The sequence below is a fragment of the Cryptomeria japonica genome, chromosome 11 (genome assembly GCF_030272615.1).
Source record: "Cryptomeria japonica chromosome 11, Sugi_1.0, whole genome shotgun sequence".
NCBI classification, from domain to species: Eukaryota; Viridiplantae; Streptophyta; class Pinopsida; order Cupressales; family Cupressaceae; genus Cryptomeria; species Cryptomeria japonica.
Genome location: NC_081415.1, coordinates 586,868,362 through 586,940,450, shown reverse-complemented (window position 1 = coordinate 586,940,450; position 72,089 = coordinate 586,868,362).

The window sequence follows — 72,089 nt, the reverse complement described above, 5'->3', positions numbered from 1 at the left end:
CGACTTTGGTACTACATACCTTATGAATCCCGCCATGGCAGGTAAGGATGTGATATACTAAGTCTTGCACGAGCATAACAAATAGATGATCCCTATGATGGGGGAGTCACCACTTTTATCAAGCCACAAGTGACTTTTCAAAAAGCTATGTTTCTACTCAAGGAAATATGTATGGTGAGTATCTTGGGAGCAAAACCATCTATGCTCTTGCACTAAATTATATCGCAAATATCCTCAATCAATAGAACGGGTGGGCTACTACTAAAAGGTGTTTAGTCATGTTCGATGTTTTTGGACATAAGTTCATTCTGTAGTGACTCACTTAAGAGCCTTGTAGCTGGTGGTGGGGCCCATTTGTCCTTTCGGCTAGTTACATTGTAGGAACAACTATACCCAAGGCTACAGCTTTCGCTCTCACCTGATTTCTATAGTGGCTCGAAGGATTTACCGCTCGAGGTCGTTCCCATGAGTATCGATCCTTTGGCAGGCCTCTCTTAAAAAGATAAAAATTTTGAGTGTTACTAACACTTTTCTCTTGCACCTAGGACCACGAAAGCCAAGGGAGAGGATAGTGTGTGTTAGAGGTAGGACAACTCGACCGACCTTTTTGCACAAGTGTGCCAAGCACGAAAAACACTTGTTCTTTTTAATCCATCATCGCAATGTGATCTAACTATTTGGAGATGTTGCTCCAACAGCCATGGTGTTCTTTTTTTTTTAACTTCAAAAGCAATGTGTTTTGTAATCTAGAAATTGGAAATCCTGGTCAACTTAATAAAAAACATGTCTTTGCTTGAAGTAAAATTGTTTTTGAGCTTAAATGAAAATGGCTTATTCTTTTTAGATTGCCCAAAACAAAATGTTGATTGTAAATTTCTTTAAGTTGATGTAAGAAAATAAATTTTGTTTTGTTGATTTTAAGCACCAAAACGAAGTTTGTTTCCTAACTCGCAAGAAATAAAGTTTGTTTTGTTCAATTTTTAAAGCACCAAAGACAAGTGACCCTAACTAAAAAGCACGAAAATTTTCTTTGTTTCAAGTTTTAATGCACCAAAGGAAAATTTGTGATTTTTAATGGTGAGTTTTAACCTGCACAAACAACAAATTGTTAATAAAATCTATGTCCAAGTGGGGCTTCCACAAGCCTAAAATTTTTCATTTTTTTGGTTACAAGGTGATTTTTATGACATTCTGTTACAATAGCGCTAGTCTGTGTTTGAATAGAAGCACTATTTAACTCAAAAGCGTTGAAAGAAGGGAAAAGACAGAGAGGCAAAAGCACTGAAAAAGGGTTAATAGCGCCAAAACAACGCCAAAAGTGCCAAAATGGTACCAAAAGTGCTGAACTTGAGGCAATAGCGCTATTGTAAAAACAATAGCGCTAAAAGCATAAGTGTCGATAGCGCTAGAACGAGTTCAATAGCACCAAGCGCAACCTGTGTGACATTTTCAACATTCAAACATGTTAGTTGGGTTAAAAAAAAAAATGATATTTTTGGTGCTTGGATTCATGTCGGGTTCACCAAATGATGCCCTACAAAATGGACAAGGTTAGTCTAAGAGAAACAACACAAAACACACAAGAAACTGTTAGTGTTATTTAATCAAAGACTAATCTAAACAGGCATATCAAGAGAGACACTAAAATCATGCTAATATCTCTAACTAATGAAACAAAGATAATGAGGCATCTCCAAATGCCTCTTAGCATGCTCTTAGCTCCTTCTCCCTTGTTCCTCTCCTTTCCAAGTTCCAAAATAGTGTAGCTCTCAACAACTTTTTACACTATGGATGCTTATGGAGGATTGAGATTGAAATGTTGCTTTAAATGTAAATAAAGAAGCAAATATTAAGCTATTGATACTAAAATAATTGATTTCATCCAAAATGACAAGATATTAGTTAATTATGCTAAAATGCTCTCTTAAAATGCCTATAGGTTAAATGCATACAAGTTTTTAAGATCTGGATTATGAAGAAATGGGCTCTATTTATAGGGAAAATTGAGCAATGGATGGTTGAGATTGAGTAATCTCAACAAGGGTCAGGATTGAATGATTTCAAGTCCATGTGAGGGCTTTCAACCCAATCCCAGGATGACAAGTGTCAATGTGAGATAGGTTGAGAGGGGAGGGAATAAGCATTAAATGCTTGATATGACCTTGGGAATTAAAGTCAAGGTTGGTTGAATGAATAAACTCTTTATTCAAAGAATAAAGCTTTTATCCAATGGATAAACTCTTGTGCAAATGTGAAATGGATGAATATGGTCAAAACAATAAATGTTTGGGGAAACAAGTTTGAAATAACCATAAATGGTTATGTAAGAGCCATAAATGGTCATGTAAGAGCCATTAGTGGTCTTGGAAGACTTTGGGGGTTAATTTGTTGAACACACAAAGCATTAAATGCTTTTCAAAGACTTTGGAGTCTTTGAGAAGTGACTCCATTTTGCTTAGGAATGTGACAATAATTAGGGGATGGATTAGGCTAATTAGGAAGGGGTTAGAAGAATCTAGAAGGGGATTTAGGAATGCAATTGGATTTGGTGGGTGAGGGAAAATAGGATTTTATTTAAAATAAAAACTCATTTATTTCAATAAATGTGTGCAAGTTGCATTTGTAGGAAAATGCAAGTGGGGGGGGATAATGAATTAAATAAATGTTTTTATGTAATTTATTTAAAAGAGGAATAGGGGGATTTAATTAAATAAATAAATTTTATTTATTTAATTGATTGAAATTTGATTTAATGAATTAATTAAAATAAATTGAATAATTTATTTAATTAATAGAAGAATGTTTGGGGATGAATTAATTAAATATTAATTTAATTAACTAGTGGCTAGTGGATTTTTAATCAAATAAATAGCGAATATTTATTTAATTAAGTTGGACAAATTTGTGTGACTACAATTAGTTATAAAGTGATTTGAAATATATTTATTAGTTGCAGATGACATTCTATATTTTTGCATGAAATGAGCTAAAGAGTTATTAATAATAAATATTTAAAAAAAGCTAAAGAGATACCTAAATTTAATTAAATAATATGAATAAATAATACAAATATTATATTTAATATTTTAATTAATATTATATATTAGAATTATAATATATTTTTATTTAATAATGTATAAGTACGATATATAATAATAAATATAAAGCTTATTTAAATATTAAACACAAATAAATAATAAAGATATCATATATCTAGCATAAATATAATATAATATCAAATATAAATAAATTTAATATTTAAAAATATATCAAAATAATATATATTACCAAATAGAATTTATTTAGATTATTATATAATATGTAATAATAAAATATATGTACAACTTGAGTTGGCTTAGTGGTGGAGAACTTGTTCACTTGAAAGAGAGGTCACAAGTTCAAATCCCACAAGGGGGTAAGGTATGCATGCCTTATCAACTTTGACCCATTACTAATAAAAAAAAGTTTAAATTATATATAATAAAAAAAGTTAAACAATATCCTATCTCCTTTCCTTTTAATCATAATTTACAATTAAATATTTCAATCTTAAATTACTTAAATAATTAAATGAAATTCAATTAGATTTTTTTTTGATTGGTAATAGGTTATTATTTTATTAAGAGTAACCAAGGAATATCTTGGCCCTGACCAAGGGTGGTAACAACCAAGGATACCACCATCTCAAAGACAAAATATAATAGAGGGATCCATTAACAGATAACATATAACAAAAATGACCCAAAACTTACATGCAGTACAAATATTATGATATTAGCACCTCCCTTTAAATGGGAATGAAGGACCATGTCAAAGGGGTTATTCTTCACTTTTGTCTCTTTTTTCCTTTTCACAGTGTGCCAGCCATCTTCAAGCTTGATAGCCTCAACCTGCCAATCCAAAAAATTATCCTTCAAAAAAATCGCCCGATCCATTGTAGAGGAAACATCATATTGGAGCTTACCATCTGCTATCAATGAAGCTTCCATAACTTGGGACCTCGAAGGATTGCATTTCTCCCTTCCCTCTAGGGTAACAACTCCCTTTCCAAACAACATCTCCCCATCACACCCACTTGAACTAGTTTCAACACTACCTTTTATTGCTTTCTCATCTTGAGACAAAGGATTTGTAGATTCTTGAATCGTTTTGACGGAAACAACCTGATTAATTTTTTTTTGCAACCCATCCTTCTTCTCCACAATATAAAGCTGTTGAGTAACATCTTTCCACCAAGAGGTAGACTTAAGCATCCTATATTTGGCACACTATGCTGCCATATGCCTTGTTTAGAAGCATCTTCTACACCTGAAGGGGATCCCTTCATAGTCCAAAGGTTGCATCCAACAACCTTTTGAATTTTAAATTGATATTTCTACAGGAAGCCCTTTAGAGACACCCATTTCCACCAAGATACACACAAATGAAGAGTGAAAGAGATTAGAAGCCCCCAACACACCATTATGTTGGCGAGGGGAGCCATGAGTTTGTTTGACTGTATGTGGGGGGCGTTTTAAGCCACACCCCTAAAAAAGCTGAAGTAGCCTTATACCTTCATGCATGACCATCCCTAGGAGCAACATCCCTGGCTCGATTGCTCCCACTTTATTGTGGATCTTCATCACAATGGGAAGACTCACCATCTTCAAAACTAGGAAAGTCCCTCCACTACATCTGTGACACCAAACGATCATCGCTCGAAGAGGCAAGGCCAATGTCATTTTTTTAGGCACATTTGGAACCTGGTTCCATGTCGAGCTAGAGTAGTTTTGGTGAGAGGGGAGGGCAAAATATTTGTCCTTGCATCTATGCAGGGAGAACGAAACCCTAGCCCTAGTCCATGGAGGTTTCAAACCTCTCTAGAGCACCATTAAAATATTATGAGTTAGATAGAGAAGCTAGGTTTGACAAGGTGTAAGCACCCTAGTAAGTACAAAGTTTCATTGCTACAAGATGGACTATTTAATTAGATTTATTACTCAAATAATTTTTTTTATATTGTATCTTTAATTTCATATTTAAATATTTATAATTGTTGGTGTAAATAAATATTCATTATGTATATTATTACACTTTACTTAAGTTAACTTAGGATAATGCATCTCTTCGTAGTTTGGATTTTAGACACCTAGGGAAGTGTGCACATAGGGATAGAGCTTGTAGGAGAAATTCCACCTTTTGTGGTCTTATTTTGCTGTTACACTCCACATTCGATGGGTCATCCACCTCTTGTGGAATATTATATTATTTCTCCTACCTACCCCTAGTATTTCTTACGTACCCTTGTTTCTCATTGAGCCACATGTCATGATTGTGTGCTCGTACATCCATATGGCCTTGCCTATATAAGTAGGCTATATTCATTATATTGAAGAATCCAGTTGATCATTTTTATATTGATGAGAATACAGTTTGTTCTTGTCATTCTTTTGTCTCTATTTTTATACTTTTCATTGTGCCCTTGATCTTGGCAAAATCTCACATGGTATCAGAGCCATTGGGGCTTCATTGATTGGTTCTTGGAGACATCGTGGAAAGCTTCTATTTTTGGATTTGAGGAACTGCGCTTTTTGGAGGCATCTTGGAGTGTTTTCAACCTCACCATTGCATCCGGAAGGCCGTTTCCATAAAAATTGAGTATAAATTCGACCTATTTTGATGAAAATCAATTTTTGGGTGTGGATGAAATTTTCTGCCCAATTCGGGCGGTACGATAAGAAATTTTCAGATTTTTTTCAAAAAAAAAAAAAAAAAAAAATTTTTTTTCTGAAAATTATTTTCCAGTTTGAAATTAAAAAAAAAAAAAAAAAATTGAAAATTATTTTTGGGATCTGTACCTTCTGCCCAGTCAGCAGTGCACAGTCAGCGCCCAGTCAGTTGCACCCAGTTAACGCCCAGTCAACATTTTCTTTGGAAATTTTTAGACCCCTCTCCGTTGAGTAGTTTGGATTTTTGGGTCAACTTTGGAGGCCCATAACTTGCTCAATTTTGCTCCTTTTTGGGTGCAATTTTTTTTTATTTGGGCTAATTTTTCATGCTCTTCGTAGTGGTGTGGTTATTTTCTGGTTTTGGTGCATAGGGTTTTCAAAAATTTCAGATTCTCTCAACTATACCTGTCTAATCCTCAATTCTACAACTTCAAAGGCCTCGTTTGAGCTCATACGACCTCTTTTTCAAGTGCCATTTTTTTTGAAAGAGCATGTTTTTTAATCTACTTTCATAATATATGATCAAATTTTAGAGATTTTGAGTAGAAGTTGTACTTTTAGATATTGGTCTTATTTGGCCTATTTGGTACTTGTAAATTGCTTGGATCTTAGTTTAGATCTCTTGCATTATTAGTTTGATTCTCTTTTGGCCTTATTGAGGTGGTTGTAAAATTGAAATTAGAAGTCCACTTTGCCATTTTTTGCAAGTGACCCATTGTACATGCACTAAGTATAAAGTGCCAAATCATCACTTTTGGGGGGGTTCTTTGATTGAGTGAATTTGGGGGGGTGTCTTGTGTGATTGTGCCTCTCTTTCCTTGTGCTCTTTCATTTTGTTGCTATGAGTCCTCATAAATTTCCACCTTTAACTCCACATAATTATGCATCATGGAAAATTAAAGTATGGAGCAAATTAATGGAAAAAGGTCTCACACATTACATAGATGGAACAATAGCAGCACCACCTGATCCTAAGGCTGATCTTAATGCTCAATTAGAATGGCTCACTAAGAATTGTATGGTTGTTGGAACTTTGCGCAAGTATGTATCAGATGACCTCATCTTTCATATTGAAAAGTGTACTACAATCAAAGATGCTTGGGATATGTTTCATAAATTGTATGGTCAAGTTGATGAAATCAGAGGTTATAAGATTGACAATGAGCTCACCAACTTGGATCCCAAAATTTTTGATACAATCCAAGATTATGTCACCAAAGCAAATGAGCTAAGAGCAAAGCTTAAGGATTATGGAATTGACAAAAAGGATGCTCAATTGATATTCAACTTGTTGGACAAGCTTGCACCAGAATATGCAGCATTTGTGTCTAGCTTCCAAACTCATCGTTTGACAGTGGGGAGTTCCTATGTTATGCCTTCATTTGATGCTTTCACAGAAATGTTGATATTGGAACAATCTAAGTTGTTGAACATGGGGTTTCTCAAGTCTTCAAAGTCCAAGGCTTTGGTGGCTAATCAAGGGAATCAAGGAAGTCAAGGCAAAGATTCCAACAAGAAGAAGAAGCAATCTAAGTCACAGCCACAACAGGAAAAAGGACAATCATCCTCTCCATCACAAGGCAATTTTTCATCCTCTTCCAAGATGGGGACACCACCTAAGAAGGATAAGCCAACTTGTGCATATTGCAAGAAGTATGGTCATGATGAGCATCGATGCCACACAAAGCAAGTTGATGAGTTAACTAATCTTCTCAAGAAAAACAACATCAACTTGCCATCTGCCTACACAAAGAAGGATTCATCTCCTTCCTCTTCCTCACAGTCTAAGAAAAAAGGGCAAGCATTTGTGGCTACTACAGGTTCTTCACAGCAGTGGATACTTGACTTAGGTGCCTCATATCACATGGGTTCTACAAAGGAGCAGTTTTTTTCATTGGAACCATCTAAGGTACCTCACATTTACATAGGTGATGATACACAAGTAGAGGTTGAAGGGAAAGGTTCAGTTGATATGGATGATGGAACATTTGAGAATGTTCTCTATGTTCCTAACTTGTCTACCAACCTTCTCTCTATCTACCAAATCACTCACTATGGGAATGGGAAAAAGGTTGAGTTTACACCAAATTCAGTTGTGGTAAAGGAACTTGATGATGATGCCTTGGTAGCAGTGGGACAAGTCAATGACAACTCAAGGCTTTATTCATTCTCCCACTTTGTGCCAAGTTCACCTTCTAGGGCCGTGCTTACTCATTCAAATTCTAAAAGTAAGCTATGGCATGACCGGTTTGGTCACCTCAACTACCGCTATCTTCAGCAGCTCAGCACTAAAGACATGGTCACAGGTCTACCTCGAATCAGTTTTTCAGAGGATGTATGTTCAGGGTGTTCCATGGGCAAGCATCCTGAGGAGAAGTTTGATAAGGGGAAAGCTTGGAGAGCTTTGGAAGTTCTTGAACTTGTTCACAGCGATGTAGCAGGTCCATTTCCGGCACCTTCATTTAGCAAGGCCTGCTATGTCCTCACCTTTATTGATGACTACTCCCGCTTCACTTGGGTCTACATTCTTATTCATAAGAGTGAAGTATTTGACATATTTCAGGAGTTCAAGACTCGTGTGGAGAAGCAATCTGGGAAAGTGGTGAAGATTCTTCGCATAGATAATGGAAGGGAATATGTGAACAAAAGACTTGAGGATTTTTGTACATTTGAGGGGATTGATCTTCAGCATTTTGTCGCATACACTCCACAGTAGAACGGAGTTGCCAAACGCAAGAATAGAACTCTCAAAGAAATGGCTAGCTGTATGATTCATGCACATTCTCTTGATCCTGCCTTTTGGGCAGAGGCTATCAGTTGTGCCACACACATCCAAAATCGGGTTCCTCACAAAGCTTTGCAAGGTATTACTCCTTTTGAAGCTTGGGTTGGTAGGAAACTGATTGTGAGACATTTTAGAGTCTTTGGGTGTCCAGCATGGGCTCGCAATACCTCCACAGAAACGCAAGGCATTGGAACCACAGAGTCGACCTTGCATATTTGTTGGATATCTTGAGGGTGTTAAGGCATATAGATTGATGGATCTTGAGACACATGAGGTGTTCATTGAGAGGAGTGTTCACTTTGAGGAAAGCTCTCCTAGCTTAGCCTCTCTACCTCCTCCATCTTACTCCATTGTGGATAGTGATGCTAGTGATTCAGATGATGAGACTCCTTCAACTCCGACTCATAGGGTTACACCTCTGCAGGGGTCCACTTGTAGTTGAGGAGCCTCGTTCTCCACCTCCACCTAGACCTCATTGGGCTGGACAGACACTTGAGTCCGTGGGTTCTCTTGTTGGGGATCCTTCAGATACACGGAGAACTTGATCACAACATCAGGATCTTCCACATGCATTCATTGCTACTGCTTTCGATCCACAAACATTTTGGGAAGCATCAGGGGTTCCTGAGTGGGACCAAGCTATGGAGGAAGAGTATAGTTCCTTGATGAGGAACAACACATGGGATTTAGTCCATCTCCCTAAGGGGAGAAAGATGGTTTGATGTAAGTGGATCTATCGGACCAAGTTTGCAGCGGATGGTAGTGTGGATAAGTATAAGGCTTGGCTTGTTGCGAAAGGTTTCTCTCAGGTTGCAGGTGTTGACTATACTGAGACCTTTGTGCTCGTAGCCAAGATGAACTCCATTCACTTGACACTTGCTATTGCTGTAGCTCATGGTTGGGCTATACATCAGATGGATGTGAAGAGTGCTTTTCTTCATGGTGATCTTGATGAGGAGATTTATATGGAGCAGCCACAGGGTTTCATCCAGGATACCTCTTTGGTTTGCAGACTAAGGAAATCTCTCTATGGCCTTAAGCAGGCCCCCAGGGCTTGGTATGCCAAGATTGATTCCTTTCTTCTCTCCGCAGGGTTCACTAGGTGTCATTCCCATCCAAATGTCTACATTTTGCGACAGGATGACTCTCACTTGATACTTGTGCTCTATGTTGATGATTTGATCATTACAGGGAGTACCGCATCCATCATTAGCAGGGTCAAATCTGCTTTGCATGACAGATTTTCTATGACTGACTTGGGTCTTTTGTACTACTTTCTCAGGATAGAGATTTCACAGTCACCTTCCGGGATTACAATATTGCAACCCAAGTATGTTCTTGATCTACTTGCACGCTTTCATATGGTTGATTGTAAGCCTGCCCTGACTCCCTTTCTTTCAGGAGTCAAGCTTGAGGCTCGGTGTTCTTCTCCACCAGTTGATGCCACTTTGTATCGTCAGCTTGTGGGTAGTCTCATCTACTTGACCCATACATGCCTTGATATTTCATTTGCAGTTGGCATGGTTTCCCGCTTCATGCAGGAACCACATGAGCTTCATTGGAAAGCCGCCAAACACATCCTTCATTACATCTAGGGTACACATCACTATGGGATTCACTATGTAGCAGGCACAGGACTTCGCCTGGTTGGTTATACAGACTTCGATTGGGCTGGAGATCTTGATGATCGTAAGTCTACTTCCGGTTACAGTTTTCACCTTGGTTCAGGCCCCATTTGTTGGCAGAGCAAGAAGAAACATGCTATTGCTCTCTCTTCAAATGAGGCTGAGTATCGAGACACTGTTAACGCAGCGACTGAGACCATTTGTCTCTAGCAGATTCTCATAGAGTTTGGGTTCACCACTCCATGACTGACAATTCTACATTGCGACAATCAGAGTGCTATTGCAATCTTGAAGAACCTGGTCCAACACTAGCGGACCAAACACATCGAGATTCATATGCACTATATCCGAGAGCTCATTCAGGAGCAGGTCATTGATTTGCAGTATTGTCCTACAATGGAGCAGGTTGCTGACATATTCACCAAACCTTTCACCGAGAGTAAGTTCTAGCAGTTGCGAGCTCTCTTGGGGGTGCGGGATGTGTCATTAGGGGGGGTCAGCTGACTTCTCCTTCCTCTCTTATGGGGGGGACTTTTTTCTCTTTGAGGTTTTGTCCTTCTTTGAGAGTCTTTTGTACTTTCATCTCTCTTTTGGGGGGGAGTTTTTTCCCACTGGGTTTTCTCCCTTTCTCCGTTTGTGAGAGATTTATTTGCATAGTTTTTGCTTGCATTTGCATATTGTACATGGGGACCTATCATGACCTAGTAGCTGAGACCTATCTTGCATTATTGACTTGAGTCTTCATTCCCGTAAGTTGCACTTAAGGGGGGGTGTTGGTGTAAACAAATATTCATTATGGATATTATTACACTTTACTTAAGTTAACTTAGGATAATGCATCTCTTTGTAGTTTGGATTTGAGATGCTTAGGGAAGTGTGCACATAGGGATAGAGCTTGTAGGAGAAATTCCACCTTTTGTGGTCTTATTTTGCTGTTACACTCCACATTCGGTGGGTCATCCACCTCTTGTGGAATATTATATTATTTCTCCTACCTACCCCTAATATTTCTTACCTACCCTTGTTTCTCATTGAGCCACATGTCATGATTGTGTGCTCGTACATCCATATGGCCTTGCCTATATAAGTAGGCCTATATTCATTGTATTGAAGAATCCAGTTGATCATTTTCATATTGATGAGAATACAGTTTGTTCTTGTCATTCTTTTGTCTCTATTTTTATACTTTTCATTGTGCCCTTGATCTTGGCAAAATCTCACAATAATATCTATATTTATCTTGTAAAAGATGTTTTTATTTTAAATTTTCTTTATCTCTATTCTTTATTATTTTTTAAATCAAATTAAAGCATAAAACAAGATCTTCAAATAATATTATTGGATGTTACATAAGCTTTTACTAAAAAAGAAAAAGAAAAAAACGGAAATGTGTTTTCTATCAAATAATTAATAGAAGAGATAAATATATTATTTTACACAAAGAAAATTGAAGTCAATAGTGTTGATAAAAGAGGAGAGAGAGAAAGAGAGAAAGAGAAAGATGTTCAGAAGGGGAGAGTAAAAGGGATGTGGAGAAATAGAGATAGAAAGAGGGAGATAATGAGAAAGGGGGAGATGGAGAGATAAAAAGGTAAAGATATAGGAGGTGATTTATAGAGAGTAGAGATAAGTAGATATATATACATAGAGATAGGGAGAGAGAAAGAGAGATAGGGGAGGAATGGAGCAAATGAGAAAGAGATATGTAGATAATGATACAAATAGAGAGGGAGATGAAAGATTTGAAGAAAAAGATATAGGGGGAATAGTTAGAAATAAAGATAGGCATAGAGAGATAGAGATAGAGAAAGAGATAGGGAGGGAGAAATAAGGAGTTTGTGTTTGAGTGAGTATTATTAGTTATAAAATGATTTGAAATATATTTATTAGGTGTAGATGACATTCTAGATATTTGCATGAAATGAACTAGAGTGTTATAAATATATATACCAAAAGAGATAAAGGTATACTCATATTTAATTAAAGAATATGAATAAATAATACAAATCATATATTTAATATTATATGTTAAAATTATAATATATTTTTATTTAATAATCTATATAATTAAGCATGATCTATAATAATAAATGTAAATCTTATTTATATAAAACACATATAATAAAAATATCATATATCTAGCACACATAAAATAATATTAAATAAAAATAAATTTAATAGTTAAAATTATATCAAAATAATATATAATATTAAATTGAATTTATTTATATAATTATATAAAAAGTAATAGTAAAATATATATTTTTAAAATTATATATATAATTAAATTTTTTTGAACAATATCCCATCTCCTTTCTTTTTAATCATCATTTACAACTAAATATTTCAATCTTAAATAATTTATTATTAATAATAATTTTAATTTTATTTAATAAGATTTATTATTCAAATAAAAATATTTACATTGTATCTTTTATTTACTACAAATAAAAAACAAATATTCTTATTTTAAATTTTATTTATCTTTATTCTTTATTATTCTTTATAATATTATTTTTTAAATCAAATGAAAATATAAAACAAGATCTTCAAATAATATTATTGGATGTTACATAAGCCTTTACTAAAAAAAAATAAATAAAAGATTTGAAATGTCATTTTCCAACAAATAATGAAAAAAAGATAAATATATTATTTTACATAAAGAAAAATGATTTTTTTTTTTGGTAAAATTTAATTTTTTGCTTACTTTAACCAACAAGTGCCACTGAGAAGGGGGGGTGTTGCTTGTGCTCCTCAGATTTTTGGTGGTTCAACGTTGGGTTCATCGGATTGGTTTGATGAGGCTGTTAAAGTGAAAGAGGGTTGGATAACTGTTAAGGGAAAGAAATCTAAGACACCTACACCCTCTTCTGACATGACTCTTCATTCCCAAAAGGACAATACTAAAGGTAAATCTTGAGGGTCCTTGGTTGTGGGTGATTGGGCTGAAGTTTTCTCTGGCCCTTTCTTTGGTTTTTGACTGCTTGTTGGTTTTTTGTGCAACTTTTGTTCAGGTTGTGGGTGCCAGTTGGTTAAACCCTCTTTGTGTCCCTTTTTGAGGTCAGATTTCTCTACCCCATTGATGTTTTACTGAATATGTTTCTATGGGGTTGTTTATTTGTAGTGATATGTTTTGGCTTAATATCTTGTTAAGTCCAAACTGATCTTTTTTGTAAAGGGTTTTGGGTCCCTTCAAAACCTTCTTTTGCTCTAATCCAAAACCAACAAGTGCCACATAGTGGTGAGTCATAGTAGTATAATAAAAATATTTGTTCTAAATATCCGCGATTAAAAATCCCCTATGATTAAAATTGACACCCGTCATAATTACAATTAGTTTTACTATTACTTAAAAAAAATAATTTAAATAACTTTAAATAACCTAAATTAAAATAAATAGTACATGTAGAATTGTAACAAGTTAGATTTAATTTTTAATAGTAATAATAAAAAATAAAATGATAAATAAAATTAAAAAAATTAAATTAATTTAAATAAAAAATAATTTAAATATTTTAAAATTCGTTCAACCAGTTATAATAAGAGTTCTCAAATTAAATATTTAAATTTTTTATTATAGAGTATAAATAGAAATCAATAAAAGATGCACTAGATTTTATTTCAAACTAATGTAAATAAAATAAAATTAAAATAAACAAAATCAAATTGAATAACTTAAATGAAAATAAATTAAATAGATTTAATGAAATTAAATAGTTTAAATCAAACTAAAAAAATTAAATAATTTGCATTAAAATAAATAAATAAAATAAAATAATTGATAAAAAAAAAAACCTAAATAAAAATAAATTTCATATTTAGTATTGCAACAAGTTAGAATCAGTTTAACATTTAATAATTTAAATAAAACTAAATTAAATAACTTAAATTAAAATAAATCAAATAACTTATATTAAAATTACATGTGTAGTATTGTAATAAAAATACTTTAAATAAGTTTAATCTGTTAACAGGTATAATAAGAGTTCTCAAATTAAATATTTAAAATTTTCAATATATATATAGAGAGAGAGAGAGAGAGAGAGAGAGAGAGAGAGAGAGATTTCAATATATATATATATATATATATATATATATAGAGAGAGAGAGAGAGAGAGAGAGAGAGAGAGAGAGAGAGAGAGAGAGAGAGATCAATAAAATATAAACTAGATTTTATTTAATTAATGTAAATAAAATAATAAATTAAATTAGATAATTTGAAATAATTAAAATTAAATTAAAACAATTTAAATTAAATATGAAAATAAGTTATAATAAGAGCTCTCAAATTAAATATTTAAAATTTTTATTATATTATTCTATATATAAAAATAGAAATTAATAAAATATATACTAGATTTTATTTAAATTAATGTAAATAAAATAATAAATTAAATTAAGAAATTTAAATAATTAAAATTAAATTAAATAACTTAAATGAAAAATAAATTATATAATTTTAATGAAATTAAATAGTTTAAATCAAACTAAATAAATTAAATATCTTACATTAAAATAAATAAATATAAGGAAATTAAATAACTTAAAATAAATTGCATATTTAGTATTGTAACAAATCAGAATCAATTTAATATTCAATTTTATTTGACTATATCTAGTTATTAATGCATACAATTAAATAAAACTAAATTAAATAACTTAAATTAAAATAAAACGCTTAAGTACAAAGTAGAGTATGTCAAATTTTACTATGATGTTAGAATTAATGAAAATGCTCTTAACAATCTATCAAGACATTGTGACGAAAATATTTTCAACAAATTGAAGATAGTGCACATGGAATTTGATTCTGATGCAAATGAAATCATATTTGTGGGTCCATTGATTGAGATAGATGAAGGTAATATAATTGAGCACACAACATCAATGGGTTCAAAACCTCTTACTATTCACAAAGAAATGGAATTGATCCATGCATGGGATAATAACCCTGATAAAAATCCAACAATATTGATTAATTGTTCAGGAATATGTGCATCTCCTATCAATGAGTATATCACATTAGGATTACTTGATATGACATTCCCAACATTGTTTTGTTAGAGTATTCAGGTATTTACTTGATTAATTAAACAATATTTGTTTAATTATTTAAGTTCCCTTTATCTCTTTTACACTTAAACTAACTTTAGGTGCATAATAATTAATTCTTTTATTAATTATTATGTGCAAACCTAGGTTTTCCCTTTTAGGGTTTCTTGACCTTTTAAAGGTTAAGTTCATTCTTTTCATTGTATGAAGAAGAAGGTTTTTTACATTACACATTTTGTGAATATTGAGCTCTCTCTTTTTGAGCATATTTTCTGTGTATTTCTTTCTTCTGTGATTTGCTTCCTTGCTTCTCCTTGTAACATGTTTTTCAGCTTGCAGAGATCATTTGGGCTCCTGTGGTGTTGTATTTTCTCAACTCCAACATGGTATCAGAGCTTCAGATCTGCAACTATTTGTTCTTGTTTTGAGAATTTTTGCATTGGAAGCAGATCTGGGGTTTCAGAAAGTTTTTTTTAATGCACCTAGGGATATGCCTTTTTTCTGAGCACTTTGGGCCTAAATGGACCTCACCATCGTGCTCAGAAGGCACAAAAACCCCTATGGTCATATAAAATTTGACCTATTTTGGTTCTTAAGCCTCTGGGAGTATTTTTTCTCAGATCCAGGCCGTATGACCTTGACACACAAATTGAGAAAAAAAGTTTCAAAAAAAAAATAATTTTTACCTTTTTACGGCATGCAGGCCGAATTTTGATTTTTCAAAAAATCTTCAAAAAAAATAAAAAAAGGCAAAAGGTTTTTTTTTGCAAAAAAAATAATTTTTTTTTTGGGGCTCCCACGGTACGCAGGGTACCGTGGGGCCCCTGCAGGTGTCAGAATGACCCCTGTTGCTACCCAGGCCTCAGGCCTCACGCTGCCGTCCTCTGACACCCTGTCAGTCCTCGGCCCTCGCTGGCCCTATTCTTCGGCCTCCTACCGCTGCGGCCCCCAGGAGTCCCGCCTTTTCGGTGGCTCAGCCTTCCCGAACTCACCACCGCAGTGCCCGTTGGCCCTGTTGCCTGCAGCCCGCTTGTGATCCCAACCCCTGTTGCTAGATTCCCTCGCAATCGCCAGCCTCCTTGCGGCCCTCGCCGCCCGGCCCAACCCCGCCGCCGCCGGCCTCCTTGCGGCCCCCGCCGCCTGGCCCTGCTCCGCCACCGCCGGCCTCCCTCTGGCCTCGCTGGAATCCACCGCCCGGCCACTGCTGCAAACCCTCGACCACCGGAGCTCCACCATCCTGCCACCAGTGCGCTGCCCACTGGCCACCTCCGCCCGTTCAACCACGAGACTACCCCTTCCTCTTGTTTTGAAGGGGGGTTTGGTTTTTTGGCCATATCTTAGGCATATGGAGTTGTTTTTTTGAAAACGAATAGGTGTCAGAAAGTTGGTTCCGAGCCAAACCTCGTCATATTGGTAATTTTTTCCAATTTTTCTATTTGACTGTGTTTTTTTCAGTCAAAGTGAGGTCTCTTTTTTGCACTCCAAGGGACGTAGAATGAGCATCCGAACTCCATTTTTCAAAAAGTTTATATTTTTGGAAAGCGTGTGCTGTGTACTTTCCAACCATCTAAGTTTTATTTCCAGATTATACTCCATTTATATTTTATTCAGTTTTTTGCTTTTCAGCACTCTGGTGGATATCTTGGTTGTTTTAGGTCTTGGGATTTCTTCTTTGAGTAGGGTATCTATATTTTGGTTCTTGTTTCTATTTCCAGTCTTCTTATTATTGTAGCATTGTAATTATGCAAACACACTGAGATAAAGTGCCATCATGCATTGTTTACTTGGGATCTTGCACATCTTGTGCCTTATTGTACATGCACTACTTATAAAGTGCCATGAGGGGGTTGATGTTTTCTTGTTGTTTGCCATCTTCCTTTGTCCAGTGAGTGTTCCTTCCACGACATTCACCCCATGATGTGTGTCAAGTGAGTGTTCCTTCCACGAAACCATGTACTTTTCTCAGCACCTTTGATGTTCCTGGTTCTTCGTCATGCAGTTCTTCTTGGCCGTTCTTTTTAGTGTTCCAGTCCCTCTCCCTCTTCAGCATTATGGGGAGGTTTGTCCTATTGGTTCTAATGCTTCAATGGTTCAATTGATTAGCTCTTTAGGCTTTGGTGTTTTCATGCCATCTGTATCTTTGATTTCAGTTGTTTGCCTTGTTTGCCTTTTGATTCGAGTAGTGTCATTTGAGGGAACTCATACAGATTACAGTCTTCTCTACTTGGTCATGTTCTATTTCAGTGGAGATTCTTCAGAGCAACAATTATTCTTTGACAAAGTTTGCAGGTTCTTCATGCTTCAGTGGTGTTCTTTTCCATCTCTTTTTGGAGTAGAGTTTTTTCCCACGTGGTTTTCTCTATTTCTCCATTTCATAGAGATTTCATTGTATTTGGGTACCTGATCAGGCCTTGTTGTCGGGACCCATCTTTATTGCTTTTAGTAGCTATTCTAGGTTTTAGCTTCTCCCTAAGTCTAGCTTAAGGGGGGGTGTTAGAGTATTCGGGTATTTACTTGATTAATTAAACAATATTTGTTTAATTATTTAAGTTCCCTTTATCTCTTTTACACTTAAGCTAACTTTAGGTGCATAATAATTAATTCTTTTATTAATTATTATGTGCAAACCTAGGTTTTCCCTTTTAGGGTTTCTTGACCTATTAAAGGTTGAGTTCATTCTTTTCATTGTATGAAGAAGTAGGTTTTTTACATTACACATTTTGTGAATATTGAGCTCTCTCTTTTTGAGCATATTTTCTGTGTATTTCTTTCTTCTATGATTTGTGTCCTTGCTTCTCCTTGTGACAGGTTTTTCAGCTTGTAGAGATCATTTGGGCTCATGTGGTGTTGTATTTTCTCAACTCCAACATGTTCCTTGATAAAAGATGTGATTGTTTAGAACCCCAAATGAGGCGAGAGCATTTGCATGAATTTGTGAAACATCTATTGAGGTATAAAGATCATCGTTTTGGTCAACACCCAAGATTCAGATATTTTATGATGAATATGATAATGAGACATAGTGCACATAATCAATTTGCAGTATTTGTGAAAATAAGTTTTCAAGAAATGCCACTCACCATTAATGAGTTGCGTCAACATATGGAAAACATGTCATGCTCTCATCTAGCTCATAGACTAATGCCTTTTGGAACCAAATTAAGGGGTACAAGGGCTTATTGGGCTCAATGTCATGCAAAATTGATAGATATTCTTCATCAAATTGACACTCCTACAATATTATTTACATTGAGTATTGGCCTGTATTGTCTCAATTTGCATGCATTAATGTCAGGATCACCACCACCTACTCTACATGAGGCTCAAAATTGGTGAAAACAAAATGTTATAGATTATCCTCATATTGTCGTGCACTACACGCACTTAAGACATTCAATGTTCAAAACATAAATTCTACAAAAAGGAAAGAATGTTAAAAAATATTGGACCAGATATGAGTGACAACATAGAGGGTCACTACATGTGCATGGGTTCATCTGGATGCATGGAGCACCAAGTATAGACAACATCGATTGATCAAATGAGAAGAAAAAGAAAAATGTTGAGATTATTTTCATTCCATTGTCCATGCACAAAATCCTAGACAAGATCCACATCAACAAAATATACAGGCATGTACATAAATATTTTTTCATATACATCTAATATATCACATGAGCTACTTGTAATAGTGAAAAAGGGTGAATGATGGAGAGATCAAGAGGAAAGCTTTTCTTCCCTCCCATGAGAGATGAAAGTTTCACTGCGGATTTCCCTTCAAACACCTTATTCACATTACATTTAAAAGAGGGGGGAATTCACTAGATCCAATCTCTTAGGGTAGAGATTGAATACTAAATGAATCGATAATGGGATATAAATGACAAGCTAACCCCTCTTTTAGAATGGAAAATGATTGAATTCTGTGTTGTAAGACTAAGTGTAAAATTAGCAAAGAAATAATTATAACTCGAGATATAAGCATGAGATGAAGGTGTGCACTTGGATCTGGCTATAATATGTCGAGAGGAAGCTGCCCTACGAATTTGAGAAAAAGTTGTTGAGACCGTGCTGAAAGTGTCCATGGTCCTCCGAAAAATCTGCGAAATGAAAAGGGTTTTTCCACCTCTGCAAATGGAGTCTGAATCTGCAAACATAGCTACGCACCTGCAACCTATACACAAAAAAGAGAGGAAAAGGGGTTAGGATTGGGGGGTTGCCTTTAGGTCAAACCCTAGTTTTGGAATTAACCAAATGATGAAAGAAAGTACTTGCAAGTAAATGTAAATGAAATACTGAAATGTAAGTCACCTCAAGGGAGGTTGTAGATAGAATGCAAGTAGATTTGCTTGTATTGAATTGAATGTTGAAAGGGATCTCCTCTTTAATGGTTGAATCCTTGACTTGAATGCAACACCTAGCCTTAAAGGGAGACTTGAGAATGCTCAATTTTGGAAAGGATTGCTTGAATGCTTGAATGGGTGATCGATGAAAACTTCCAATTTCTGACTTATGCAAATGGGAAGGTAAATGCGACTTATATACTTGTCAATTAGGGTTAATTGACTGATTTTTCATCACAGGCCGATGCATGGAACCTTTTTTTTGCTTTATGCAAAGTACAATGCAAAGTTTGAATGGAGGGGGGCCAAAATAGGGCAAGGAAAAGGGCACCACACCCTTGTCCTAGGGGGGACAAGGGCACCATGCCCCTGTCCTTCCCTTGTTTCAAGACAAGAAGCAAGTTCAAGTAGTAAGACATTTTTTGGGGGTTGAGCAAGTCTCGGGTCTTTGATATGGCTTAGGGATTCAAATCACCAACGTGAAGACCCTAATGTGGTCACATGAAATTGCAAGGGTTGCAATTTTATGACACTACATTTAGCCCCCACTTTAGCGGGAGTATAAGAATACGCCAATACTGTCGGTAAAGTACAAGGAAACAAGATTGAAAGACTTCTACCATGTCAAGGAGGCAAGATGAACCAAGCCCCCAGTGGAATTAGGATCTTATGACATCGATTGAAGAAGTAAAAGGGAAGATCAAGAAGGGAAAACCATGACTACAAGTAGCAAGGTTCCCCTCACTATGAGTCATGAAAAAGATACCAAAATTATAAAGCAAAGCCAAGTTCACTAAATAATTCAAAGTATCAAAAAGGATAATATGAGCAGAGTGTATGCCCTCACGTTAAAGTGATCGTGTGTGCCTTATGGGGAGCGATTGCTTTAAGGTAGGATACACCCAAGAGAGAGAAGAGAGGGAGCACATTATCACAAGGATTTAGCCCCCAGTAGAGGAATAAACCCAAGGATAATGAACACAAAATAAGAGGTAGTTTTGCTTTCCTGGGGTCAGTATGCTATATGATAACTTATGTATATCATATATGTATGTGTGAATATAATAATCGTCATTCCCCAAAGAAAGGACACTACCTTTAGAAGAAAGGGAAGAGAGGATGTCTTTCGAGTCAACATGAAAGAGACCAAAAAGAGATATCAATGCTTTGCATCATCCTCAAGTAGACATTGAGGGAAAAATAGAAGAACAGGGATACACATAGAAGAATGATCACAAAAGAGCATGAAACGAGAGATAGAGAAGATCTATAGTGCCAATAGTGCTAATATAGCATGACATCCACCTCCCAATTTTGCTGATCACTATTTCGGGAAGGTGAGCAACATGCCAGAGAAGCGATATTGAGCACAACAGATGGAACTATCACAAGATCCAAACAAGGACTATGCTCATGTGGTAAGTCACTTTGTTTGATTCTAGGAGCTAGGATTAGGGTTTGTGAAAATTCAGTTGATAAATGCTTGTCCACATCAACATAATCATAATCACTATCAGAAGCATTAGGAGTTGTATTGCCATCATGAATAACATTTTCACTCATTTATTCATCAAGATTTATAGACATGAATAAGAGTAAAAGCATCACATGTTTTGTGTAGCTTATGATCTAGAGATATAGGTTCAACATCTTTCTTAGGAGAAAAGGGAATCATATCAAATTTTGGAATCTTGGGAGATTGAATGGGTTGAGGAGCAACTTCACGAGCTCGAGCATGATGCCTTCATCAGCAGTCTCTTGTACAATGATTTCGTCAAGTCTTGGCGGAAGATCGAGAATGAGGAGCAATATTTATGAAAGGAGGAAAGGTCTCCTCTTTGATAGTTGAATGTTTATGTTGAGGTCTTTTAGGTTGGACAAGAGGAGAGGCAAACCTCTTCTCTCTATAAGAGAAAGGAGGTGGAACTGCACCATATAAAGTAGGAAGGAGACTAGGTCCATCATAGGGAGGTTATACAGGTATAACTTTAGGAGGAATATTGTTGTTCTTCTTAGGAGAAGGCATAGTCACATCCATAGGAATAGGTCGAGGATCTTCCTTATGAGAAAGATTAGTCCTATCTATTAGGGGAAGGATTTCATCTTCAAGAAGGATGGGAATATCAAGTGTTGGGAATCTAGGTTGACTCAAGCATAAGATCATATCTTTCTTCCATTTTTGATAAGATTGGAAGAGAGCATCACTCCTTTGTTGAAGTGATTGAAATTTCTTAGGCCAAAAGAGATCAATAGGAACATTAGGGAATCTTTCAAATGGACGAAATAAGCTATGGTTCACTGTTATGATTTATCCATTGTGAGGAAATTTCAAACACTTATGAATTGGAGAAGCAATAGCCTTCATGGAAGATAGTCACGGGTAGCCCAACTTCACATGGAATTTCTCGAAATAAGGAATGATAGTAAAGTTGACATCCATAGATTTAGTGTGAACTTCAATAGGAAGAGTGATAAAACTAATAGTAGGATAAGAGAATCCATCAAATAACTTCACATCCACATTAGAGTCATCATAGATCATTTTATGCAATTGTAAAGTGAAGAGATACTCCTCAGTGATGACATTAACCATGCAAGAGGGATAAACAAGAGCAACATGACAAGGTATTTCCTTAACCTTCACAACTATGTATAAAGGCCCATCGGGTGCCCTAATGGTCTCACTAGGGTCGAATGTAATACAAGGATCCTTAGGTGTCTTTTGTTTCTCTACCATGTTCACCAAATTCGGAGCTATGGTAGTAAGAGCAGAAGGAGCTCGAAAGAGGTATGTTTAGGAAAATGATCAGTAAAAATTTTAAGATTTTGATTAGGAGGAGCTACTAATTTGTTTCCCTTATCATTCACACCTACCATAGATAAAGTATTATTATCAATCAAATCTTGAACCTTACTTTTCAATGCAAAACATTTCTTAGTATCATGACCAGGCTGACAATGAAATTGACAAAAGGAATTGCTATCAAAATAAGGGGATGCAAGCTTAGATGGGTCAACTAGTTTGATAGGAGGAAGTTTGATAACATTTCTTTGTAACAACTGAGAGATAATACTATGTAAAGATTCATTAAAAGGGGTAAATTGTCTTTCTCTTTTAAAGAATTTAGAAATACGAGGCACACCTGTTGTAGCATTCACATTGTTATTGTTGATTATATCATTGAGCTTGATGAAGATTTTTGTTGGTTTGAGCTTCGCAAACAGTTGTTGAACACTATCCCCCTTATCACTCAGAGCCATAGGAGTAGATTGCTCCATTTGACTCACAACCAGTTGATAATTGTGGAGTGTTGTTCACAATTGCGGAAAGGAAGTAAACTTAGACAAAAGAAGTTTTTGCCTGATGTCTTTTTGTAAATTAGAAATGAAAATTCTTTGAATATCATTATCAGGTACATGAAAAGAAATTTGAGAACACAAATGCTTATATCTACCAATGAAATCGATCACTTTTTCTTTAAGACCTTGTTTACAATGCATTAAATCAGTCAAAGTGATTGTAGGACCAATGTTGTTTTAAAACTATTGAATGAAAGTATTTGCTAATTGTTGAAAAGAAGTGATAGAATAAGAAGGCAAATAGCAATACCATTGTAAAGTCTTATCTCTTAGTGTTCTTGTAAACAATTTTGCAAGTAATCTTTGATCATAAGCAAAATCAGTACACAAGGTTTTTGAAATGTTTTAACATGTGTGAGAGGATCACCTTTTCCATTATAGAGTTCCAATTAAGGGACCTCAACATGCGTAGGTTGGACGACTTTAACAATATCAAGAGAAAGTAGGCTCGCAACATCAAATGTGGGCACACTAAACTTGGATTGACTCATGAAAGCAATTTGTTGTTGTAAGGAAGATATAGTTTGAGCAAGATTGTTAATGGTTGCTTCGATAGAAGAATTGATGTGAGACATGGTTGATTGAGAAGGTGGTGTGATGTTATTGATGGAAGGTATGGATTGAGAATAAGGTGGCGGGACATTATGATAAGTAGGCATAGGTGATGATTGAGTAGGAAATGGGACACTTAAAGGACGAATAAACTTGTTGAATGAGTTGCCCCCTTGTGTCACACTGATTAGTTGAGGGCTATTATGAATACTTATTGAAGACATAGGTAAAGATGGAGGATTAAATGAAGAAGAGGGATTTCCCCCATGACCAATTGTTGTAGGAATGACATTTTGAGTTGATGTAGCCATGATATTTGAAGTGAAAGAAGGAATACTAGCCATTGGAGTAGACAAAGGAATAAAAGAATTGATTTGATTTGAAGGTTGTGAATAACCTAAGTTCTTAGTACAACTCTTTATAGGCATGACATTAGAATCAACAATATGAGCAATACCACGCAATATATCAATTCCATTCTTATCACTTTGAATCATTCATTTAAGGCCTTCAATTAATGGAAGATCTTCACTATTAGGGTATTCTTGGGACATCCATTGTTGAAAGTTATCAAATTGATTGTTCAACTTTGAAAGTTGATCTATGGAAACTCTAGTCAAAGCTTCTTCTTTTTCATCATGGGATTCATCAATTGGATAGATAGGGACATGATTAGGATGGGAATAATTAGCATTATCCTCATTAAAGAAGTCACCCAAATTATGCTCCATCTCCTCGGTAATTAAACCTTGGGAATCCTCAATTCTAATGCTTCATCTAACGGGGATAGTATAGGTAGGACTAATAGTGGTGAAACTCATGCACTAGAGGGAAAATTGGAAATTTTGAATTTGAGTTTTGAATAATAGGAACAAAGTGCCCAAAAATTGAATAATACAAAATTTGAGAAAATAATGATTAAACAATTTGACTTTGTTGGAAGAAGAAAATGACACAATTTCCAAAATAATTTTGATGATAAATAAAAGGAAATTGGAATTTAAAATTAGGGCCAATGGGATACCACTTAATTTTAAATTTTTTCTCAAAATTTGAAATGTTGAAATTTGAAGGTATTTTTGATTTTAGAGGGATCAAAAATCGACAAAATCAACAAATTTTCTGGATTTAAGTTGTTAAATACAGTCATAACAATCTCATGAAATTTCAGGAAAAAACCCAGGGACCGTGTTGAAATTGCACATGGTCTGACCAAGTTTTTTTAAAATTTTGAGGGATAAAAGTTACGATGATTTTAAAGCAAACCCCCAAAAATTGGTGAATTTTACGATCTCTAGATAAACGAAATGAAGGTTTGAATGGAATATGCAATGATTTTCAAAATAAAGCATGTAAGATGTCGGGTTCACCAAAATGTAATAGTGAAAAAGGGTGAATGATGGAGAGATCAAGAGGAAAGCTTTTCTTCCCTCTGAGGAGAGATGAAAGTTTCACTACGGATTTCCCTTTAAACACCTTATTCAAATTACATTTAAAAGAGGGGGGAATTCACTAGATCCAATCTCTTAGGGTAGAGATTGAATACTAAATGAATTGATAATGAGATACAAATGAAAAGCTAATCGCTCTTTTAGAATGGAAATGATTGAATTGTGTGTTGTACAACTAAGTGTAAAAGTAAAAAAGAACTAATTATAACTCGAGATATAAGCGTGAGATGAAGCTGTGCACCTGGATATGGCTATAATATGTTGAGACGAAGCTGTCATGCGAATTTGAGGAAAAGTTGTCAGGACTGTGCTGAAAGTGTCCACAGTCCTCCAAAAAATCTGCGACATGAAAAGGGGTTTTCCGCCTCTGCAAATGGAGTCCAAATATGCAATCACAACTGAGCACCTGCAACCTACGCACAAAAAAGAGAGGAAAAGGGGTTGGGATTGGGGGTTTGCCTTCAGGTCAAACCCTAGTTTTGGAATTAACCAAATGATGAAATAAAGTACTTGCAAGTAAATGTAAAGGAAAGACTAAAATGTAACTCACCTCAAGGGAGGTTGTAGATATAATGTAAGTATATTTTCTTGTATTGAATTGAATGTTGAAAGGGATCTCCTCTTCAATGGTTGAATCCTTGACTTGAATGCAACACCTAGCCTTGAAGGGAGACTTGAGAATGCTCAATGCTGGAAAGGAATGCTTGAATGCTCTTGAATGCTTGAATATGTGATCGATGAAAACTTCCAATTTCCAACTTATGCAAATGGGAAGGTAAATGCAACTTATATACTTGTCAATTAGGGTTAATTGACTGATTTTTCATCATAGGGAACATTTTTCCCGCTTTATGCAAAGTCCAATGCAAAGTTTGAATGGAGGGGGCCCAAAATAGGGCAAGGACAAGGGTGCCACACCCCTATCCCACCCTTGTCTCAGGATAGGAAGTAGGTTCAGGCAGTGCAGAGGGCAGAACAAGACAGTTTCTGGGGGTTGAGCAAGTCTCGGGTCTCCGATCAGGCTTAGGGATTCGAATCGCCAACGTGAAGACCCTAATGTGGTCACAAATTGCAAGGGTCACAATTTTATGAAACTAAACTACTTATAGCTGATCAAATAATTAATAGATTCATTTGTGCTTACAATTGTAGGCATTCCGAAATTTTCACCATCCTTGTTAAAATATACAACACAACTTGCAGAGATAGATGTTGAGTGTGACTATGAAGAAATACTAGACTCTATAGAATGAGACATAGTGTGTAGGGAGGGTGCATGCCTACAAAAAAAAGGAGGAAGGATGGTTTGCACGTGACTATTTAATTACTCAAAATATTTTTACAATTTTTATATACATAAAAATTATGCCAATTAATAAAATATATGAGTTCATCTTCATTCTAAATATAAATCCCCTTGGCCATTGAATTTGGGAGGATTTAAATTATATGAAGACATATAGACAAGAGACAAAAAATTTGAACCAACAAGGAATGATGAAAGAATGAATTCATATAATTGCCACATATTACAAAATTTATGGAGAGAAAATATAGATTGGAAACCTGTTCTTTCCAAGCATGTTGTAATCAAATATATTTGAAAGTATGCAACAAAAGTAGAAAAAAGCTCAAAAACATATAGCTAGATGTTGATTCACCTTTCAAACATTGAAAACCTTGATGATTTAGCTACACGAGCATATATAAGGCTTCTAACTGAGACAATTATAGAAAGAGACATTGGAGCTCAAGAAACATGTCACATGCTATTATAACTTCCATTAGTAGAGAGCAGTAGAAAATTTGTTAATCTAAATGTTTGACGTGAGGTTTTCAAGCCTGTAGCTATACATACTAAATAGAACAATGAAGATCAAGCAATATCTCTCATTGATGGATATAAAACAAGGCCTCCTTCTATGGAAGGTGTCTCATTACTTGATATGGTCAGATTGTGAATATATAATCCTAAAAGAAAAAGAGACAACAAATGGGAACCAAGGCAAAGTGCATCTATTGTCAGAGTTATCCCTAGGTTTGTATATATTCCTCCACGAGATGAATAAATGGATTGACTTTTGTATCTCAAAGTTATTATTGCATAAAATATTTCATGACATAGAAATACATATTGGTCATGTTAATGAGTCCATAATAGTAATGTGGGAGTCACTCAACTATAATTGTTGATATTTGCAACAAACAACAATAGTAGAAAATGTTGAAAATACCAATTATTCCGATACTGAAGACAATGAACTTGTTCAAAGAAATACCATAGAGCATAAATGGGAAATTTTATCTAGATTGTATCGAGGTCAAAATATACATGTTTTTGAAATAAATATGTTGGGCAAAAGAGACATTGATAGACATACAGATTGGTCTCACGAATATCAAGGTGAAGAGTACATAGCTCAAGCAATCAATTTCATAAGTAGTAGGAGATATCATGGTGTTGGCATTTTTGATGATTATGCTATGATTGTCATTGATGGACACACACTTGCATTGAGATCACTTTTATATGTATGAGTTAAAGCCTAACTAGAATTTGTTGCAACTGGTATGTTGTATTATAATCTTTAGACTATTGGTGTTTTGCAGAATGTGTTTACCGGTCTGAAGCGGTATGTTGACTCCAAGCGGTTCGTGGATCTCAAGCGGTATGAGGGATCAAAGCGGCAAAACATATATTTCCCAGTCTTCACTTTTGTCAAACCGGCAACCGGTATTTTGTGTAAACCGGTAATACTCTGATGAGTTACCAACCGACATTTTGTGATGAGTTACCATCCACCGATTGGTTGACGGTGCTGACACTCTGGTGGTGCTTTTTGTGTCATGTTACCAAGTTTGTCTAGATTCATTGAACCTAGGAAATTGGATTGTAAACCTATTGGACCGACATGAAATCAGATTCCTTTATAAGGACATCATGTCTAGGGTTTTAGGTTGTTGCTAGGGTTTAAGGTGGTTTATGAGTTTTTGTAAGAACGATCTTAACTGTGAAGATCAAGTTTTTGTGAAGCGTAATAGAGTATGAGCTACTGAAGACTGAAGTAATGCTGAAATGCATTAGCTATGAGCCACAATGGATCTAACCAAGCAATCTGTGCTATTTGCTAGATCATTCACTTATTGATTACTCACATCTTTGACAAGTCTGAAGCCCTTAATTGGGTAGGCTCAGAGTAGCCTTTGTAAAATCCTCTAACAAGGTGGTTCACCTCTGTGGATCTAAAATCCTCTAGCAAGGTAGTCCTTGATCAGACTTATCTCCTAATAGAGATTGAGATTCCTAACAGGATCTGTTCTAGTAAAGAACATTGTATGACCTTAACCGATCTGGTTCCTATTCTGCAGATAGTTACTTGTGAGTTTCATCTCACCATGGCTTTTCCCATTTGGGTTTCCACATCAAAAATCTTGTGTTATGGTGTTATTGCTCTTGTGGGTGAATGTCTTATTTGCATTTTGGTTTGCATGTGTGTTAACTGGTTTGTCTGTTAAACTATTTTACCGGTTTATCACTAGACTGTTTAAGTGTTTGAATACAGTGTTTTTCGGTATACTAATTCACCCCCCCCTCTTAGTATTCATCAATTGGTATTAGAGCCTATCTTTCTATAAGTCTAACCACTTGGAAAGAGATATGGGGGCATACACTATGAGGGAACTTACTCACCGGCTCACTCAGTCTAAGCAAGCCTATGATGAACTCATGGTAAAATATAAGGCCTCTTAGGCAAAAGGGAGAGAACATGCTGAAAAGCTGATGGAGCTATCTGAAAATAGTTCTTCTGATGAAACGGATATGGAAGCCCTAATTCAAGAAGTAGAAAAGTTGAATGAATCAAACTCCAACCTGAGAAAGGAGTTGGAAGGACTGACTATCTGAATGTGTCAAGAGCTTGAGAACTAGAGGAAAGCTGAAGATTTGGTGAAGGACTAAGATCATGAGATCTCCAAGTTGAAGCAAGAGATCAGTGCACTTACTGCTCACCTTCATGAGAGTAGAATGGAAAAAGAAGAAGTACAAGGTGAACTGAACATAGCCATCTCTGAGAATGCAAACCTAATGGAGACAAATGCTTCTATTTCCAAAGAACTCTCTGAGTCAAAGGAAATACTTGCTAAGTTCAACAAGAGTACTGTTAAGCTAGAGAAAAAGCTTGAATCGGCCAAACCGGTAAAGAATACCAATGGACTTGGTTTCTCTGGTCATGAGGAAGGAGAGACCTCAGGTACAAATGCTAAAGCATCAAAGAAGCAATCGACATTCAAAAGTAAAGGTAAGCAAAAATTCAAACCTGTTTGCTTTAATTGTCTTAAAGAAGGACATACTACCAATGTATGTAGGAGCAAAGCCTCTAACAATTTTCCTTACTTTATAAACAATGCACCTAGATCCAATAAGTTCAATGGTAATTGTTATGCATGCAACAAGTTTGGGCATAGAGCATCTGAATGCAGGTCTGTTATAAACAACACTGGAAGATAACCTCAGAGGACTCAAGGAGTTGGTCCAGAATCTTTTATGAACCAGAACCCTAATCGGTTTAATACCTATAATCATCAGTTAGGTAGCAGTGGCTATCAACCGACAACCAGATGGAGAGCAAACTATTGGATTTGTCATGGTTATGGTCACACTGTTGCAACATGCAGAAGGAAGAATGGGAACATGAACAATGGACCTTGGAAACCACCTAGAATGGTTTGCTATCACTGCAACAAACCAGGTCATTCAGTAAGATTCTACAGAAGTAGAAAGAGTATATCGGATGATATATTGGTCACTCCGAAAAGAAAAACTGATGTTGAAACTGTTTAAGTGGATATGAACAAAACTTGGAAGAAGAAACCATTAATGTTGCAAGAAGAACCGGTTTCTGCACCTAGTGTGGAAATCATGGAACCGACAAACTAAGCTTCAAAAAAGCTTGGGGGAAGCAAATGGGGAAATGTTTTAAACCCCTGGTTTACATCAGTAAAAGACCTTAACCAGTATGTGATACCTGTCATTTGGCGGAAGACCAGAAATGGTAAAAGGCAAATTAGGGTTTACGCCCTAATGATGGTAGGTGAGGAATATGCTTAGAAGGAATTTTCAAATCATTTCTCACTATCATTTTTCGAGCGAAGAAGTTTTTCAAGTGCAGAGCGACGAAAAAGTGATTTGTGCTGTGATTCAGAGAAATTTAGAAACTTTGAAGGAGATTCAGAAGCATATTGCAAATGGTCAAGAGAAGTAAGAAAAGCGATGATTCTACAACCGACAAAGTGTGAGGTGAAGTAGAATATGAAAGCCCTAAATTCATGATTTTTGAAAGGTATTTCTCAATTTTTAAGTTTTAACATGGCTTCTGCATCTCATACTAGCTCTAGTGCATCTGTCGATTCAGTAAGCTTCATTCAACACAAGTCTAAATACAATGCCCTGTCACAAGTTCCTGCTGGAGTAATAGTTGAAGAGGGAATCTCTGATTATATAGATTATAAAATTGAAGACCTAGGGTCTCTTGCAATCCACTCGCAGCTAGGTCTATTCTGTGGGAAAGATAAAAAGATCAAACCGGAGTATAGCATCTTGGAGAAGAAGAAGCTTCACAATGTGGTTTACTTCTTGGAGGATTTCATAGATGACCACATTAAGATCATCCCGAGCAAAGTTCATGGTGACAAGATGTACTTAGAGAGAATGCATGATATTACACCACAAGTTGTTCATGTCGTCACCAGTTTCTGCAATGTCGGTGAAGTGCCAGCCCTAAGGAAGATCATCAAGACTGAAATGACCAAGCTCACCGGTTCAGTGAGCGACTCACGAGGAATGACTATTAATACCATCAAGGATGACCTTGTGAAATATGCATGCATGGTGATTGGATACCGGATGTTCCATGCCAGTAGAATTAACTCTGTATCTGCTGCAACAGTAAATGCCGCTTACCAGATGATCAAGGAAGATGCATCATTTGATCTGTGCACCGGTATGCAAAGGCAACTCCTGTTGAATCTTAAATCAATCAAACAGGACAATGCATTGAAATTCAAGTTTGGTCAATTACTAGTAGGATTATTTTTCTATTTCCAAGGTTACTTCCTAGGAGTGGGAGATATTCAGTGGTCTGCGGACTAACCGGTTACCAAGTAGATCAAAGAAAGCCTACAAGCAGTTGGAACCGGCTACCCTGAAGTTCTGAACAAGTACTTTGATGAGTTCAGAAGCAAGATGAGCCTGAGGATGAGGATATCCAGTAACATAGTCAAGAAATATGAAGAGGACATCTGCTTTATCATCAAAGTGGATGAATGCATAATGGAGGTTGTTGAGCCTAGACAGGAAGAAGTGGAGCATATGGGCTATGAGGTGATGTATGATATGCTAGATGGGTATGCCTCTACCCTTATTGCCTCACCTCTTAACTCGAAGAAGAAGAGAACTGGCACCTATCTTGAAAGGGTTACACCGGTCGCAGAACCATCAGCAAAGAAAGGAAATGCAATGCCTTCAACATCGACACAGGTTACTACAGGCAGTCCTAAAGTGACCAATCGGTCATCAGCTAAGAAGAAATCGGAAGCGTCACCTACCAAAGTCTTCGAGAGGAAGAGGAAGACTAAAACCAAATCACCAGACTCAGAAGAAACTGTGTTTGAGGAAAAGCCCAAGAAGGTGAGACATATAAGGAAAAAGACAAAGAATGAACCGACATCGTCTGCACTGGTAAATATTGATATTTCTTCCTACAAACCTGTGACATATTGTCAAAGAACAATTAAAAATATTAGGAGAAAATTGTTAAATGATTTGGTAGATCATTTTGATGACTTTAATGATGAAGAAAACGAAGAAGTAGAGCAAGAAATTATAAAGTATTTATGTGCTAATGACTAGTTGCCTTCATAAATTAGATCCGAGACACCAGATTCTTTGTATAAGTCCTTAGACAATAAATGGTGCATTGCCATAGAGAAGGAACAAGAAATCAAGGAGAAAGTTTTTGCTCAATACTTTCCCGACATGTCCAATTCAGAGTTGTTTGATGTCATCAACTAAAATAAAGGACTCTTCTTCACTAGAAGAAGAAGACTCTGGTTATTGGAAGGAAGAATTGATGATGTAAAAAAGGACACTCATCTGCATATGACAACTGCAGTTCACACACACAAAGTGCTTCAAGCCGACAAGAGGGCTGAGCAAGAACTGACAATATCTAAACTAGATGAAGTGTTTGAAGATGCAGGCAATCTAGTTATTGAACTTATCGACACTATTGATGTCGATGCTCTGGAGGTAGAGGATGTTGCTCAGGGCACTTTATCTGAAGCAATAGGATAGGAGAAGCAGGCTGAACAGGTTGAAAAGCAAGCAGAGGACAAACTGGGGGTAGCAAAGGAACATGCAGAGAAGAAGAAAAAGGAAGAAGATGAGGAAAAATGGAAAGAGGAGGAAAAGAGAAAAGAGGATGAGAAGAAAAGAAAAGAAGAGGATGAAGAGAAAAAGAAACAAGAAGATGCAAAGAAGAAGAAAGAAGAAGAGGATAGGGAAGAGGAGAAGTGGAAGGAAGCAGAGAAGAAGAAGGAAGAGGAAGAAAAGGAAGAGGAGAAGAGGAAGGAAGCAGAGAAGAAGAAGGAAGAGGAAAAGCGGAAGGAAGCAGAGAAGAAGAAGGCAGAAGAGGATAAGGAAGAGGAAAAGAGAAGGGAAGCAGAGAAGAAGAAGGCAGAAGAGGATAAGGAAGAGGAAAAGAGAAGAGAAGTGGAGAAGAAGAAAGCAAAGGAGGACAAGGAAGGAGAAGCAACGAAGAGCACGCAGATGGAGACTCCAAAGGCAACTAGTAGTCAAGCCAAACCGACTGACCTTACCAGTCCTATTGACCTATAGTCTGCAAGTGAAATGGAGTTGCTGCAGAGAATCAAGGTTTCTCAAGAACGCCTTGAAGTGATATGGAGGAAAAAGGAGCAAGATGTGATCCAAGCTGCAGTGGACACTCTTACCGGTTTGATACCCGATACAAACCTCCCCAATATTGATTCATCACTAGCTCAACTAAAGCTCCTATGCACAGTAGTGGATGATCAAGTGCAGAGCCTAGAAGAGGTAGCTGAGGCAAATGCCAAGAAAGAGCATCAAAAAGCTCTAAATATTGCTCTGGTGAAGAAGCTAAATGAGCTCCGGTCCGATCTACAAAAAGCACAAAAAGATATACAGGACGCTTTGGATGAGGGGAATCTTCTACTCAGCAAGATTTGCCAACCCTATTTGTTCTGTGACGATGTGCTTGCACAAAAGCAAAAGCTTCAATCTGACTTGCAGTTATATATGAGTACCTTCAAGCCGCCATATGACTCCTTTACAACTTATGGGCAAACCGTTCACTAGTTTCATAGTCAGCAAAAATAGAGCATGAGGTCAGCACCCAGTCACGAGATTTGTAGGAGCTACAACTGGTTCTACTCCCACATTTGCAAATACTTCAGAAGTGCTATCTCAATCTGGATGCCTTAACGGTGATTCAAGAGATGAGCACAATAGATGCCATGGAAGAGAAGGTCTTCCAGATGTAGACAGAGAAAGAAGTAGCCACCTCCCTACTTGAGTCCTAGTCTTTATCTATGAAACAATTTCTGTAGGACTTTAAATCTGTTTTTGACAAGTTTTATTCCTTATTGTCATAAACTCTTATTATTTTAATACCAAATGAAAATAGGGGTTGTTCAGCTGTACTTTGTCATTGTTGGCAAAGGGGGAGAAGTATTTTGGTATTTAAAATTTTGATGTATGCCCTGAATATCTTAATGTCTATCTCTATATGCAAATAGTTATACATTGTATTGTTAGCTAAAGGGATAGTGTATATGCTTAGGGGAAGCAATTTTGCTTATGGCGTGATTTTGTTGTAAAACACTTAGATGTTAATTTTTTTTTTCCTAAGTGTTGCCATCAATGCCAAAGGGGGAGATTGTTGGCATTTTTGATGATTATGCTGTGATTGTCATTGATGGACACACACTTGCATTGAGATCACTTTTATATGTATGAGTTAAAGCCTAACTGGAATTTGTTGCAATCGGTATGTTGTATTATAGTCTTTAGACTATTGGTGTTTTGCAGAATGTGTTTACCGGTCTGAAGCGGTATGTTGACTCCAAGCGGTTCATGGATCTCGAGCGGTATGAGGGATCAAAGCGGCAAAACACATATTTCCCAGTCTTCACTTTTGTCAAACCGGCAACCAGTATTTTGTGTAAACCGGTAATACCCTGATGAGTTACCAACCGGCATTTTGTGATGAGTTACCATCCACCGATTGGTTGACGGTGTCAACACTCTGGCGGTGCTTTTTGTGTCGTGTTACCAAGTGTGTCTAGATTCATTGAACCTAGGAAACTGGATTGTAAACCTATTGGACCGACATGAAATCGGATTCCTTTATAAAGACATCATGTCTAGGGTTTTAGGTTGTTGCTAGGGTTTAAGGTGGTTGATGAGAGTTTTTGTAAGAACGATCTTAACTGTGAAGATCAAGTTTTTGTGAAGCATAATAGAGTGTGAGTTACTGAAGACTGAAGTAATGCTGAAATGCATTAGCTATGAGCCACAATGGATCTAACCAAGCAATATGTGCTATTTTCTAGATCATTCACTTGTTGATTACTCACATCTTTGACAAGTTTGAAGCCCTTAACCGGGTAGGCTCAGAGTAGCCTTTGTAAAATCCTCTAACAAGGTGGTTCACCTTTGTGGATCTAAAATCCTCTAGCAAGGTAGTTCTTGATCAGACTCATCTCCTAACAGAGATTGAGCTTCCTAATAGGATCTGTTCTGGTAAAGAACATTGTATGACCTTAACCAGTCTGACCTTAACCGGTCTGGTTCCTATTTTGCAGATAATTACTTATGAGTTTCATCACCGTGGTTTTTCCCATTTGGGTTTCCACGTCAAAAATCTTGTGTTATGGTGTTATTGTTCCTGTGGGTGAATGTCTTATTTGCATTTTGGTTTGCATGTGTGTTAACTGGTTTGTCTGTTAAACTGTTTTACCGGTTTATCACTAGACTATTTAAGTGTTTGAATACAATGTTTTTCGGTATACTAATTCACCCCCCCCTATTAGTATTCATCACATGGATGTCTCATACATGATGATATACCATAATGCATTAACTACACAACCGTCAGTGCTAAACAAAGAAAGACAATCAACATATTTAACGCACACTACCATACACATCAAGATGGAGAGCCTTTATTCATGATAATACAAGGGACAACATGAATAAATAAGTCATATCTAATTGGTTCCATTAGTCAAGCTCTTGAAAATGCAAAAATGTCATGTCGTTCTCTCTTTCTACTACTTGCGCCAATAGGAGTTGCAACATTCAATTTAGGGGCCTCTACAGTCCATTCAAAATTGAGAATCCCAGTAAGAGATTTTGCTCAGTTAGAAGGAATGAGACTTACAAGTTTTCAAAAATATATAGCACATATCAAATACATTTTGATTGATGAAATGAGCTTCGTTGGGCAAAACATGTTAGAAAACATAGATTCTTGCCTTCGACAAGCATTCCCACAGTATGCACACATAAGTTTTACAGGTAGACCTTTTATTATGACTAATGAAGATAATTATTTAATATTATATTTAATATAATTCATATCTGCAATATTTATATAATATTACTCCATAATTTTAATATACATTTGTCAATCATCTGTTAGGTATATCTCGTTGGCATTAGATTGTCATTGATGTCAACAAGAGAACAATTGCAGATAGATGAAGCACATGCAAATGAAGCACATAACATGCAGGTTATGCAATTGTTCATAACATGTCATGTTATGCTACACAAACATTGTAGGTTGCAGAGGAACTGGTAGGCACAGAAGAAGGGATTTCATGTGTTGCAGAGGTGTACACAAGGTGACTTCATGTTCTACAAGAGTCCTCACTGTAAAAGTGACTTTTATCAGAGTATCACTTCAAACTTAAAAAGTGGAAGTTGTTCACTAAGTTTGCAAGTTAGCATTTTGTCCGATCCCCCGACCTTTGATATGGACCCTGCCTTGTCGCATTGTGTGTTGTCGGGTGATTGCCTCCAACTTGAAAAATTAAAGTCTTTTTTCTCTCACTTCTAACTTCTGGCTGATATCCAAACCCTGATTATCAAGCCCATTTTGTCTGAAGTGTTTGCAGATGTCCAGTTGGTGACTGTGTGTTGGCTCTACTCGATGGTGACGTGTTCATGTGGGACCCTGCGGTGGTGAGAAATAGTCTTGCTGGGTAACTTAGTTATGAGGTTAGAGGTCAACCTCACTACCTCACACCTAGAATACCATAGTGAGGATAACAAGGAGAAGGAAGAGATGTCTCCTGCCATCCCGCTAGGTTGAAGATCGAAGGAAGAGGACACTACGGGGCAAGTAAAACCAAGAGGGGAGAAACATCCTACCACCCCGCAAGGGTAAGAGGGTCAAGATGTAACCAGTGCGGGATAATAGAGTCAAAGGGGAAACAATGTCCCCTGCTATCCTGCAACAAGCAGATGAAGAGGAAGAGGATCCCATGGGGCAAGAAAATGAGAGAAAGGTGAAGCACCCCACTGACCCACATGAATGAAATGTACTTGTGAATGACAATGCAGGGCAAATATAGGGAAGGAAGAGAGTTGCTCCCGCTATCCTGCAAGCATGCATGCAATGCAAGAAGAGCTGATTCTGTCGACACATTGGCAGCCTGATGGACTTAGAGGACCACTTGGCAGGTTGACTGCAATTGACTGTGTGGTTTTGAAGACAGATTTTGGTGCTGATAGGGAAAATAATCCATGTGGCAGTTGACCAAGTTTGACCATGTGATTTGGATGTAGATTGAGAAGACTTTGATGCCACAGGTGCATGTCGATAGACACAAGGGTCCACATGGCAATTGACTGATGTTGACCGAGCAACTTGGGTGATTGTTTTGAAGACATGTGGCATCCAATCTTGTCGAAGAGAAAATATGATACACAGAAGTTTGTAATGATGGATTGAAACTAAGATAGTTATCGATCCTTCCAGGACAAGTAAAAAAAGAATAGAGAATGCATTAATGGCAAACTTGTTGCAGTTAGGTGTGCGACTTGAGAGTGTTTTTAGAAAGATCTGACACATAGTTAGGGATGGCTAAATATAACAATTCAAACATAGAGACAATTAAAAGGTAGTTAGATACAATTAATGCTGACAGCTATGAACAAAAGACAAAATCAGATAAACATACGGTTATGATCTTTTTAGAATGTTTTCAAATGGAATTTTTGGAAGGATAATCATATTGGTCATATGTGTAGAGGCAGTGGAAGATTTTTGATGTAGTTGTTAGGTAATCAATGAAGTTATGCTGAGAGGTATAAGGCAAAAAAAAGATAGAGTAGTACACGTGTGTTGTGGAGGTGTTGTAGGAGAGTAGTTAGTTGCAGAGAGAGAGAGAAATAGTAGAAAATAGAACATTTAATAGAGATAGGGTTCTCAGCAGAGGAAGAACAAAAGTCTGAAGGCTGAAAGAATTCGTAAGTGTTACAAAACTCATTTGTAACAAGGTTGTTCATTGTATTGTTTTAATTTGATATCATTGTAATTCTCTGAGTGGGTGCTTAGAGCAGGGGTAGGTGCTCCTTTAGGTTGGTGCCAATAAACTACAGGGGTTGGTGCTCGTTGGGTTGTTGCCTTAAACTTTGTAATCAATTTATCATTGTGAGGCTAGATTGGAGCAGTAGACTCCAGTATCTATTCTCATCGAGGTTTTTTACCACATCAGGTTTTCCTCATAAAATTTTGTGTTGTGTGATTTGTCTTTCTCTCTGTGTGTATTTCATCTATTTGCATTATCTTTAGTGTATGAATATTTAGCTTAAAGTTTTATAATTTCACTGATTCACCCCCTCTCAATGATCACTTGTGTTCATCATATCTATGATTTTGGTTAGAGATTTGGGCCAATTGCCTCCAATCAATGATAGATTGGCATATGATAGCAACCGACGAGAAAAAATATTATGGGATGAATTCAAAACCATGGTTACATTGGATAAAATATTCAGATAAGATGGAGAAAACAACCAACAATAAAGATTTCATCAACTTTTGACAAATCTAAGAGATGCAAACCCAAAAATAGATGACTGGAGGTTTCTTATGAAGAGAACCCCAAGTAGCATAGATTTTGTAATTAATGCCGAGTTTAACAATACTATCCATTTGTTCTCCACAAATGTAAATGTTCATAATCATAACAAAAAAATGTTATATTCATTGAAACATCCTATTGCACAGAGTCTTGTAACAAAAGTAGGAAGTGCATATCAACCAAAATATTTTTCTAATGATGAACTTTATATAGAGATTTTAATTAGTGAGAATTCGAGAGTGATGTTAACTTCAAATCTTTGGATACAAGCAAGACTTGTAAATGGAGCTCTAGGATATATTCGAAAGATTATCTATAAACTAGGAAGTCTCCACTTGAACCACCAATGTATGCCATGGTTGAATTTGACAATTATTTAGGAATACCATTTGACAATCATCATCCAAATATGATTCCAATTAAAAAAAATATAAAGGGGTAGGATATTTCAATTACCATTAAGATTAGCATGAACATTAACAATACATAAATATCAAGGGCTGACTCTATCAAAAGTCACAATTGATATAGGACCATGAGAAAGAATATGATTAACATTTATGGTAGTGTCTCGTGTAAAGTCTTTGGAAGGTCTTAGAATAATGCCAACATTCTCATTTGAACGTTATGAAAAATGAAAAAAGATAGACAACTTACAAAGCGAAACGCTGAAGAAAATAGGTTAAAATATTTATAAGATAATTGATGTAATATATCTTTCTTCAAATAATATGAAATAAATTATCATTAATAAATGTGTAATTTTCAACCATGATAATAATTGCTAACATCCTTGTATCGCTTCATTTGTATTTTTTACAAAAATATTTACACATTCTCACTATGACTAATATAGTAATATAAACATATAATAATATAACAATAATTAGTCTTAATAATTTTTTTTTAATGGTGAAGAGTTTAATAGAAATTTAAAAATATCAAAATACAAAAGTATAGTAATATCTCAATAATAATTTGATATTGATTAATATATACAATTTAATTAATATCTTAATTATAATTATTTAATATTAATGTATCATTTTTTTAGTTATGCTACACATATGTTGTTCTATTCTATTTCCTATTTAACTACAAACATTTACTTCTAATGATTTTTTTTCAAAATATGTAGTATTTTCTAAATATACATCATATAACCTTGCATCATTCTTTTTGTTATGATAAGAGAAATGTTAAATATATGTTGCTTTACTTTATTTCCTATTTAACAACATATATTTACTTCAAATGAAGAAATTTTCTATAAATTTATCTAATTACCTCACCTTAACATATATTGCCTTTAAGTTTCAAATATATATGTTCTACTATTCAGTATTGATTTCAAAGCTAAAAAAGAATTTCCTTGCAGGTGAGAAAAATGTCATGTAATGAACTTGCATGGGTATCCAATTGGTTGAAAAAGTACCACTACCGTCTTCCACTCAATGCCATCCTTTGTATAAAGTAATTAAGTGTCCACTACTGGTTGACATAAAAAATGATCAATAGAATTGACAAAAATGGACCAAAGAATAATAAAAAAAATTCGATAATCATGCTTTATACTTTAACTTCCTCCATTGTTCCAAGGTGAAAATGAACTTAGAGGTAAAATTTTATAATCTACAAATTGAGATTAAAGATTTATGTGATTGGTCAATTTCTCAATACCATGAGCTTCAAGACCTTTGCCTTGCTGGATGTATATGAAAAATCATTATTAGGCCAACAGTGACAATAAAAATACACAACCTATCTAAACAACTCAGTATGAAGTTCATGAGATTTCTTAAGGGAGAACCATGAATTAGTTTTTACACATGACCACTTGAAGAATGGTTGCTTGCTACTCTTAAGTTTAATTATTCAATCAAATTCATAGTGCATCAAGTTATGCCATCATCCAGGTTGTTACATGCCCACTATAGGATACCTACGTTATATGTTGTGAAGTCCAACGTAACAATCAAAGTTCGAGCTCTTCTTCATGATATTGAAAATGAAGAGATATTACCAGTGCATAAATGGTCAACAAAGTAAAAATTGATACAAATTTTGAAAACCTATTTACACATTGTATCTATGACTAAATTCAATAATTATAATATAGTATGGATGTTGTTTAACAATTATTACTACTTCATGAATGATTAGTTAAGTGAATTTTTCCCCTTTTTTAAATATCATTTTGATAAATGATGCCAAATTTTTAACTTGCATAATATTTTACAAATTTTGTTATTATACCTCTAAAAAGTATGATATTGCCTTTATCTCATTTTAATTACCATTAATACAAATTTAACCAAAATTAAATTAAAAATATCATTTATCATTGAATTTAATTGCAACTCATACTTTATCATTTAATATATAAATATTCCATATTTTGAAACTTAATATCTCTCAGAGTACTTTACTTAGATTTCTAAAAATATAGGTATGCTAGTTTTAAAATTATATTAGTATAATTATATTTATGTAATATTAACTATAATTCTTATTTTAATAAAATCATTATAATATAATACAAATTTTATAGTGAAAATATATATTTTTCTTTAAAGCATAATCCCAATTTAACTTAAAAGATCATATAATTATAATTTTAATAATAAAATTAATCTCAAAATTAATTATTAATTTTAGTGTAATATTATATTATTTTTTATATTTATCTAATATTAATTATATTTGGTTTTAATAAAATAACTATTAATAATTATAAATGTGAAAATAGACATTTTTTGAATAATTTAATGAAAAATATTTTAATTTATGATTAAAAGTTATTAAATTATTTTTTATATATTAAAATGATTAAAATATTTATAATTTTTAAAATGTATTAAAAAATAGATTTAAAAAAGATATATAAAATAGAATACATATAATAAGTAGGTTTATTTTTTAATAGAAACACTTGTATTTAATTTTTCATTTTGATTTTATTATCTATATTTTGAGATAAAAAAATAATTATTAAAATTTATATATCTATTTAGAAAAAATATTTTATTCACAATATTGTAAATGATAAAAAATGAAAAACTATTTAAGATAAAAATTTCTTTTGAAAAAATACAAAGAAATGAAATAAAAACCTTAAAAAATCTACCATTTCTAAAGATTGCTCGTATAACACCAATTTTTTTAAACCAATCATAGTGTAGATAAATAATTTTTACAGTATCTTAAATTTAAAAATATAAATCTCAACTTTGCAAAACCCAAATTTATTCTAAAAGCAAAAATCAAATTGATTAATTGAACTTGGTGAATGCACCAAATACTAATAAGAAAAAAGAAAAATGAAACAATTTTAAAATTATTTAAAATAAAAATTAAACAAAAACTATAAAAAATTGCTGAAAAATTCTATACATTGATTAACAATTTAATTAAAAATCTGAATTAAATGGATGCAATAGTATATTAAGAACTAATAATATGTATATTCCCACTAATATCAAAGAACTACTAATATTACTTGTGTAACTTGAATGAGTATTTGTTTTTGATTAAGAAAAAACAAGTTTTAAGGGACCCGAAACCTGCTTACAAAATGAAAGATGAGCTAGAAAGAAACAAGACAAAACAACTACAAAAGACCAGCACAAAAACCAGCAGCTAGGACAAAAAGACAGCAAGGAGCCAACAAGAAATTGGCATCCAAAACCCAGCATTACATATCAAATGAAAACTTTTATAGACTCCTCAGCATTCTGAACCAAAAGCATCATAGCCTTAGCAACTTCTCTTAGATCATTGCTCTCCTGTTTCAGCTGGATGTCTTTCATTTTGGTCTCCATCTTAGTGGTGTTCTGCGTAGTCCTTCGCTTGGAGATTTGATGAGTGGAGCTGGAGGTCGGTACATCTTCAATGATTACCAAGTTCTTATCCTGATTTTTCCTCTCTAAGTGATCCACCAAGGAATTCATATTATGTGATGAAACTCTTAAGACCTCAAGACTGTGGTTCATGAAGCTTTTCAAAGCCTTCTCAGTTCGAGCAACCCAAGTGATGATGTTATCTTTATCCTCCTCAACCCATTCTTTTACAATTCTGATAGCATCCTCTAGATGTTTCAAATCCCCTTTTATTAGGTCTTTTTCCAACCAGTCCTCCATCTCAATTTCCTCCTCAGCTTCACTGGTTTCCATCTCCTCATTCTTTTTCCCTGAATTTGTTTCCTTAATCAAATTGCGTATCTTATTTTCCAGGTCCCTCGACATGTTACATAGCAAGATTTTCCCCTTGAATGAGTATTTGTTGCATAGAAAGATCATCACCAATAAAACCATCATACTCGACATATTCATAGGCAGATAATAATATCTCAATTTGAAAACATCTTCAAAAGAGTGTAAGTACCTAATAAATCCCTCTAAATAAAAGGGATGTGCCTATTCTGGCTCCAAAGCGACAGTACAGATTGACTAACACACGTGTTAGTCGAGCGTTTTACACCGTCAATTTTGCAATAAACGGTTGTGATTGACTAACATGTCGCTATCACGCTGTACGAAAAGTCTGTTTTGGAGTCAGAATAGCTTTGGCCAAATAAAAGCATCTTTAGAACAAGATAAATCTCAAATTTAAAATCTTATCTTGGGCAAAATGAAAATATCCCTATACTAGGCATACAGTTTGTCAGTGTTCTCCCATTTTGTTTTGTTCAAAGCCACCGACTAAACTACCTAACCTTGTTATTACAGACATCTCCATTTGACAAGAAACACGCTAATTTGCATTCAAAATTTGGTGACATACCTCAAGGACTGAATACATTCTACAACACCCAACAAAGCGAAACGAACATTTCACTTCTACTCTTCCACTACACAAAATTTCATGTAAAATAAGCCTTAGACATTATGTGTATCATTGATATTCATGAATCTTTTGAACCAGATTCACACAATTGAGAGAAAAATTCAATACTCCCATTGTGTAACATTTCAAAATTGTTTGAGAATGGATTAAAAACACCTCTTCCAAATAATTTATCGTCTCAAAATAACCTAAATTATATTTGATCCAATAGATCCAACTAGACCATTTTTAAGGAGATTAATAATTTTCCTCTTCTCATTCCAAAAATGCCAATTTCCTATTCAAGATCATTACTAAAACCCGTATGATATAATAATTCACTATCATCTCAAAATGCATATGATTTTGGGTAAATTTCACCAATTGTGTGCTATTTCATCATAGCAAGTTCAAGCATTCATGTAAATAAAATTAAGAAAAGCAGTGAATTTTCCTTATTCTTGATACAGGGGAATGCAATTTACGGCTCAATGTTTACTGTTTATCAATCTTCAATAAATTAAGGTAGCTTTGTTCCGGGAAATATTGATGAGAATCTTCATTACTATTGTAAATCAAAATAAGAAAAGCATTGAATTTTTTATTATTAAGTTATTAACCACTAAAATTTTCTCTACTCTTGACTAAAAAACTTATTGTCTCAAGAGATGTTATTTTTGATGAAGGGGGAGTTTATGGTCATCAAAAAGGCCATGTTGAGAAGCCAAAATCTATTTTGAATGATGATATAATTGCTGATATTGATCATGAGCAGCCAACTAATATTTCTGTATCCAATGGTTTAACTCCACCAAGCAGCCCTTCATCAAGTTCCTCAGTACCAAGTTCAAGTCCAACTTCTTCTCCAAGTTCAACAAGGAAGGTAAGGAGATTGAGTGATATCTACCAGAGGAGTGGAAATCAAGTACATGAAGAAAACCCAATAGGTGAGACAATGAATTTTCCTTTATTAGCCAAGGCTGATTTTGAACCATCATGTTTTGAAGATGCATGTACTAATGAGGTTTGGATGCAAGTCATGAAAGAAGAGATCGATTCCATTCACAAGAATGACACTTGGGAGTTAATAGAACTTCTGCATGACAAGAAAAAGATTGACACCAAATGGGTCTACAAAACCAAGTTTAATAGTGATGGGACTGTTGAAAGACACAAGGCAAGATTAGTTGCTAAAGGCTTCACACGAAAGTATGGAATTGATTATGAAGAGACATTTTCACCAGTAGCAAGACAAGAGACCATCAGAATGTTGATTTCATTAGTAGCTCAGAAGAAGTGGAGGATACATCATATGGACGTGAAAAGTGCCTTCTTGAATGGGTACTTAGAAGAGGAAGTATATGTGGAGCAGCCACAAGGTTTTGAAGTGGATGGAAAAGAGCATCATGTCTACAGGTTTAAGAAGGCTTTGTATGGTCTCAAGCAAGCACCAAGAGCATGGTATGCCAGGATTGATGGATACTTTCAAGAGAATGCTTCTAGAGTAGTAAGAGTGATCCTACCCTTTACTACAAACAAGAAGGTACTGATATTCTCATCATAAGTTTGTATGTTGAAGATCTTTTGTATATGGGTAGTAGTTCTAAGATGAAAGATGAATTCAAAGCTGCTATGATGAAAGCATTTGAGATGAAAGATCTTGGTCTAATGAAATATTTTCTAGGAATTGAGGTTTATCAAAGTAAGGATGAGGTTTTCATTTGTCAAAAAAAGTATGCACAGGATATGCTGAAGAAATTTGATATGACTGATTGTAACCCTGCCTCCACTCCAATTGCTCATGGAGTTTTGTTATGTAGAGATGATGGTGCTGATTTGGTTGATGAGACAACTTACAGAAGTATTGTGGGGAGCTTGATGTTTCTAACCCACACGAGGCCTAATATTGCCTATTCAGTTTCAGTTGTTTCAAGGTATATGCCAAATCTATCTGAAATACATATGAAGGCACCCAAGAGGATTTTGAGGTATGTGAAAGGGAATTTGAATTTTGGTATTCATTACTACCCTTCTGAAAAGTTCAATCTTGTAGGCTTTAGTGATTCAGATTGGGGAGGTAGTATAGATGACCAGAAATCTACATCTGGAAATTGTTTCTCTTTTGGTTATGGGTTAATTACTTGGAGCTCTAAAAAACAAAGCATTGTGGCCCTGTCATCTACAAAAGCGGAGTATGTTGCAATTACCTCAGCAGGTACACAAGCTCTTTGGCTCAGAAAAGTTTTGGAAGAAATTGGAGAAAAACAAATTAAGCCTACAGTAATTATTGTGACAATGTGAGTGCCATCAAGTTAGCTAAGAATCTGGTTTATCACAGCAGAACAAAGCATTTTGATATGAAATATCATTTCATACGAGATTTGGTGTAGAAGAAGGATGTTGAATTGAAGCACATCAACACTCAGGATTAGCTAGCGGATATATTCACCAAAGCGGTTGCAAAAGCTCATCTTTTAGCACTGGAGTATGTTGATAACTGATGCTGCTCGAGCATGCAACTCCATGCAGCTCATAACTATTTTTAGCCTCCACCACCATACACCAGCATGCAGCTAGATTAATTTAGGATCGTATATTATGAGTTAATAGTTTTTTTATTTCTCATGCAAATAAAGCATGCTATGCATGCAGTTAGATTATTTTTAGATTAGAGCTTTCTTTAGAACTGTTGGTTTCTTTTTCACCGAATATTGCATGCCGTGCATGTTCTATTTTTAGAGACTTTGAATTCTTTTGTTAGTGAAGCTGGAAAACTCTATTTATAGGAATCTTTGTATTCTTTTTATTAAACAGTAATATAGAATGTGTGTGCTGTTCTAAAAACAGAAAACTGTGTTTTTTAAATTCTGAGTTGTGTTTTATTTTATCTTTGCAATTTTTATTGCTGTTAGTTATTTTCTCTGTTATTATATTTTTTCTTGATCAATTGACTATAAGAACAGGGGCAGTTTTAGATTCTACAGTGATCTTATGAGATTGGATCTTTGAACGACAAGCATTCATTAATTACGGGTTATATACATAGAAAACCGTTAATTTGACAGGTGGATAACTTTAAATTTTAACTAGTACTATATAAGCAGCACGGCTCTGGAATAACAAGCAATGAGAAGAATTTGAAGAGTCTAAACGTTGTGGTTAATATACACACTGTTTCCCTGTGGTAGAGGGCCCATCCATAGAAACGGCACTTTTGGCCCACAACAACCAGTCGCTCACTCAAATTTGAGTTAGTCAGAAATTCATTTGAGATGGATAGAATCAAACTACGTAACCATCAATAAATTTGGATGTCACTACGTATCAGCCGTTCTATGAGGGACGACATTGAAACCACTTTGCTAAACTTAATATGATCAACATCTACCAAAAAATCCCCGTTCTAACAGGAATGAGATCTGACTGCTGACTGTACCTTTCAAACTATTTAAGGGCAGTACGGCCTAAGTGACAGTCTATCTATTTTCTATTAGAATTCTGAATTTTGAAACTAATCTAAATCGAATTATAAATTCCGAACAGTTCTCTATGTAAATCCATCAAGTTTCTTGATATAAAATTAACCCAAGGAGAATAGTTACGTTTCTAACATTTTAAGCTGAACATAATGCTCGAAATAATAAAAACTGGAGAGGGAGTAGGAGATATGCAGAGTTAAGAAGCAAAAAAGTTGTATAAAATCAAGAGGACCAAAACAAATTAAGCATAAGCAACAAGGAGGAATTAAAGGGGATTGAAATGAATTAAACAAAAGCAGCAGTCATTAGAGAAGAAGAATTATCGCACATCAGAATTACTTATTGGGTACGTTCATCAAAAAATTCAGGTGGCTAACAGTACAAGCATATACCCTTTTTTAAACAAGCAATCACTTCACCAATCAAAAGATTTTTTTATGTTTTTCTCAATTTATAATATAGAATCATTTACCACTTCCGTGCATGGACGAGGTGATATGTAAATTGGCATGCTTTACCCTTTAAAAACCAATATATCCTGGTTGAAATCGTTAAAATTTTACGACGTAAAATATTGCGAAAAGTTCGGAGTGAGTGCACGTTAAGCACAACTAAAGGACACCCAACTTGGTAGCAGAGCCATAAGCTTTAATCCATAAGCTTTCCCACATGGAGAAGTGACAGTTATAATTGTACTAATTTGTTTCAACCAAAGAAACTTTTTTTAACTTGGACAATCAGACCAGATTCACTGTTGAAAACGTATGATTATGATCTGGAGCAGGCCTGGAATTTGATGGTCAATATGACTGTTTTTTCACTTTTAGTCCGTATATGACAGGGTAATAAATTATTGGACCGTATTCATTGACCTGAAAAAACTGTATATATGACACTTCAAATTATTAATAACCCATGAAAAATTATAAGGAATATATATTATATAGTATTATAATTTTTAATATTTATATATATTATTTTAGAATGTTTATTATAAAAATACACATTTATTTATAATATTTTGAAATGGGAGGGTAGAGTTGTTTCTAATTTTATAATACTTTAATATATTTTAAAAATTTACATAGTAAATTTAATTTTTTGCACATATTATCAATTTTATCATTGTTTTCTAAATTTTTATACTCTTTCTATCTATATAAGATATCATATTTGTGATTTTTAAGAAATAATGTCCACAAAATTTTAATTATCCATTTTTTAAACTAAATTGTAGACACCAACAATTAAAAACTTTAAAATTACCATTAAGTTTTAAGTGACAGAAAATAAAAAAATTAATATTTTGTCTAGATTAAATATTTTTTTGACAATTAATATTTTCCTTAAAACGTCAAATGAAAGGCATTGAGATCACGAAACCGTCATAAAAAATTCATATGACACGCAGGGGTGACCGTCAAATTCCAGGCTTGATTTGGAGAAATACATTAAATTTATTGTTACAAAAGATAGAAAGAAATGATCATATTGATGGTATATTTGCTATAGAGAAATAATTATGATCTATAAGCTTTTTTACATGGAGAAATATACTAAATTCATTGTTACAAAAGACAAAAGAAATGATCACATAACGATATATTTGATATAAAGAAATGACCATGATTGAGAAGCTTTTGATATAAAGAAATGACCATGATTGAGAAGCTTTTTTACATGAAGAAACAAACTAAATTCATTTTTATAAAAGATAGAGTGAAATGACAACATAGTTACACAAGAGGTGTAGAGAAACTAACCTCATTGCTGTAGAAAGTAGATGGAAATGACCATGACTTGAACAATTTTCCCACATAGAGCAGACTAACCTTTTGGATAGAGAGAAGTCGCCACAGTTCTACAAATGAGGTAAAAAGTAATATTATGCAAGTACAACCTACCCAATCAATTAAATAATATCCTACCCATGTATAATAAGTAATAAAGTAATAAACTAAATACAAAAATAAAATAATGTACTAACATCTTTAAATATCAAAACATAGCAAGCAATCACCTAACTTGAATAGGTGGGCTCTCATACGAATTTGAATACTGATTTTTTTAATTTTTGGGCAATTTCACATCAGATCAAATCAATCTTACATACCATGAATTTACCTAGGACATGGAGGTGTCAATGCCAAAGTGGGGAAAGAATCTATTGAAATGAGTATATTCTGGGCAATTTCACATCACGTCAAATCAATCTTACATATCATGAATTTACCTAGAACATGGAAGTGTCAATGCCAAAGTCAAAGTGGGGAAAGAATCTATTGAAATGAGTATAAAGATATGTGTAATGAATGATAAACATGCAGGGTTATATGTAGATATAGATAAAATATGTCCACATGTCTAAAAATGACTATAAGTGAAGAGGAGTTAAAGATTGGAGAATATAGAATTTGACTTCTTCATGCAAATTACACCATTATACTTAGAAGTGGTCATCTTTTAGTCTAGAAAAATATTTGACCAAATTAAATTTAAAATGAATAATAGATTTTACTGATAAATAAATATGCCGTAGGTGGCACAAAGGCCTTGAGATCAAACAAAAACATGCACATAGGCCTATGAAGACACCTAAACTAGAAAAACAACAAAGGGAAAAAGGAGCACCAAGAACCAAAAATAGCCTCATTTGATGAGGTTCTAGTCATCGATGACAGAGTTGAGTGATTCCTTCTAGTATTCTTTAATCTTCAATTCAAGACGTCAATGGAGCACTCCTCCATAGTAGGGGTAGAGAGAGATTTATCACCAATTTTCTTTTTGTTTGGCATTGCTAGAATTATGAAAAGTAGGGGCTTTCTTTATTTTAGGGGTATTGACCAGTACTCTTGATTGGATAGGTTTTGAGAAAATATCTCAACCTTATTTTCACCATATTATATTTAATTATCTTTTAGTTGTTATAGAAGTTGCTAAATGTAATTGTGACAATTTGTAAGATGTTTTTTTATTGTTAAAATAGTAAAAGCATGAAAAATAGAAAGTTAAATGAAAGTTTGGAGAAGATGAGGAATATCTTTCAAAAGGCAAATAAAATCACAAGTTGAATGAGGAAGTTTTCTATTTTTTGTGATTTGTGCTTAAGTGGTTTGTGAAATCATTTGTGATTTATGGTTTCTCTCATGCCTATATATTTAGTGCTTGAGTTGAAGGAAACATATGTTATTCAAAGGTTGTTGAAGCAAACAAGTGCTGTAGAATTTCATAGAGAGAAGTTGTATTGATGTAACTCATTTAAAGGATTAATACAAGTCTTGGATATCTTTGAATGTAGAGTTTTTTCTTCAAATGATTCGGATTTCTCTAGATAATTATTGAGTTATGATTTACATTTGTTTTGTTATCCATTTCCATCTTTGATTTATTGCTATCTATTTATTTGATCGCATAAAATTATTAGCATAATTTCACTATAAAATTTCATCCTATTTTCAAGAGTAGGGTTGCTTTTCTTTCTCTCCAAGACCCTAATGGAGACGGGCAACTGCTGTCAAAATTAATAACTGCTCAGTTAATTTTGTGATTTTATCAGGTCACCAAGCTTTTTCAATGCCATAAATTTTATATTTTGTTAACTTGTTGCAGTTAATTTTATAACTAAAGTAGCAAGCCAACAGTTCTTATGAGATTGGATCTTCTATGCTCTTAGAATTTCGTCTAGACAAGCATGCATTAACTGCAGGCTATATATTTACAAGACTATAGATCTGACAAGTGGAAAACTCTAAAATCTAAACTACTGCGCCTGTCTAAGCAGCACGGCTCTGGAATATTAAGTAACAAGAAGAAGTTGAACAGTCTACACGTTGTGGTTAATTTAGCCACTATTTCCCTGTGGTAGAGGGCCCATCCATAGTAACAACACTCGTGGCCTACAACAACAAACATTCACTCACTCAAATTTGAGTTACTGAGAAATTTACTCGAGATGGATGGAACCAAACTATGTAACCATCAATAAATTTGGATGCCACAGACACCAGTAAATTCTAGTACCAGCCGTGCTACGATGGACGACCTTGAAACCACTTTGCTAAAATCAATATGACCAGCATCTATCAAGAAAAAACTCCCGTGCTAACAGGGATGAGATTTGACCGTTAATTGCACCTTTCAAACTAATAAAGGACGGCACGGGCCAAGTGGCTGTCTATCTATTTCCTACCAGAATTATGAATTTAAAAACTAATAAGCTAATCGAATTATAAATTCTGAACAGTTCTGTATGTAAATCAAACAAGTGTAATTACATTTTCAACATTTTAAATTGAACATCATGTTAGAAAGTTTATAATAAAAACTGGAGAGGGAGTAGAAGATATAGAGAGTGCAAAAACGGACAAGTTACATAAAAATCAAGAGGATCAAAACAATTTAAGCATAAGCAACAACAACGAATTAAAGAAGATCAAAATAGATTAAACACAAGAAGCAGTCATTAGAGAAGAATATTTATCGGAACGAACTTACTGGGTGCGTTCATTAAGAAACTCGGGTGCCTCACAACTATCTTACAACTCATATATAGTTAAGGGCAGGCCTGGAATTTGATGGTCACCCCTGCGTGTCATATGAATTTTTTATGACGGTTTCGTGATCTCAATGCCTTTCATTGTTTTAAGGAAAATATTAATTGTCAAAAAAATATTTAATCTAGACAAAATATTAATTTTTTTATTTTCTCTCACTTAAAACTTAATGGTAATTTTAAAGTTTTTAATTGTTGGTGTCTACAATTTAGTTTAAAAAATGGATAATTAAAATGTTGTGGACATTATTTCTTAAAAATCACAAATATGATATCTTATATAGATAGAAAGAGTATAAAAATTTAGAAAACAATGATAAAATTGATAATATGTGCAAAAAATTAAATTTACTATGTAAATTTTTAAAATCTTATTCAAAAATCTTGTTTATAATTAAAATAGAAACAATTAAAAAAACCATATCAAAATATAAAGTCATATAAAAAAAAGATAGTAAAAAAATATATTAAAGTATTATAAAATTAGAAACAACTCTACCTGTCATTTCAAAATATTATAAATAAATGTGTATTTTTATAATAAACATTCTAAAATAATATATATAAATATTAAAAATTATAATACTATATAATATATATTCCTTATAATTTTTCACGGGTTATTAATAATTTGAAGTGTCATATATACAGTTTTAGAAAAAAATAACAGGTCAATGAATACTGTCCAATAATTTATTAGCCTGTCATATAGAGTCTAAAAGTGAAAAAACAGTCATATTGACCATCAAATTCCAGGCCTGGTTAAGGGTACAAGAATACACCCTGTTTTAACATGCGCTCACTTTAACAATTAAAAGCATCTCATTTTTCAATTTGAAATAGAATCATTTACCACTCCCATGCATGGATTAGGTGATATGTAGATTGGCCTGCTGTCCCCTTTACACCCAATATTCGTATGTTGAAATCCTTAACATTTTACCACGTAAAATATTGCAGAAATGCTTGAAGTGAATGCACTTTAAGCATAAGTGAAGGACACCCAACCTGGGAGCAGAGTCATAATTATATTAGTGTGTTTCAATCTATAAGCTTCCCACATGGAGAAGTGACAGTTATAATTGTACTAATGTGCTTCAACCAAAGAAACTTTTTAACTTGGACTTCACTACTGGAAAAGGTATGTTTGGTATAGAGAAATGATTTTGATCTAGAAACTTTTTTAACATGTAGAAATAGATTAAGTTCATTGTTACAAAAGCATTTTGGAATTTTTGATCATATGTTTAGTATAGAGAAATGGTCATGATCTAGAAGCTTTTCTAAATAAAGAAATAAAATAAATTTATTTTTACAAAAGATAGAAAGAAATGACTATATTGAAGGTATAGGGAAGAGGAATTAGTAATTGAACACATTTTAATTGTTGTGATAGTAATTGTTGATTTAATATCCATACTTTTTAATTTAATACCCATATTTGTTGATCTAATGTCCAATTTTTTTGACAACATTACACTAATAGTTGTGACTTTAAAGTTGTTATTGCTATGATGACTACCCATAATTGAAAGAAATGTACCCTTAGTTGTAAAAAGCAACCAATCATGTGATGCCACATCATCTGCACAAGTATGGGGCCCTCTTTTGTACCACTATTGATCTCATTTTTTGGGTATGTTTTGGATGCCTTGGCAAAAAACATGCTGATGTGGCATCATATTTGATGATGTGGCCCTGAAACCTTAGTTATAAGCAAGGGAATTGCCAAGTAAGCTGCTGTAAAATATAGGAGTCATTTGAAATTTTCAAGTAAGATTTTGAGAAGTGCGAAGTTAAGGTGCACAACTACTAGGTCCTCTCCCCTATTTTATATACTAGGTCCTCTCCCCTATTTTATATAATAAAATATCCATGATCCAAAAGCTTTTCTACATAATAAAATAGATTAAAGTCATTATTACAAAAGATTAAAAAAAATGACCACATTATTATACAAAAGATGAAGAAAAATAATTTTGATTGCAGTAACTATACTTACAAGAAATAGGAGCCCTAACAACAAAATCATAATTATATATCACTATGCTTTAACCTAAATTATTTCCTAAACAAAGAAGCAAACTAACTTCTCTGCTGCAGATAGAAATGACCACAACTTAAAAGATTTCCTAAATAGAGAAGTAGACTAAACTTCTTGTTGTTGAAGAGCAACTCCCCCAATATGTTGTAAGAGTAACAATTGTCTAAATCACACTATCAAGAAGAGCCCATCTGATAGTAAAATGGACACTATCTCAACCATTATAAAATTTTTTGTAATTACAAAGCATCTATCTCAGCTTGAACTTGATTCTGTACCGCTAATTATAGAAAGTTATATTTACCTCTCTTAATGGACTTCACATGTTTTCATTTGTGCCCTAGAATAGGTTTAAAATTTTTAAAGAAAGAAGACTTAAAATGCGTATCAAACGTCTTTCCTTTTCTTTTATTAAGAAATTTAAATGGTTTAGCAGATAAATTGGATCCTTAGTTTTGCGTAGCTTATCTCCCACACTGAATCCATCTATTGGCTAGATCCAAAATTCCAAACTAATATTTCAAAGTTGTAAAATATTTTTCTAGATAAACTTATGTATATGTTATCTATATCATTATATAATAAAAAAATACATGAGAGTGGAGGGCAAAGGCCAAAATTCCATAGTCAATTCTATCTGTAAAAACAGCGTTTTTATAATGATTCATTGAAAATTACTCTTGAAGTATTTAAGTATATCTTAGTTTGAAAAAGAAAATGTAGATAAACTAAACACATAAAAGAATAATCATATAAAAAATATGAGTCAGTCTAACAGTCACCCCTTTCATATCATACAGTCTTTTACAATAAAAAATACTAATAAGATCGTATGGCCATCAAATTGAGGGCCTGGTTCAGGCTCTGGAGACCACCATAATAATCAAAACAGTAAATTGTATGAGAGGATCCCACCATGCCTGCATAATATGGATAGGACGCCGACAATTTACAGCACATGTATGGCCCATAAAAGATCGTTACTGTTAGCAGAGAGCTACCTGATAAAACTTGATTTGAGTAATAAAGTGGGCCTGGGAAAACACTGTTTACAGCTCATCTTCTCCATTCCAATTCAGTCAGCAACAAGTGGAGAATATCAGCATACTCCAAAATCAGATTTTTCTTTTCCTTAATATACATTTCCAAAGATTCGAGAATAAATGAAAGAGAAAGATCTGAAGACACCTCTGCTTGAAAGCGAGAGCAAGCTCCTGGGCCTCTTTCAGATGCTCAGAGGGCATGTGATTCTTTGCTGTTTTTCACAGGACAGCTCAAGCATGGTAAGAATGGATCACCTATTCAAATCAAAAACATCAACATCAGATCAAATGGTCCTACAGCTACCATACTGCTACATTATCTGGCTCTATCCTGACAAAGATAAGTTAATAAAATATTTCATTCATTCACACAAACAGATCGTTTAGCTTCTTGTTTTCGCTGTTTCTCCTGGCCAGGCCTTGCTTTGGCATTTGGGTTTTATATTGATTATATAATAGGTGAGTGGGGTCTATTGCTTTATGGGTTTAAATTAAATATAATAGATAGTGGAAGTTTAGGAGGGGATTGATAATTTAAATAAATATTGAGGTAGATATAGTTGGTTTTGAAGGTGGGTTTTGAAGGTGAGAATATGTTATGGAAATATTAATATTTAATTTGTTGAAGTGTTAGAATTTAAGTGTTGATTCAAATGAAGATTTAGATTTTGTAAGATAATTGTTTTGACTTAGAGTCATATATATGAGTTCATACCTAATCCTGTATGCAATCTAAATTGTATTTGTAGATCTAATTTAGCAGAATATAAATGGTTGGAATTCATTTGTGTTGATATTTGATATCTAAATGTGTGTAAAGACATACGATGTTTACAAATATCTTTATGGAATTAATTGCATTGGGAAAGCCATGTTCTCCTCTATTAGATCTTTAATGAACTAACTTTATGATTATGGGTGAAAGATGATGTAAAACAAAGTAAAGTACTATAAATGAAAGTATATTAACAAAAGCACGTGAATATTAAAAATCTAATTAATTCATCATTTGGTTAACAATAAAATAAATTTGTGAAAGTATAAATTAGCAAACCATGAGATCGAAACACTCGATGTTGAAATGTGCATGTAGAAACTCTTTTATGAAAAAGAATCTATCATCAAAGAGAACACTAGTAATAAATTAATTTGAGCAATATATTACTTCAATAGATTGATTTTCTACTTAGTTTGACAATATTTTAGTTACACCTATACACTTGTAAAACAACCCATGAAACATATATCCAACACACACAATTTAGAGAGAGGAGTTGAAAAGAAACCATAAGGAAATTAGGCAAACTAAGACCACCCAAAACCATGCTATGGAAAAGGCCCAGTGCTCCACGTGACAAATCAATGCATTTATCAATAGTTAATCTAACTCTCAATGTCATTAATCACTCCACTTCATGGGTAGACTCCTTGGAAGAAATGATGCCCCATTATAAAACCATTATACATGCGGTACCCACCCAATAATGAAAAAAGATTTCACTTTTCTAGCTAGTGCCTAGGTAACATAAATGAGATCCAATCAATTTGTAACCACCACCTTCATACTCCACCTTCCATCTTGAATTCCATTACAACTAATAATCCAAGTAAACCTAAATAACAATAACAAGATAATACTCTCTTAACATCATGGGCATCTAAGTACCCATTCTGAGGAAGTTGAAGATGCAACATTTTAAATTAGTATTGCAATTGAATATCGCACTATCCTAACATTCTCCCACTTGATACATTACGCTAATATAAGTAGGAACCATAATTTAATTAAGTACATGATGTAAGGCTCATGACCCCTTATAAAAGAAATCTTGTCTATATTCATAGGTTTGTTTTATTAGCAAATTTGTAACATTATACTAAGAGTCAGACTTTTATAATATGACCTTACCATGCTCTACCACCTCATAATGAAAGTGATTTTGTATATATACATAATTAGTACAAGAATGGTTCTTGGGATTCTTGACAAAAAAAATAGTAACTTTGATTTTCAAATCTAATTCAAGCCATCTTAAATTAAAAAAGAGTTGTTGAATACAATCTATGTAACTATATATTCTCTCTATAGTCATGTGTAGCATCCATATAATCTACTTTGGTAATACACAAATAAATTATTGGCTAACTCTTCCTCATCCTACTAATAGCATTATTAAGTAGAAAATACATAGTCACAAGTGGACCTCTAGCTATGCAAGTCACTCAATCAACAACACAATGCATTGCATGCCCAATATATTGTCCATGCCATTAGAACCATGATAATTGAAGAAATAATTAGGATCCCCTTAAAAATATTTAAATACCCTCTTAACATGACTATAATTATATCTCTATCATGGTTATGTTACAAGTGTGGTTGTCGTTGTACCAAAAGATCGACTTGTTAATGCTCAATACAAACACTAGACTTAAATAGAATCCACAGGAGGCAGTTAAGCCATGTCACAAACCTGAGTGTTGCGTTGCACAACACAAAGAGACCGAGGGCACACACCTTGCAATGATCCCCCCATCACAAGTGAGGGGTTTGAATGTGACTAAGCTCTAATACCACATGTTACAAGTGTGGTTATCATTGCACCAAAAGATCGACCTACTAATGCCTGATACAACCACTAGACTTATAGAATCCACAAGAGGCAGTTAAGCCATGTCCCAAACCCGAGCGTTGCGCTGCACAACACAAGGAGACCAAGGGTGCACACCTTGCAACATGTTAGACATAAACTAATGTTGACAAGCACGTTTGATGACTTTGTTAGATCTCAAACATGAGTTTTTACTTAGCCATAACCCTAACAAACTAATTATACAACTATGAGCGAAGGAAGAAGACAATAAACAAGGTGTCAACAAATATAGGAGGATGTGAATTATGAGAATACTAGTAGAATATTCTTGCAAATGTTCAATTGCAGGTACTTACACAACTCCTAGATAGTTTCCCAACATGATTTCAAATGAATGGGTGAATATTATTAAATACAACAACTAAGTACACAAATCAACACAAGCATTAGTTAGGTCAACCCACAATGATTAGAAGGGAGTTGACAAGCTAAAGTATCAATTTGAAATTTATAATATATGATACTTAAATTCACAATTACAAAAACAATCTAAATCAGATCTATACTCATGATTTAATCGAGAATGATGAAAATTAAATCTAGAAATTAAAAAATGAAACGTTGAAATTGATGCAGGAGCATCCGATGGTGTAAGGGCAATCTTGTATCACCCAAAAAGATTTTTATTTTCTGTTGTAGTGGTGCAACGCACACATCACTCCAAGCAATTTTGGTTTGTTCTAAGTTTTTGTGTTGTCTTTCAAGTTGTAATAATGGACCAACCATTTGGGACTCAATGGAGCCATGGTTGAGTTGTTTAAGTTTTGTTGTGTTCAGGAAGTTATTAGTCTAGAAAGTTGTAATGTTGATGTTGCTCATTGATGCACTACTCTAGAACAGAGTCATCATGTAATGGGGTGCAAGGCATTGTTTTAGGTCTCCTAGAATGCATTGAGGGCCTTTTAGAGCCTCCAAGTACACTTGGATGCAAAGTTGCATCTCAAGGTTCAAAAATGTAAAAGTTGCTAAGCAACATTTTGGCAACATTTGAAAGTTGCATTTTTTATGTTGGCGGTGAAGAAGTTAGTTATAACCAATTGAACCATGTAGTTTAAATCCCAAGAAATCATCATTGTATGGTTTAGAAGATCTGGAGTGCAAACGCAAGTTTTTGAGATGTAAGGAAATATTGTTTTGACATCATTTTGACAATTTTCTTTGTTTTTGTTACATTGTATGGTCCAGTACGAACTTGTCAAAAGAATTTCGTTGCAGGGAATGAGAGTTTGTTGAATATTCTTTCCAACAAGGTAGATTAGCAAGTCTGATTATGTTTGGCTGCAGAGATATAATCCATTCTCTGTGACTAGGTGTAAAACCCTTGCAAACTAGGGTTTAAGCAAAATGGATCTAACCTGAGCATCCACTAATGGCACCAGTTGAAATCATGTGGCATGCTAGGTTAGGGTCTGTAAATATGTTTAGAGTAGGGTGTGTGATTTTGCAGGCCTTTTTGGTGGAGTTACAATGATACCTTAGGCTCACAGCTAGGAGTTGGTGAGTCTAGAACAATAGAAGATGTACGATTTTAGAGCACATGTGGATTGGTAGGAGAAAAGTTAAGAGATGGTTGGAGAACCCTGTGAGTTCCCTTAAATAATCCATGATCAGTTTTGGCAGATGTTCTGACTATTGAAGCTTTTCAAGAACAAATTTGTAAGTCACCCAGTAGGCCTAGAACCCTTAAAAATAGGACAGTATTGGAAACCCCATGTGTATAAAGAACCCAGATGGAATTTTAAAATATTGTTTGTAACTATAAAAAGGGTACTCAAATATATAATTTATTTGTGGCCTTATGTGGGAAGATTTTAAACTAAGCCCTGAAAACCGCAACATGAGGGCTAATTGTATTAGGCCTATTTGGAGCCTGGTAGAGACATAGTAAGGTTGAGAAGGATTGGTGATGGACTTGAAGGTGATCAAACCCCTCAAAGAAATCAAACACCCTATGTAAGTTCATTTTTCCCACCTAGAACGAGTTGGTGTATTGTGATCCTTTGCAGAGGTTGTTGGAGCCCTTATGAGTGGTGTAGAGATTGAGGTGGAATCCTCAATAGAAAGTTAGATTGTTAAAGATTAGTGGCTATACCTTGGAGGAAAGCCAAAGTGGATTAGACCTTGGAGGTATAAATAGAAAAACCCTTAGCAAGTTCCATTGAATGGGCTTGAGGAATTAGTGGGTTGAGTAAAACAAGAGAGACAAGAAGGTAAATAGGATCAACTCCAATAATCTTTGCATCAGAGTGGTATCAAAGCCACCCTTTGAAACATTGGTGTATGTCAGACTGTGAGGAATCAGAAGAAAGTTCAATGCCTCCAAAGGAAATGACTCTAGAAGCCATCTGATAGATGGTGACAAAGATGCTAGAAGGATTGAAGGATCAGGAGGGAAGTAAAGGAACCCGAGATGCTAAGAAGGAGAAGGGGAAGGTTAAGACAAAATGGGGAGATGAGACTGATGAAGAAGTGGAATATGAGGAGGACTAGACAACAGTAGCAATGCCTCAAGACCAAAAGCTATTCTTGGATGCAGTCAAATCCATCTCCAAGGATAACTTGGATGGATTACCCACCTATGGAGGGAATCTCAATGGAGAGGAGCTATTAGATTGGATAGAAGCATTGAATAATCATTTTGATTATAAGGAAGTAGCAGAGGAGAAATGAGTAAATGTATCCAAGTCAAGCTTGAGGAGACCAACATTGGTTTGGTGGAACATGATGCATGAAGAAAGGGTGCGAGTAGGTAAGAAAAAGATAACTTCATGGGAGCATATGAAGATAAGGATGATAACTCAATTCCTACCAGGAGATTATGAAGTCCAAATCCACAAGAGACAACAAAATTTGAAAAAAAGGGAACTAGATGTCAATGCATACACTGAGGAATTTCACAAGCTAAGTTTGAGGGCTAGGAAACATGAGAATGAAGTGGAGAAATTGGCCAGATACATGAATGGCCTTAGGCAAAAATACAAGATGAAATAAGAATCCTCACACCAGACACTGTTCATAAGTGTTTTCAGTTGGCATTAAGGGTAGAGGAAAAGATCAAAAGGAGAAGTGAGCAAAATCAGAAACATAGAGGTGGTAGGAATTTCAGAGGTAGAGGAACCTTTGGCAGAGGGCAGAATACTACAAGAAATGAAGAGCATCAAAACCAAGAAGGAAGTGGGGACTCTCAAAGAGGAACATATAGAGGATCCTTTAGAGGGAGAAACAATTTTAGGGGTAGGTTTGGAAGCTCAGGGAGAGGAAATACAGTCTTCACCAGTAGGTGTTATCATTGCAACCAAGTTGGACATAACATGAGCAGGTGCCCGGGAAAAGGGTAAGTGCAAGAAGTTGTGTCCACTTTTTGGCCAAAAAGTGGAAGTTTTTTCCCTTTTTTTTTTGATTTTGTCCTGTTTGACCTAAATATTTGAGGCACTTAAAGGATGATTCTTGAAACAATTTAGTAATAGAAAATGTAGTGCTTGAAGTCTACTTTCTAAATATGTAATTTTTTTCAATACCCAAATCTTAAAATAGAAGTTTGAATAGGCATTAGTAAAACCTATAGTTTAAAAGTCACTTTTTAAGACAATACCATGCCCGTGTACGACAAGCATAATTTGACCTGAATCAAACTATTTTTCTTTATCCTTTTGGGAAAAGATCTATAACTGACTCATCTTTGATGAGGATATTTTTTTGCAATTTTTTTCCATATATATTTTTTTTGTTATTTTTTAATTGGGCATAATCACTGTTTTGAAAAATCCGCATGTACGGCAAGCATAATTTGACCTAAACTTAACATTTTTATTTTTTTTATTTTTTTAGAACTGTATAGATTTGTCTGCAGTTTGATGCCATGTAATTTTTTTTTCAAAAAACTTAAAGACAAAAAAGTTATTAAAATTTAAAAAAACCATGTTATTTCAAGTTTATGGATCTCTTTCGTTAGAAATTATTTTAAAATTAAAAATATTGATCCATTATCTTAAAAAATTATATAGTTGGAATCTAGACAATGTGTACTATAATGGGTTTTTGTTGTTTAAAAAAATTCTGAAAATTAGGTGTTCAGATATATTTTTGAAGTCATTTTTTTGTATGAAGCTTGATTTAGGCTTGAAGTTGCAGGTCAAACCAGTTCTGAGCCTCAGGTTCGGCTTTCCGAACCATTTACCAAGCCTAATTCCGAACCTACAAGTAGGCCCCAAAAAAATCTTTTTACAAATGGGATCCCGTGTTGAGAATGGGATCCCATGTTGAAAACGGGATCCCGTTCTTTATTGCAAATTATTTAAAAAAAAAAAAGCAAACGGGATCCCGTTTCAAATTAAAATGGGATCTCGTTTTCAACATGGGTTCCCGTTTGCTTTTACCATTAATTTTTTTTTTTGAATTGTATAAATATATGATCATTTAACATAATAAAACATGTCGATTCAAATGTGCAAGTTTTTATATGATATATTATGATCTAGTTGTCCTTTGGATGCTTTTTGGTTGCAATTTTAGATCCATTTTTTGAAGGTGACATTTATTGCATAGGTTTTTAGTCATGGGGTCTAAACAATGTCAGAAGAAGAAACAAAGGAGGAAATTGACCATCGAGGAAATTCAAGAAGAACAAGAGGAGGCCAAACGTCAAAGGGATAGAAGAATGACGATTCGACAAATGAATAATCCTGATGCTTCTGAATCCACAACAATGGAAGAGACAAACATTCAAGATGATGCCTTGGGGGATCAAATGGACGTAGATGATGCAATTATGGATGATGATAATGTGAATGAAATAATTATGAAGAATATTCCAAGTACAACATCCTCAAATCCAGGTACATCTTCAAATTATCCAGGTACATCTTCAAATCCTTCTCTACAAGACATGGATAATGTGATTATAGGTGATCTTCATTTGCTAATTTAGTAGAAGCTGGATATACCAATGTTGAGATTGATAGAATTGTCCATGAAAATGAAAACCTTCATGTTGGTAGAGATGAAATTCTTTTGATTTAATAGGTCCTAGTATGCTAAAAGGGGAATTATCGTAATAGTATGTTAAGAGGCCCATATTGTTGTAAATAGTTGATTTAATGTACTTAGAATAGTGTTCACTTTATTTTTCCCCCGGTTTAGGTTTTCGGCGAGCCTGGTTGTTATCGCCTTTTATCCAGCAGGGAAGAGCGCGTAGGACACTTGGTAGCATGGCGTTGCTCCCTCGTTTCATTTTTGGTGTCCAGTTTTTGAAGCAGCGTGGGGGTTACAAATGGCAAGGTGTGCTAACTATTTTTTTTTTATGGGCCCACTCGTTAACGTAGTATGCGAATGGTTTCTTGCGGTTGTGTCTCTTTTTGCAGCCCATTCGCGGTTAGCAGAATCTTTTCAGTTCATGATAACCTACAGACCGTTGTGGGCGAAAAGTAGAATTTCAGGGTTTGTTTTGTTGGGTGCGGCCTCCGTAGCGACATGACATGTTTTCTATTAGGAAGGGGTTGTGCCGTTTCGGCATTTTGGGGAGCTGTTTTCAGAAGCGAGGACTTCTTTAAATGCTGTGTTTTCCCTTGTGTAAGGGGTTCAGAACTTGAAAGAAAAGAAGAATAGTCCAGTTTGCGAAGTAGGAGTTTTCTTTTTGTTTCCAGCCTTTAAAAACTATTTTGATCTCGCTAGAAGAAGATTATTCAAATTGTGCCTACGACCTTTCTGATGCCTCTTTTAGTATGCTATTAATGGTATTTTCTGTGCTCTTGTGTTGAAAATTTTGATAACTTTGAGAATATCTCTATCCAAGACTTCACTGATTAAACTATGTTCATATACTTGTTATCTGATGAATGCATGATGGATATTTCCATATGTTTTTCAAGTAAATCTGGTTGTGGCTTTTGATTATGTTCTTGATCCGAACTGATAGATTGTTGAATGGACTTATAGAAGTTATATGCTTCTTAATTTCTATTGGTTCATTGTCTCTTAATGATCTGGCGTATCACCCAAGTACTTTAGTGTTACTTTTAAAGAGTATTTGTTTCTTTCCCCTTTCCTCAAAACCCAAAGAAGAGCTGGCTCCTCAATCCCAGAGGTTATTCAGTGTTTCCTACGCAAATTGGTTCCCCAACACTGAATTTCCCATAAGGCTGTTTGTTCCCAAAGCAAAATTTAGAGTCAACAGTTCTTTTTCTGGCACGCCCGGTGGGGCCATTATTTTAAACCAGATCCCAGCTAGTTTATGAGTCATAGGCCTATCACCAGGAGTCAAACAACCCTACGTCCTCATCTTCTTTTTCCTCCATTGGTGACCGTCCATTCTGCCACTATTTCGCCTCCACGAGGTCTTCCCACTATCATACACGCTATAATGGTGCAAGTCCCTCCCCAAAATTTTGTGACATGGGACAATGGTAGCCCCCTCATTCCCCCAGTTCCACCTGTAGTTTGGGGAGCCATTCCGACAACAGCACTAAAGGCCATCCCCAAATTCACGGGAGAGTGTCATAAAACCCGTGGAGAACATCTACAAGATGTGGCTACTGTCTGTACTGTACATGGCATCACCGAGCAGAATGTAGCTTTGAGGTTGCTCGTAGCATCTTTCAAAGGGAAAGCTCTTGACTGGTTTAGATCTCTAGACCCTAGTACCATAGGGGACTGGGATCAATTGGGAGATCGTTTCTTTCAGAGATTTTTAGACAAAGCCGATAGATCATCCCTAATGCACTAGCTCATTACAATCAAAAGGGCTCCCACAGAGGCATTCACTGATTTCAACCTGAGATTCCAGCGAACCTAGCAATGGATACCGTTGTCCGCCCGCCCCCCGACAGATATGGTTTTCGTGTTCTATCTAAAAGCTTTCAATTCTGACATATCAGTAATGATTCAATCCTTAGGGGGTAATACTCTTTCGCAGGCATTTGACTTAGCGGTTCACGCTGAAAATAACCTTATTGATGATGGGAAGCTCGCACCTTGCCCTACAATGCCAGTGTTCCTTGAAATATCTACCCAAGTCATGGAGGAAAACGCCCCAAGCACCTCGGCTCTGCAGTCTATGTACTTGTTCCCTACTCCTCAAGCTACTCCCCAAACCGCCTCTCTGGCTGCTGAGGTCAACGATATGAAAAATCTCTTAAGATCCTTCTCTAATGAAATTGTCAACCTAAAAAGGGCCCAGGTCTCTCCTACCAAACCCCCTTTTCAGTAAAGCTTCTAAGGAAACCGACCTCCCTATCAACATCCTAATTATCGGGTTGAGAAATCTCTCCCACCGAATGGCCAAATTGTCCCCGTCCCTAATCCATTACAGGCCATCCACCCAAACGTTGGTAGAGAATTGACTGTGGGTCAAAATAATCTGGCGGATGACACCAATTCTTGGTGTTTTCCATGCAACAATGCTCATGCTCTGAGAAATTTCCCAAGGGGAAATTTGCAATAGAAGGTCGCGGAACAAAGGAACTCAGATATAATACCGGATGAATCTGCGTATACATCTCCGGGCATGGATAATGCGACTTTCGTGGCCTAGATGCAAGGAATGTCATTGCAACAAGAAGCAGAAATCGCCCCTGATCACACACTTTTTTCATGGATGGAAGATGACGACACAGTATTAACTAATGATGTAGGAGCTTTGAAAGATGGAACCCATATGGTGCATTCAGATTACAACCTTTTCTCTAAAAGGCGTTTGACCGAGGAGGACGCTAGCAATATGAGATCAGTGCCTGCAAATAGGCCCTCGAAACCACCAGTTAGCGCTTTCGCCTATCCCAGGAAGGATTTTATCCCTTACAAACCTAAAGAGCCTAAGGTCTTCATGCCCCCGATGCTAGATGTAGTAGAGCAGTTGAAGAAAGCTCCAACTCATGTCTCTCTATGGGACCTCCTGAGTATCCCAGAATAGAAAAGCAGGCTAAGAGAGGCATTGTTCCATGATAAAAAAGATGCAGGTGCAATAGCTCAGTCGCTCCTTTAGACGAATGGAATGGATCACCACCCAACAGTTAGCAAGGCGCATCTCCCTGTTGCTTTGACAAATGAGAGCTCACCCTCCACTGCACTAGGAGAAGGTAAACCTAAGCCGAATCCTTTTTACCTCACCCTTATAGTTGGAGATAAACTTTTGTATGACTCTATGATAGATTCTGGTGCTAGTACCACGGTCATGCCTAAGCAAATTGCCGAAGTATTAAATATTAAGTATGACCCTTTAAGTAAGGGAGTAATGCAACTTGATGGGAATAAAGTTTAGATGATAGATCTCATCAAAAGCCTCCCCTTGACTTTATTTGCATGTCCAAGTGTAATAGTATCTCAAGAAGTAGTGGTCATCGATATCCCTCTTGTCTTTGGGCTCTATCTATCCCGAGATTTCACTGCTAAAATAGGAGGATATATGTCCCTCGATTGGTCCCACCTTATCCTTCGTACCCGACACGGTGCTAAGATGAAGATCCTTTCAGAGCCCCTTCATGCCGAGCATATAGCTGACCAAGCCTTGATCAATTTCGAGCCTACCCACACCTCTATAACCAAAGATGAGCGAAAGGTGGTAGAGCTTTTAGAAGATGAAGAAGTAACCAGGGAAATCCCAGCCGAACAAGAAGCTTTCCTAAATGAGTTCATAGACTCCAACCCCTTCTCTAATTACCATGCCACTAGCCTAGGTACTTATTGCATTTTTGAAGAGGATCAGTTGATCCCAAAACTCACCAAAGATCCGTTCTCCGAAGATCTGCTGTCTTCGACACTATGGACTTTACACTTCGACAACACCAAATGCAAAATGGGCTCCAGAGCTAGAGTTTGTCTCAACCCTCCTACGGGCGATCAAATCCGAAAGTCTTTCTGATTGTAGTTCACATGTTCGAATAATGAAGTAGAGTACGAAGGGCTAATTCAAGGTTTGAACATGGCAGAAACAATGGGCATTAAAAAGCTGAAGGTCCTTGATGATTCCAAACTGGTAGTGCACCAAGTTCAAGGGATATCTAGTGCCAAGCATGTTCACATGAGATCTTACCATTCCAGAGTCTAGGATTTAATAGAAAGTTTTGATGCTTTCAATATCACAAGCATTCCTCGGACACTAAATACTGTAGCAGATCACCTGGCGACCATAGGAGCTCATTTTGATCCAGCTGTAGACCTCTTAGCCAAACACCCAACAGTTAGTATTGTGGTTCATCTGGCTATTCTTGATAATGATACATATTGGCAGGTGTTTGAAAGTGATGAGCAGATTGCCTTGTTTATTCAAAGATCGGGAGAGTTTGCCGATCAACTGCAACCTAGGATCAAAGAAGCTTACGGAAACCAGATTATTCAGTTAAAATCCAACAAGCTCCCTAATGGTTTGATTACCTTAGAGAAATTTTTTGATCATGAGGATGTTAAGAAGGATAAGTAGAAGCTCACAACAGATAAAGGAGATTACGCTGAATGTCAGTCGGTAGCGGAAGAATCCTCAAAGTGGACAAAGGTGTTTCCTCCGAAGATAGGGAGAAGTTTGCCTGATACTGTGATGAATATGAAGGTGTCATGGCTTGGTCTTACGATGATTTAAAAGGTTACGATCCTAACATCATCCAACACACCATTGAACTCACAAATGAAGCTAAGCCTATCTGACAGAAGCGGAGGCCAGTCAACCCCAAGATCGAATCCCTCATGGCTCAGGAGTTGAAGAAACTGATTGAAGCAAGGATTATTTACCCCATAAAGCACAGTACATGGGTGTCAAATTTGGTCCCTGTTAGGAAAAAGAATGGAGATATTCGGCTCTGTGTGGACTTCCAAGACCTGAATCGAGCATCGCTCAAGGATCATTATCCCTTGTCGTTGATGGAGCAATTATTAAGCACTGTAGTTGGGTCGGAAATGTTCTCTATGCTTGATGGTTTCTCAGGGTATAACCAGGTAAGTGTGAAAGTAGAGGATCAACACAAGATGACTTTCACTACCAAGTGGGATATGTTTGCATATCAAAAGATGCCCTTCGGCTTGTCAAACGCTGGGGCCACTTTCCAAAGGGCCATGGATTTGGATTTCAAACAGCTAATTAATAGGATTACCTTGATATATTTAGATGACTTGACCATTTTTTCCAAACATCGGGAAGATCACTTTGATCATCTTGAGTTAGTCCTACAAAAATGTCTTGAATTTGGAATCTCCTTGAACCCAAAAAAATGTATCTTTGGGGTTCCTCAAGGGAAGTTGCTGGGGCATATAGTTTCCAAAGAAGGCATCTCTATTGATCCAGATCGGGTCAAGGCTATTAAAGAGCTCCCCCTTCTGGTCAACAAAAAGGGAGTGCAATCATTCTTGGGAAAGGTCAATTTTGTCAGTCACTTCATCTCCGACTTTGCTGGAATAATAAGACCCATCACCCTCATGCTTAAAAAAGATATACATTTTAAATGGACCCTTGAAGCCAAAAATGCCTTCGACCAAATAAAACATGCCATCTGTTCAGCCCCAGTGTTATCTAATCCAGACATGTCCAAGGATTTCATAATGTATGTCTATTCTGGTCAACATAGTATCGCCATGGTGTTAACTCAAAAGGACACACAAAAAGGAGGATAGCACCCCATAGCTTTCCATTCAAAAACTCTCAAAGATTATGAACTCCGCTACAACTTTGTGGAAAAGCAATCCTTAGCCGCCATAAAAGGACTGAAGAAATTCAGACATTTCATTGCTTGCAATAAGACCACGGTGTATGTAGCTCATCCCACAGTGAGGGAGTACATCATGGAGGGTGACATCACCAAAAAAAGGGCGAATTGGATCACTAGGATCCTAGAATATGATGTTGATATCAAGCCTACAAAGCTGGTCCACGGGAGGGGCTTGTATGAGTATATAGTGTAGGACAGTGAACCCCGTGGCTTTGAAGCCATTGCAGAAGAAACGGTTATGTTTATGCCTGACACCCCTAGTGACAGTTGGATTGACAAAAGGAAATATTTCATGAAGACAAGGATCTTTCCTGAAAATATTTCCTCGGCTAAGAGAAGATTCTACCGACTCCAAAACATCGGTTTTCGCCTAATAAATGGAATTCTTTTCAAAAGGAATTTCGACGGAGTTCTGCTCCGATGTGTAGAACAAAGCCAGGCTGATAAAATCCTCCAAGAATTTCACTATGGCCCCTCAGGAGGCCATTTCTCCGCACCCATGACCGCTATCAAAATTACCCAAGTCAGATACTTTTGGTCGTCCATGTTCAAAGATGTACACATCCTAGTAAGAAGATGTAAAGAGTGCCAATATTATACAGGGAGAGGTAAGAAAGCGGCCATGCCACTTAGACTTGTGTTAGTGGAAGAGCCCTTTGCTCAATGGGGCCTCGATTTTGTTGGGATGATCAATCCTCCAAGTTTAGCCAGACATAAATGGATCTTGACCGCTACTGACTATTTCACCAGGTGGTCTAAGGCCATCCCTCTGCGGAATTCATCTAAAAGTGAAGTGTTGGCTTTCTTAGAAGATCTGACTTGTTGATATGACCCCCCCAAAATTGTTATATCAGACAATGCGCATGCCTTCACAGGCTCGCGAATCACACAGTTTGCTCTTAGCAGAGGTATTTACCTCAAGGGAATGGTCTTGCCGAATCTACTAATAAGAACCTGATCCAACTCATCAAGAGGATAGGCGCGGAATACAAGAGGGAGTGGCACCATCACCTAAGGAGTGCATTATGGGCAGACTGCATAACACCCAAACAGATTCTAAAAAACTCCATGTACAAGTTGGTATATGGGAAAGATGCACTTTTCCCCTTGTCACTAGAAATTCCGGAATTGTAGTTGCTAAAATCCATGGATATCGCTGAAAATGGTCCAATGGCCGTAAGGTTAGCAGAGATTATGGAGCTAGAGGAAGCAAGGGAGGCCACCTTCACAACTCTCCAAGACAGACAAGAAGTCGTAAAAAGGTGGTTTGATAGTAAAAAGAATTCTGATATGATTTTCGCCCATAGAGACCTTGTTCTGAAGTACAATGAGAGGATGGTGAAACCAGGTCAGCACGCCAAATTCGATTGCCTATGGGAGGGTCCTTTTCGCATCATAGGATGCAAGGGTTTCAATGCTTTCGAGTTAGAAGATATGAATGGAGACCCCCTCTCCATCCTGGTTAACGGTTTTCACCTCAAGCCTTTTCATTAAGGGTCCCCTTCCCTTTTTAGGTAAATAGTGTATATTATGTGCATATGTGTGATGTGTATTTATTTTAATTATTTCCAGCCCAACAAGCATCAAGAGAGAAAGATCAAATAAGAGAAAAGTAAAATCATTATATTAAGACTTTCTCATTTTTTTTGTTACAAAATGTGTGGGCCCTTGGCCGCACTTTTGTTTACATCTTGCGATTCAAACGCAGGTCATGTTTTGCCACTCTTTTCAAAGACTATCTTTAGTGTATTCCTCCTCAGTGTCGAAGTCCTCTTCTTCCCATGACCATTCTGAGTCGGAGGAACTCTCAGTCTCCCCGTGCATGAATATAACCACCAGGTCAGGCTGTTGATCCGGCATCAAGATTCTTGGGAAAATGTAATCCCTGAACCTAGTATACTAGTCTATGCCTTCCGAAATGGGGACTATCATATGGACTCGTAGGAGGAATTCTGTAGCGAGCTCGACGCGGTACCTATGGGAAGACAACGTCATGGTTTTCAAACCATTGATAAGTGGATGCCACTCCACTTCTTCGTTCTGCGAGATGAATCGCTCCAAGTCGGACGCCGCAGGGAGTCCTAGGAAGGGTACATGGTACGTGACTACATCTTCAAGGCCACCCAGGTAGTCTACAGGAAAAAGCGCTTGAGTCAACTGCATCGTTAATAACCCTGGTTGGCCGCAATCCAGCAGAGAAGCCACGAAGCGCAAGCAAATATCCGTATTTACCCGGTATCGGTCTGGATTACTAATGAAATCTTCCCCAAGTATCCATTTGATGGCGGCAATTATTAATGGGTTCTTCCTTCGCGTCATCCCTTACAGCCTCTGGTCTGATATGTTCCCCAGGAGAGTGACTTGTGCCTTTCTACTGACAAGTTGAACTGGAGTATCGATTTCTTCAGAAGCTCCATCGTTAGAGCTCGCGTTGTGGTGAAAGAATGTCTGAAAAGGCATATTTATAGCAAAAATATTGGCAGGTAAGTGATTGGCATCTATAGCTTACCCATTCCCTAATTCCAATGTCTCTATCATGCCTCTATTAATTCGCGTCATGCGAATGAGATTATTTTCAAGATACCGGTGTCTCGTCAATCACCTCGAAAAAAGGAATGGATGAAAGCAAAGAGCCACATGTACATTCAAGTACGTTGCCTTTAAATGTGAAAGCTCCGCCAGCCTGTTTCAGCTCGCACGACCATTATTTCTGACCAACCCTCTCGATCGAAGAAAGATTTTGCCTGAGAAATGTTTCTCAAGGAATGTCAAAGCAACCAAGTAGTTTTTTAGGAAAGTGGGAGTGATGGCGCCCCTCTTTCATAGAGTTTGATCGTAGCAGCATTTTGAGTTGGTGCGCGTATTAGCCGATCGCTAGCTTTTGCAAGAAATAAGGCATGTCATGAATTTAAAGTTCAAAGGTTCTCCTGGTCACCAATTTGTTTGTTTTGTTATTAAAAAAGTGGTGCCAGAGGAAGACGTGCAGGTTTCCATCTCTCATTTCTGGCTTTCTAGTAAAAGGGAAAGGAAGATTGTCTGCCTGTATGAATCCTGAGGTTTCATCTGCGAGGGCTACTCCTAGAGGTTTTTGGGTTAATGTTTTTGAAGAACTATCTTACTCCTCGCACGCTATTCCCCCAAAGAAGGAGTATCCAAAGACGAAGGCCAAAAATAAAACAACGACCCGAAATTCGTTGGTTGTTCTGGATTCTTTAGAAAATATCTATGAGCCCAAGGTCCAAAGACAACCCAAAAGCCTCAGAGAGGCTGCTTGTTCAAGGATGCTGCATCACATAAATGATCCTCATTCCATAGCGGTGCATTTCTGGAAGAGTGGTGCTCCTCAATCTCTGGTCCCCGCAGTTCCTTATTGCCCTGAGCTTGTGGTCGCTTGTGTAGAGTCTTTTGATCCTGCCTCGTGTTCTGTCAGCGGCTCGCACCTAAAATTGATCATATCTCTAGAGGACATTAGGGAAATGCTATGCTCCCCAATCCTTGAAAACACTGAGGTTTTCTCAGAAAAATCCATGGAGGAATTCTGGAGCACCAAGAGAGATGCATTAGCTTTCTGTCAGAATGCCCTCAACCAGAGTTTGTCGGCGGGGCTCCCGAAGTTCCCTTTGTCCTACACCGATCTAAAGCATAATGACTTCAAAGATATCTTGTCTACCCTAGCATGGCTGTGTGGTCATGATAATGACGGGGATATCATAGCTTCCATGATGGGCTTTCTTTTTAAATGCAGGAAGCAAAGAGAGCCTTTCCACTTCGACTTCTCTGTGACTATTGCTAAGGCCATAGTTAAGCAGTTATCCAAGTTTCAATAGTTGCGACGCTTCAGATTCTCTTCAGTGTTGGTGCATATGCTCCTGCATCAAAATGAAGCTTTCTTCGTACAGTTCATGTGCTTGGCCACTTACGATGAGGTGGGAAGTGTAATGCCGGTGTCTTGTTGGACACCTCTGTTACTGCCTCTTATGAATCCTAGCAGTTTTCAGATTCGTTCTTGGCTCCCGTGCTCAAAGATTTTGGAGTGATTCCTGACGAGCCTCTAACCCATTTCTCGTAGATTCAAATGAACTAGATGCAGAATGAACGCCCTCCTTGCGACTGGTTCGTGGGCCCTGATTTTTCTTTCATCCGTGTGCATGGGTTTTTTGAGGAGCCTTTCCAGCTACTCACTTATATGACTGACCAAACCCTAGCTCTGGAAATGGCAAGATAGCTGGCAAGAGTCAAGCAAGCGATTGGTGCTGGAAAGCACGATACCTCCATTACTAAGGATAACAAGGCCATTGGTCCAATTACTCTAGTAAGAAGAAAAGTAGCGGAGGAAACCCTGACTTCAAAGATGGTGCAGCTGGGTCTCGTGGTAATTGATGACTCTTGGAGTTATGACCCTGATGGCTGCTTAAGAAAAAGGATAAATGCAGAGGCATGAGCCTCGGGACTCATGGACGGAACGTACAAATCCCCGGATTGATGACCCAAGCAAATATGTGGGTCCTGATGATTTTCCTATTTTGGATCGTCCCCCATGGTTGAAATTTTATTCCCCAGTACAAAGGTTCAACCCCGCAAAGCCTATTCCTTGGGCGTTATTGGAGGGCATGAAAACTCTATCCTGGCCTAGAAAGAAAAGGGAAATTTTTTGGGTCTATCGTCAGGAAGTAAATCAGCTTAGAGCTAGCCTTGGGAATGCACCCCTGGATGAACGTTTTGAACAAGAATGGAG